We start from the raw sequence: 51,397 nt of genomic DNA, 5'->3' as shown, positions 1-51,397 counted from the left end.
CATTTCTAGACAATTGATATGCCATGTTATATGGCGATCGCTCCACAGACCACGGGCAGGGTGGCCACTCATGACCGCACCCCAGCCGGTGAGGGACGCATCCGTCACTAGTGTCACACAGCGACAAGGAGCTCCCAGCACCGGGCCCTGATTCAAGAACCAAGGTTTCTTCCACATGTCTAAGGCACGGAGGCAGCGCCGCGTGACCTTGATAGTGCGAAGCGGATTGCCCCTCGGGGAAAATCCCTTGGTCTTGAGCCACCACTGTAGGGGTCTCATGTACAGCAGGCCAAGAGGTATCACGTTGGACGCAGCTGCCATCAGACCCAACAATCTCTGAAATTGTTTGACAGTGAGTGACTGGCCTTCTCTGTCTCTCTTGACTGAGATGAGGATCGACTCGATACGAGCAGGGGACAATCGTGCCTGCATCGCGGTCGAATCCCATACTACGCCTAGATAGGTGGTTCTCTGAACCGGAGAAAGTACACTCTTCTTGGCGTTCAGTCTCAAACCCAGCTCCCCCATATGTGCGAGAACGACATCTCGATGACTGAGCTAAAATCAACCAATCGTCGATATAATTGAGAATGCGGATGCCCTGCATGCGCAGGGGAGCCAGAGCCGCATCTACACACTTCGTGAACGTGCGGGGTGAGAGTGCTAGGCCAAAGGGAAGTACTCGATATTGGTAGGCTTCGCCCCCGAAAGCGAACCTCAGAAACTTCCTGTGTTGTGGAAGGATGGAGATGTGAAAATATGCGTCTTTGAGATCTATCGTGACAAACCAGTCCTCGGACCTGATCTGAGCTACAACATGCTTGATTGTGAGAATTCTGAACTTCAGTCTCATAACTGAACGATTTAAAACCCTCAAGTCTATAATCGGACGCAGCCCCCCATCCTTCTTTGGAACTATGATATACCGGCTGTAAAATCCGGACTCCCTGTCCTGAGGAGGGACCACCTCGATGGCCCCCTTCTCTAATAGGGTTTTCACTTCCTGTTCCATAACCAGACCCTGCATGGGGCCCACTATCGTGTGAACGACCTCGTTGAAAATAGGCGCCACGGAGCCGAACTGAATGCGGTAGCCTTATTCTACTATATGCAGGACCCAACGGGATACATTTGGCAGTAGTTTCCACGCTGTTTCTCTCGAGACTGACCTCTGGTGTAAGAGACCCCCGCAGGGGCGGCGAGCGTCCCAGCCCCGCTACGCGCACGGGCGGAGAATACTGAGAACGATGCTCGCCCGGGGCCGCTGCGCCCTGGAGCACTGGCAGGGTTGGCAGAACGACCCCTAGAGGGCACTGAGGTGGGACGGGCAACGTGGACTGCGGTATGTACCGTTCTACCCCAGCGGAGGCTGCCCTCTGAAACCCCGGGCCATTGGCGTCAGGGTTTCTTGGCCGAGGACTTCTTAGCTTTGATAACCGCCCTTAGATCTAATTTTGGCTTAGAAGACCTCGGCCTAGAGCGTCGCTGAGACTCTCGTTCCCGTCGCGGAGAAGCACGAGAGGCGACGCTCTGTTTCTGGGCCTCGCGGTGTGAGGAGCTAGGGTGCGGCTGGGGCATCTCCTTCCCAGATGCCCCGAGAGAGCGACGAGGGAGGAACTTATGGAACGCCGCCGCCTGTTTGCGGGCCTCCTGGAACCTGTCGAGGACAGAATTAACTGCGTCACTGAACAGGCCAGTCGGCTGGATCGGGGCGTCCATGAGGCAGACCCTGTCCCGTTCTTTCATATCGGACAGGGTCAACCATAAGTGCCTCTCCGCGGCCACCATAGCTGCCATGGACCGCCCAATCGCTCGGGCGGTCTCCTTGGTGGCGCGGAGGGAGAGATCAGCGGTCCTTCTTAACTCAGAGATATCATGGGACTTGATCTCCTCTCCCTCGTCTAGCTCCTTAAGCAGGCCGACCTGGTACGCCTGTAACACCGCCATGGTGTGCAGACACGCACCGGCCTGACCTGCAGCCGCATACCCTTTGCCGACCAATGCCAAAGTTGTTCTTAGTGGCTTTGAGGGCAATGTCGGGGCCTTTAGAGACGATGCTGCAAGCTCGCAAGCATCTGTTCCACCCGGGGGATCGCTCTATAACCGTGCTCTCCCATCCCCACTACATTTCCGTAGTAATCAGACGAGGGGATGTAGAGGCGGGCCGAGAATGGACGTTTCCACGACCTGGCGATCTCATCATGCAGGTCGGGAAAGAATAGAAGGCCCCGGCTGGGAGGTGGCTGACTCGCGCGCAGGAAGCGTTCATCCAGCTTGCTTCTCTGCGGTTCAGTAGACTTTTCGGCGGGCCAATCGATACTTAATTTGGCCACCGCGCGAGTAACCACCTCTAAGACTTGCGAACCCCATGAGTGCAGCCGCCGTTCTGCCTCGGCAGAAGCGGGACCAGCACCGCGGGGAACGCTGGCGAAGGCCCCCTCCTCAAAGAGGGCCCTCCGGGAACGAAGCAGCCGCACCGACATTCGCTCACAGTGCGGGCAGTCGGCCCCCTCGAGAGCCGACTCAGCGTGCTTCGAACCCAGGCAAACCATGCACAGGTTGTGTGTATCCCCACCCGTTATGTATCTCGGGCAGGGAGGAACACACAGCCTATAACGCGATTTGGAATCGCCATCTGAGTGCTTAACTTTCGCCTTGCTTTTTGGCATGTCTAGGAGCTCTTTTAACTGGACAGACAACAGTAAATAAGACTCACAAGATGGACAAATGACATTCACACACAGAGCGCTTGCTGAAAGACGCGAAGCTGACGCCAGCTGCGTGGCTAGTGCTTTTATAGCTTCCTGGTTGCTTACGTCACCACGTCGGTGACGTCACGCCCTTCCATTGGACTGATTACGCACGATATTCAGAGTCGCGTACGCTGAACGCGTTCCCCAAAGCGCTTTCGACGCAGCTCGAGTTCCTGAAGAGGAACCACAGAGTTAAAATCAAGTATTTTTAGTATGTAAGTCAACACATCAAAATAAGTGTACTTTAAACATGACAAAGAATCATTAAACATAATACACTTTAAATGTAAAACTTTCAAATTGAAATGCACTTAAAATTTTACTTAGGCCTAAGTGTGTTAAGAAACAGCTACATGAAAGTGTCTCTAAGTAAGCTTTGGTGGTCATTTATTTCATTATTATTATATTATCTGTAAGAAAAAAAATAAAACCAATACAAGTACACATTTAATACAATCATTCACACATCTTTTCATAAGGGTGTGCTGGCTCTGTAACTGAACTCTGATTGTCCGCTATGGGAAAGCTATATTTAAATTAAAATGACAGAACAGCCTGAAGGATTGTGCTGAGTTTGGGGGATAAAGTTTGTTCAGTAACAGTATGCTGGCTTTAATGAGGTGGATTCCTCAAGGAATGTCTTCTGGGAACAACTTCTTATTCACTGATTGCAAGACACATTTTCCAACTTCTCCCACTATCTCTCCCTGTCTCTCTCTCTCTCAACACAAACACACAAAGGTTTTCTCCGAAGTCTTTCCCCTCCCTCCATCTGCCGATCCTCCACCCCTCCTCCAGCTGCTGATGGTCCTGCTGTAGGCAGTCTGTTCGTTCTCCTCAGCACACACTCCTTCACAACCAGCCTCCGTCTCTCACATACACTCCTGTCTATAACTATTCTGACAATATGTTTAAAACTGGATATACCCCAAGCAGCACACCCTTCTGGAGCATTTGAACTATTTGAGCACTCGATTCAGGAGAAGGAAGATCAGTCAGCACTGAGGTATGAGTTGTGCTTGAATAAGCCTTCAAGGAGGGGATTCTTCCACTTTACACTGAAAACTACTGAAGTTTTGGACGTCCACGATGAGTCTTAAGAAGAGGAAACCAAGCATGGTGTTCAGCTGGCACAAGTCTTTCACCATCCTTGCCCCGTGGAGAAAAGGTTAGTGGCGTGATTCATTCTTCTGCTTTGGATACATGGAGTCATATTGCTTCACCCAGTCGCCTCTACACCTGGATGTGCAGCACAGGTAGTAATTTGTCTGGCTGAGGTGTTGGAGGATATTTAGAAACCTGTCATTTGAACTCTGAGGCATCATCTGCTTGGTTAAACATGGTCGGGGATATCTTCAAAAACAGTCGTTTAACTATCATCAGATGAGCTCCACAGGTCCTATAGCTGAGCTGATGTCAGTTCAACAAACTTAACTCACAAAGCTGTGCTCGTACAGAAAACCCACAAACATCAGCCATAATCTTTATTACATATACACAGAATTTTGTTTTTAACTACAGTTGTTATTGTGGCTTTGGTGTTAACTAGAAAAACATGTGGAAGGGGGCAGATTTGTGTTTAATAAGAAAGAAATTCAAATCAAACGTAAGCTCAATGAGAAAATTTTACGAGCCACCCAACAGCCAATATGATAGTAATATGCATGCTAATAAGCAACTAGCCAATAAAAAAATGTACCCTAATATAACGTGTTACTGTGTTTGGTTGTAACAGAAATCGTATAAAGCAGATAGCAATGGACAGGATTTCTCATGTGATGGTTTATCTTTCATACGGACTGAATTAGGTCAATAAGCGGGTGTTATTCATTATAAATGACAGTTTAGATGATTAGTATGTGTGTTAGAGTGACAGAAGACAATGGGAAGAGAATATCGCATAGGTGTTTCAACCTCAAGCAAGAGCGTCGTGAGAAACAGAGGGATCTCAGATCTCAGAATGTTTTAGTGGTGACAGTTTCATGTGCAGGCTCTTCTCATCTACTTGAGTTAGATTATATGACTCATAACTGCAACCTGGCACAGCTGTAGTCAAGTTCTTCATGCGTATAAGACCAGCCAGTGTGTGAAATCACTGACACACATGACTTAGTATACGGATACGGATGTGAAACTGACCTGATTAGTCAAGAAGAGGGATTTCAATTAAGCAGAACTTGTGCCTTTATTGTGGTGTGAAAAACTTGAATCTTACTCCCCAAAAATCAAGACTTTCCTCAGAAATCTACAATTTTATTTTTTCAGTGCAAATGGAGGGAGAAGAGTGGGGTGAGTTTGCCTGAAGGCTTAACTGATGTTAGTGCTCCCGCACATTCTTGCCCTATCCTAATGGTGTTAGATAATGAAAGACTGCCCGTTCAGTTCACATTGATATTGTGCTTTTGGAAAGGCTCCTTAGGGTCAAAACCATTGCCTTGCTGGAGCACAGAAAGAGTGCAGGGAAAATGTTCTGGCATTGTGATGAGAGAGACAGAGAGGTGTGAGGCACTAAAGGTCTGCTGGCTTTAGATTAGGAAGAAGCAAAGAGCAATTCTGGAGAGAAAAAAGAACAAAATTCAAAGGATTTAACTTTCATTTAATTTCTCATTGGGAAATATATAGTTTGAATATGGGTTTGCCCATAAAAAAATTGCCCCCATGATGCTAGGGATTTTTGGGTGGTCACTAGGGTGTTACTATGTGTTATCATAGTTAACTACAAACAAACAAACCAAAAAAACAACAACAAAAAAACTTCATTGCTTGAAATAAAATAAATATTCAATGAAATCTTTCACAACTCTCATTTCTGTTTAGTTTAATTTGAAACTTTAAAACTATTAATAAATAAAAAATACAAAAATGACACAAAACAACACAATTTAATACAAATCAATAACTAAAATGAAAGATAAAACAGAAAAGATTATTAAAAAATTATTAAAATCTAATTTATAATTATTATATCTATATATTCTGTAGACCAGTTATATTAAAGTAACACTGACATATAACACACACACATATATATTTATATATATATATATATATATATATATATATATATATATATATATATATATATATATATATATACAGTACAGACCAAAAGTTTGGACACACCTTCTCATTCAAAGAGTTTTCTTATTTTCATGACTATGAAAATTGTAGAGTCACACTGAAGGCATCAAAACTATGAATTAACACATGTGGAATTATATATGGAATTATATACACAACAAAAAGTGTGCTCATCAGATGCTAAGGGGGAAATCGTTTATTTAATTGCTTTTTAAAAAGTATTAGTAATCTCTCAACATATACAACATTATCAAACAAATTATCCTTAACATAAAATTTCAGGATAATTTGTTAGTGTGCTGTTTTATTTTGAAGTGAATTTTAACTAATATTAATTATCATTGAGGATATCTTGAATGTCATTATATGGGAGCCTTGAAAAAAAATAGTACTAATGCTAGCCAAAAAAAAAAAAATATATATATTTGTTCTAATGTACAGTATTATTCCATTTAATACACATCCACACAGATGCTTGTATTATTCTTGTAAGGCCAGAACTTTAATTCTATGTTAGACCAGTCCATATATAGCATAGCAAAGAGATTATTGGTTCAGATGCTCTCTGGGTCATTCAGTCTGTCCGCCCAAGTGCTAACTGAGTTCAGACATTCTCCTGGCTGTAAAAATAGAAGACCTGCACTGGCCTGCCTCTGACCTCTCCACCCACGAGCACAATGGACGTGTCTGCAGACAAGAGCGTCCCTAAGCACCTATACTGGTCCCACTGCATCCCTTAACTAAATTGCAGCTTAAATTCTTTTGAAAACCTGCTGCTCTTCCTTTCAACAGAAAGCCTAAAGAACTAATTTTTGTTCACTAATGGGCAGTTACCTAATCAGAGCTCACCTACCAAAACCAGAACACAATTCTGAGGGTTTTAGTCCATTAGCTTTGAAGTCATTACAGTAAATGTAACATGTATGACAATAAACACCCATGATTTTTATAGAGTAATAAAAAAGGTGTCTGCGTATAGCTTTGGTTTGAGTTTTAGTTTACACACATAATGTTGGGATGTCAGAATAACGTGATTATGTAAAAAGAACTGATGAGCTTAAAACAAACCATCTATAAAAAACGTTTTTAAAAAAAATTATATCAGCATATTAATGATCCTGATCAAGTACAACTCAAATATTGTGCCAGTGAAGCAAAACTCACAAAAACAGCAGGGTTGATATGTGGTAAACATGAGTGGTTGAGGCAAGATGGAGTAAACATGTTCTTGTCTAAGCTTGTAAATTCTTCACATTTCATCCCTGTGAATGTGATTCTCACATTCCTCATCTCAAATGAATAACAGCAACATTTGATTATTGAAGCAGACTTTCCTTTCCCTTTCAGGACAGAAAATTGACAAAATGTGTTTTTAGTAGTTTAGTCCCAGAAATCTTCAAATTAAATTTTTATTAGTCTTGGCTTGAAAACATCACTGCACTATAATATCCACCTGGGACATGTGTTTTTACCTAACATATCTATGCAGAGCTGTAAAATACACTGGAGCAGATGAAGCCAGGATTCTTGAATGTGACCAGAGTATTTTATCAGCTCAAAAAATGTGAGGTACTTGCCATGTTGTACATAGTGAAAAACATTCTCTGCGGGCCTTGAAGAAAAACACCACTGGAGGTGGGACATGACTAACAGTGCTGCTTTAAAAGAAAGAGAGAAAAAAAACAAGCCAAACCAATTTCCACACACACACACACACACACATATATATATATATATATATATATATATATATATATATATATATATATATATATATATATATATATATATATATAAAGAAATTATGCTTTTAGTCAAAATTATTTTAAAAATGATTACATACTATGTCATTTTAATTTGACATTATAAGATAAAAAGAATATATTTTGGCATTAAAAAGTCAAACCTATGAGATATTAAGCAATAATTATGAGATAAGATAATAAGTCAGCTCAAGTCAAATACGAGATAAAAAGTCAAATATGAAATACTGTCCTAATTATGAGATAAAAAGACAAAATTATAAAATAAAAAGTCAAGATTTTAACACTGTTATTATTATGAGATAAAAAGCTAAATTATGACACACTAAGTCATAATTATAATATAAAACCAGTTACTACATACTGTATTATATGATGAGATAAAAAGGCAAAATTCTGAAATAAAAAGACAAACTTATGACATACTGACACAATTATGAGCTAAAAAGAAAGAATTATGTGATAATACAAAATTATAAAATGAAAAGACAAAATTATGACATACTAATTATGAGTCATTAATTATGATATAGTCGGCATTGGCAAATTGATTAGATAAAACTATTATGACACCTAAAATCGCCTGTTTAATGCTATTATGACTTTTCATCTCATAATTTATTTCATTTTGTCAATCTCGTAATTCATATTCATATAATATCGTTGTGATTTACCAAGGCATGACCCCCCCCCCCCTTTATGAGACAGAAAAAGGCTTCCACAGAAGACTGACAAGATTGAAAGTTGCACACAAAATGACTGTGTTTGCAGATATACATAGTGTAGATATATATATTTTGTAGTATTGTACCTGTCTTTTCCTCCTGAAATAATCCCCAGTAGATATTTGAAGACTCCAGATTGATAAAGACCAGAAATATGTGGGGTTTGATTCCCGCCAACACTGTCATTGACCTGTTTTTATTTTGAACGCATTAAACACTGCAGCATTAAATTCCTTGCTGCCAAGGCCTAGCAAGGGCTTTTTGATCTCCCTTTAAAAGTGGCCACGTCTAAGCGATGTTAATTGAAAACCCAGGGGGATTTTGATGTGGACTACTTGCTCCTACTGAGTGGCATCAAAAATGTCCCACCATCAGCAGTTCTGTAGTCCCAGCTGGAGAGCACTGCTGTATGAAAGGCTGACCCAATGGGTCAGTCTAATTGACCTGTAGAAATAAATTAGCAAAGTTATGATTTGGGGTCTCACATAGAGAACTCCAGTTATTGTATACTTTAATTTCATGTTGAGGCTGCTTCTATGCAGTCATTGGAAAATGTCTAAGATGATGTATTTATATTGTTAAAAGATCTTAATTATCAGTGTTGCGTTGACATTATACATGTAGAGTTGATAAGAAAGTAACATTGAAATACTGATGAACTAGCCAACACAGATGAATATCAGAGAGCACATGTTGTCCATAGTTGTTATTCTCTTATGGTTCAAATTTATATGGCATCATGAGCACTACAGATATGCTAGTATGCAGATATGCAGATATGTTTCTTCAGATATGTTTTTTTGTGGTTTTGCTTGCATCATTGTTCGTGGAAATTTGTTGAATTGCACCTGGTTAGCACAAAATTATTAGATTAACAATAACATTTTACTGCTTGTTGGTACAGGAGGGAAAGAACAATGAAGTCTAGTTGAAATAGTTCTTTAAAAGGATTGTACTGGAGTCCAGGTGTTGTGTACCGTACACACATGGTCTGTGAGAAAGGACTGCAAAAACAAGCACTGTTTAGCATGTGAAAACAAACCTGGAGCAGCAGCAGAGCTCAAATAATTGAAATGCTATCAATGTTTTCCCAGTCACTATCTAATCTGGGGTGGAAAATCTTCACTAACAAAACACATGGGTATGCTTATTATTGATAAAAGTGGCACACACAAAAAAGCAACCTTTCAATCTATGAAAGACCTGGGAATGGCTAAAGTCATTATTATTGTTATCTTTTTAAAGCTTCATGAAATGATATCTTAGCATAATTTCTATTCTCTTATTGTATCATTGTGATAAGTCTGTGAAGAACAAAAGCTATTTAAAAATCTTTCAATTTCCTCACAGAATGAAAATTAGTGAAGCATATCCTATAAATATATTAAGAAAGAATATCCTGTGAATCATCTAATTAACCATTCATTTCCACCCAACAGCAAGCTTGTTGTCACACCTCTTCCTGACAATCATGTTTACCATTGTTTAACTCTGTTAATCATAAGCAAAAAGAGAACTGTGTAAACTATTGTTTTTATTTGACCTGATTGTGTCCAGAAATATTTAACCAATTTATTTTGAATTTGAAAGAACAAGTACCAACTCTTACTATGGAGAAAGTGAGATAAAGATATGACATAAATGACACCTGAAAAGTCTCAGATTTCCAGTACTATAAAGGAGCTGGGCCTCATAATAGCATGAAGATAATGCACAGATCAAAGTTCAGAGCAAGACAGGACTATATAACTCTTTGTGGACCACTGATGCTAAAGAATGCTTTATAGTGAGATAAGTACTCTTCTTTCTACACAGGGAAATATGTCTGCATATAAATGCTTTTAAGTAATTTTAATAATGAGAGCTGAAGTATGCAATGGAAATTCTGCTTTACTTTTTTACTACACAACTGATGATTTTTCTCATACCAGTGCTGCAGTCTGCAGTTTTTGTTGTTGTTGTTGTGATTTTTACATCCCAGTTTAATGTTAAGAAACACATATAAGTCCAGAAGTTGGTTGATTTCCCTGAGAAGTGTAAATATTGATGCTCTTGTGGTGATATAAAAATGTTGCTGTTTGTTTGAGCATCCTGGGAAAATATTATTATTGCAACTCCATCTGGTGGTATAGTTGCACAGAAAAAACTAACGTTATTAAATGATTACATGAATGATTTTAATATTGTTAAAGTATAAAATTATTCAAACACTTTCTTTGTTTGTTTTGCAGGTAAAAGGGATATTGTTTTAGACAACGAGGTTGTACTGACAAAAATGAAGGTCCTCAACAACTTCCCTGAGAAACTTCTCAATGTTGAGGATTCCATTTCAACCATCTCCATTTCAATGTCTGAGCAGGATAACACCGAACATCTCCAGGCTGATGAGGTGATCTCCATCCACAGTGCTGCTCCTGAGACAACTGTCTCTGAATCAAAAAAAGACTATCTATCTTCTATTTTTGCTGATTCTGAGCTTCCAAGATTGTACAAATTTGAATCTAATGACTCTGGGGTAGAGATGACTAGTGGAGCAACTTCTCCATCCACCCCAACTGGTTCACAGCAAAGCTTTGTGGTCCACAGTAGAGAGTCTTCATGTGACTCTGACAGCCTGAACTCTCCTGTACCTGCTGACAATCCTCTTGAAGACAATTCAGTCTTCTTGGAAACTGAACAAACATCTTGTAAGTGTCTTAATCAAGACACACTTACAATCTTGGGAGACAGAACAGAGGATGAGAATGTTGATAATGATTTAATAGACATCACAGCAGATTCAGAGAGGTCCGAGGACAGAAGCCTGAGGAACACCATGAAGAACTGTAAGGATGCCATTGAAATCATGGCAGCACGGGAGGAAATAACAGACACTACAATGTCTGAGGACACAATGTCAAGTAACCAGCGTTCTACAGAAGCTTACGATGGCAAAACAGGACCTGAATTTCAGCAACAGCCTTTGAGGAAAAGTACAACCAGTGACAGTCTGGATGAATACATGGAAGAGTGCTGCAGGCTAAGTGAGGTAATCAACAGTTTACAGTTTTATTGTTATTTACTTCACATCATGGTGTTCTTTCTGCTTTTATATAAACAACAATGGTCAGCCATTTAAATTGTTTTTTATTTCTCACTTCTATGCATTACAAAGCACAGAATATTTAATAGAAAAGTACAGAATATTGTTTTTTAATTTATCCTAATTGCTTTCAGAAGTTCTAAATACATTATTGACATTATGTGATTTTACAACAGTCCTCTTTCAGCAGATTCAAGCTCAGACGGTGAAACTGAGCATTTGATAGATGCCTTAGTGAACAGTGTCAGAGTAATACACTTGTTGTCAACATGGTGAAATGAGTAGATTTTGTTTACAGTTTAGAAGCACACACACATCCTTACTCATTAGCCATAATCATCAACTCGTCATCAACCAACGTCATCAACTCATCACTGAAATATGCATACTATGACTAAAAGGAAAACAGGATGAAACCATTCCTGTTAGTAGTGCTTCCAAATATATTTCTTTTTTTCTAAAGAAACTGCTTCTTTCAGCATTTCTGCAGATTTTTTAAGGGTTCTGTCCCTAAATTAAAATACATAGCTCACAAATATTCATATTTTACAAAAAACAAAAAATAATATTTTTTTACATATCTCCTTTAACCTGTCCAATATTATCATATCCAATGTACCCTTAAACACAAAGCAAGTTTAATATGTGGTGTGAGATATGTAGACATAATTTGTCATATTCCATGGTGTAAAACTAGAGTAAATTTCATAATAGATTATTTATTAATAGTTGAATATACAACTATGTATTTTAAATATAGAACAGCATTCCATTCAACAAAAGGCTTTGGTTGGTCTACACAACCAGTTATCATCTATTTTTTTTTCAGGAACCAGATTTTTCAGTGGACGTCAAGTGGTTACATAAAACAGTGTAAAGGAATAGTTCACCCAAAAATAAAAATTTGCAGGCAATTTACTGACCCTCAAATCATTCAAGATGTAGAAGACGTTGTCTCTTCACCAGAGCATATTTGAAGGAATTTAGCATTACATCACTTGCTCACCAATGGATCCTCTGCAGCTGATTAAAACATTACTGCTACGGTAATCAGGGACAGGAGACTGGAATAACAGGAGAACATGGTTTAGTATGGCACAAGCAGAGGAGCAGGTAGTGCACAGTGAGGTAACGGTGCTGGAGGTAGTGGAGATGAATGGATCCATTGGTGGAGAACACAAGATGCTGGAGGTAGTGGACACACACACGCACACGATGGAGACACTGGAGATTGCTGGCGAGAGATAAGCAGAGCTAGGTTAGTCCTTAGAGTAAGCATGCAGGTTAGACCTTGTTGCAAACGAGACCGGACGGTGACTGTGTGCGTGTGTGTGGTTTTTATGGGGGATGATGATTGCCAGTGGATGAGGAGCAGGTGGAGGTGATTAGTACTCAGGTGAGGGAGTGTGCTGTGATTGGTTGGTGTTGGAGCCTGGCGTGTCTGTTACAGTACACCCCTCCCACGGCCCGCTTCCGACGACGTGGTGGACATCCTCTTCCTCATGGAGCAGGTCTTTCAGGGTGATTGGAGCGGAAGGTGTCTAGTAGGTTCGGATCCAAGATGTCGTTGCGTGGGACCCATGAGTGTTCCCCTGGACCGTTTCCTTCCCAGTCCACTAGATACTCAATTTGTCCACCACGCCGCCGGGAGTCCAGGATGTCATGAACCTTGTAGGCAGCTCCATCGTCAAGGAGGAGAGGTAGGGGGCTTTGGCTATGCCAGGCTCTGTGGAGGGAGAAACAGAAGGATGGTAAAGTTTGAGGAGTGAGACATGGAAAGTGGGGTGGATCCGATACTCAGGTGGCAAGTGGAGTTTGAAGGTGACCAGATTGATCTGCTCGGTGATGGTGAACGGGCCAATGAACCTGGGACTTAACTTGCGGCATGGTAGGCGCAGGCTGATATCACAGGTTGACAGCCAGACCTTCTGTCCAGGTTGGTATGCCGGAGCGTCTGAGCGGCGAAGGTCGGCTGTCATCCTGCGCCTACGTAGGGCCCGTTGCAGTTGGTGGTGGGCCGCGTCTCAGACCCTCTCGCTCTCTCGGAACCAATAGTCGACTCATGGAACGTCCGAGGGTTCTCCTGACCATGGGAAAAGTGGTGGTTGGTAGCCGAGCACGCACTGGAATGGAGTGAGTCTGGTGGAAGGCTGGCGTAGGGAGTTCTGTGCATACTCGGCCCACCCTAGGAACTGGTTCCAAGAGTCCCGGTGGCCATGGCAGAAGGTACGCAGAAAGTGGCCGATCTCCTGTATCTTCTTCTCCGTCTGCCCATTGGATTGGGGAATGGTAACCAGAGGACAGGCTGACGGCCACACCTAGGAGTGAGTGGAAGGCCCTCCAAACCCAGGAGATGAACTGGAGGCCTCTGTCGGAGACGATGTCTTCGGGAATGCCAAAGTATCAGAAGACGTGGTTGAACATCAGTTCGGACGTTTCCATGGCCATGGGCAGACCTTTCAGGGGGAGAAGACGACATGATTAAGAGAACCGGTCAACTATAACGAGGATACATGTATTGTTATCAGAGGGAGGCAGGTCCGTAATGAAGTCCATCCCTAGGTGTGACCACGGGCGGTTCGGAACGGGGAGAGGGAGGAGCTTGCCTGATGGTAGGTGGCGTGGGCTCTTTGAGATGGCGCAGTCTTTACATCCGTGCACGTACCTTTTGATGTCCGATGCCATATTGGGCCACCAGAAGAGTTCCCTCAGCAGCGAGAGGGTTTCATTGACCCCTGGGTGGCAAGTGCCAAGTGAAGTGTGTGCTGAGTGGATGAGTGGAGTGCGCCGTGTCCTGGTGATGTATTGCCTCCACTCCTCCAGCGCCAGTTTAATGGCTAGTAGCTCTCAGTTACCGATGTCGTAGTTGACCTCCGCCGGGTTGAGCATACGAGAAAAGAAGGCGCATGGGTGGAGGCGGCTGGCATTCCCCTGCTGCTGGGAAAGGACCGCTCCTACTCTGGTGGTGGAGGCGTCGACTTCAAAGATGAAGGGTCGATTTGGATCAGGATGTACCAGGAGTGGAGCGGTAGTAAAAGCCTCCTTGAGAGAGTTGAAAGTTTGCTGGGGTGGCTGGGGTCCAGGACAGAGACTTGGGCTTATTACGGAGAAGACTGGTAAGTAGGTTGGTGATGGAGCTGTTGTCTTGGATGAATGGGTGGTAGAAGTTAGCAAAGCCAAGGAATCGCTGGAGTTCTTTGATGGTGGTAGGAGTGGACCAGTTCTTGATAGCATCCACCTTCCCCTCGTCCATCCGGATGCCACTGCTGTCGATGTTATATCCAAGGGACTGCACTGAGGGCTGATGGAAAGAGCATTTCTTGGCTTTGAGGTACAGCTGGAAGGCCTTCAGGTGTTGCAGGACCTCCGCAACGTGGCGACGATGTTCCGCTAAGCTCCGGGAGTAAATGAGGATGTCATCAATGTAGACGAGAACGAACTTGTGGAGGAACTCCTGGAGCACCTCGTGGATGAAATCCTGGAATACGGAGGGGGCGTTGACTAATCCATACGGCATCTCAAGGTATTCATAGTGACCAGTAGGGGTGATAAAAGCGGTTTTCCACTCGTCCCCCTCACGTATCCGGATGAGTTTGTATGCGCTGCAGAGGTCCAACTTGGTGAAGACAGTGGCACCACGGAGATGTTCCAGGGCAGCAGGGACGAGAGGAAGGGGATAATGGAATTATACAGTGATATTGTTCAGAGCATGGTAATCAATGCAGGGCCACAAGCCTCCGTCCTTTTTTTCCACGAAGAAGAAGCTTGAAGCAGCAGGGGAGGTAGATGGACGGATATAACCTTGCGCAGCACCTCCTTGATGTAATCCTCCATGGCCTTCTCTTCCGGGATGGAAAGGGGATAAATACTTCCTTTTGGCACTGGCTCACCCAGAAGCAGATCGATGGTACAATCCCATGGCCGGTGTGGAGGCAGCTTGGAGGCCCGTTTGGGGCAGAACATATCACTGAAGGGGGCGTAACAGGGTGGAATGTTGATGGATTGCCTTTCTACAGGGCTCTTGATGGAGGTTGTGCAGACGGGTAGAGGTTCCCGGGGAGAGTTTGGCTGGAACAGGGAATCCAGCGAGACAGCCCTGGAAACAGGATTCGCCCCACTTCAGGACTTCGCCAGTCTTCCACGAGATCACAGGGTTGTGCTGCTCCAACCATGGGCGCCCTAGGATAACGTCAGCGGTGGATTCCTCCATAACCAGCAAATGGATCTCCTCCTTATGAAGTAGCCCAATTTGTAGGGTGGTGGGACCGACACTGCGATGAATACATGAATACATCTTTAACTCAATGGTTTGCCGGTTACTGTATGGACCTGGTAGGCTAACGGTGTTGCCGTGGTAGTGATGTTAAGCTGGCGGCAGAGGGCACCGAAGATGAAGTTGCCGGCTGACCCAGAATCGAGGAGGGCGGAAACTAGAAGAGAAATGTCAGCGGCAGTAAGTGTCACTATAGTAGTGAGTGGTTTCATTTAATACTTTGAAGGGAGAATGGCACTCACCATGGGACGAGGAGGACAGACAGGGCATACGGAGATGATATGCCCCGGAGAGGTAGAGGCAGAGATTCTGGGCCAGCCTTCTTTGCCTTTCCGCAGCAGTGAGTCGGTATGAGTCGACGAGCATAGGTTCGCTAGCTGGTTCTGGGGAGCTGACGGTCTCTGGACGGCAGAGGGGCGAGTTGGAGTACAACTGGCCCTGGTGCTCTTCGAGGCACGACTGCATACGAGTGATGAAGCGAATGGAGAGTTGATGGGGATGCTGGAAGAATAGTGAGGGTGCAACGCAGGGCGTCAACGAGGTCTTGGAAGGGGTCCGTGAGGCTCATGCTTGTGCCGATCGGTCTTGGTCCGGTCTTCTGTTACGGTAATCAGGGACAGGAGGCTGAAATAACAGGAGAACACGGTTTATTATGGCACAAGCAGAGGAGCAGGTAGTGCACAGTGAGGTAATGCTGCTAGAGGTAGTGGAGATGAATAGATCCATTGGTGGAGAACACAAGATGCTGGAGGTAGTGGACACACACACGATGGAGACACTGGAGATCGCTGGAGAGAGGTAAGCAGAGAGATAGGTTAGTCCTTAGAGTAAGCATGCAGGTTAGACCTTGTTGCAAACGAGACCGGACGGTGACTGGGTGCGTGTGTGTGGTTTTTATGGGGGATGATGATTGCCGGTGGATGAGGAGCAGGTGGAGGTGATTAGTACTCAGGTGAGGGAGTGTGCTGTGATTGGTTGGTGTTGGAGCCTGGCATGTCCCTTTGAATTGAACTAAATATCAATAAGAAATATAAATAAATATTCAGTATTTTAAAATCTACTGGTTTATGTTCAGACCATGCTTTTTAATGACGGGGGCATGACACCAACAAGTAGTTATCATGACATTCGTGCAAATTCATGTCAATAACTGTTTTTTGTCTGTCTATTGCTTTCTGCCACTTAATAATAACCAATCTATAATTTTTGTGTCACAACCCACCAACTGACAGCCACAAAAGCTCAATGAGATGTTGGAGTACAGTACTGAGAGCTGGGTAGATGTAGTGGGGGGGGGGGGTGCTACAGATCTCTCCACTATTAACACGGCCGCCACATCACACAGCACCTGTTCATCTGTGTTGAGAGAGCATGCAGATGGCAGCTGCGATTACAGCTGGAACAGCCAATGCTTCTCATCTGGACTGTGTCCCTCAGTCCGCCATACTCATCCAAGCCTCCCTGGATGCATCAAACAGGTGTCAAATAGCTCAAATTACTCACATATTTACCCAAATAATGCCTCTTTGATAGCTTCTAGGTCTTTTGGTGGCCAGTGACTGGACCTTTTTTTTGACGAATGGTGGACTTTATGGAAGCTGCGATGACAGGTAGCCAGGGCGGTAAACTCGGCCCTCATCATCACCTGTCACCACAGCTAATAAGCTAATTCCCTTGCCTGTTAAATGGACCTCTGTGGCCTGAGGAAGAGGATATTGAAAAGGGACTATGGGCGTTTTTCCCATTCGCTTCAAACATGGCGACTTCAAAGGCCCTTTCTCCCTCTAATTTCTAATCTGGTTTGTTCCCAATTTATGAGGGAGGACACTGAGCTACAGTTAAGGTTTAAATGTACAGCAGGTGTATGTCAGTCACAATAGCCTGACTCATTACTCTTTTTTTCATTGTTTCTGAACTGATTTGTGGAGGAAAATCCACAGAATGGATTCAGACATGGTAGATGTGTTAAATGGAGCTTACTATGCTTTTTAAAGGGATAGTTTGCGCAAAAATCTAAATTCGGTCATCATTTATTCACCTTCACTGCATACTGAATGAAATGTTTTCAGACACTAAATTGCATGTTATTTGAAAGTGCATGAAAATGCATTACAGGTTTAATGCATGTTAAATGCAGTTAATTGAAATTAAGAGTACTTTTTTTAACCCATTTTAGTACATTTTTAAATGTACTTTCATACGGTAATTTACAACTTCGAGTTCAGCGAAATCCTGTGAGCACAGATTATGTGTGGGCCTGAGGAGTTAGGTATGGACAAGAGAATAGACAGACATGTACCCTATGAAGGCTCATTCACAATATTTAAAGATGGATTTTGGAATTATAAAAAACCTAAAGAGTGTTGATCAATTGATTTGGCTGCTTACCAGCTAGCCTGTATATGCAAATCTCTCTGCACTTGGGTCTATGGGACATTAAAAGCATTTTTGAGTTCAAGTTGACAGATGCGTAGCAGAGCAAAATATGGTGTCAGGGAGGAATGAAGCCCTTATTGCCCCCCTCAGCCATCCCCAGGATGGCTACAGCTGAGTTGAATTACTGAGCTGTAACATATAAACAGTCATAAAGCGAACATTTCCACAGTGCGAGTATGAGGCTTTAATCTAGTGATAGATGAGGCACCGGTGACCTGCGCTGTGTATGCCACATCCAGCCTCAAACATTTGGCTGACAACCCGAAATCTGATGTAACAGGTCATGATACTTGAAGGATTTTCAATGGTTTTCAGATACACAGAAAAACACAGAATATCAACACATCTTCTTGCTCTAGCAGGGCGTCTTTGAGAAAATACACAAAGCTTGTTTTGTGAGTCATCATATCAGCCAACAATATTAGTTCTCAGCTTTGTTTTAGGCTTATAACCGCCAGTACAATAAATGTAAATATAGTGCTAACCTCAAGAAGGACACAAGCTCTATGTACCTCTCCCAGCATCACCTGAAGTCACACTGTGGGGTGAGAATAGGCTGTAAACGAACCTTTATGATAACAAATAACAAAAAATAACAAAAACCAACAAAATAAATTAAACTTTAATTGAATTAAAAATAAAATTAAAATGGGAAACACTGATTCACAATATGAATAAATTCTACATAAATATATTAACAATATTAAAATAGCACTGCAATGATGGCACGTAGGGCTAAGTGATATATAGAATATTCATAATATATAATATACAAAATATATATATATACAAAACAAAAAATCTCATTAAGTTTTCAGCTGAATTATAAATACCATTTTAAGCACATAAATGTATACATACATCCATAAATCTACTGAAAATGCATTAAAAATGTATGTTGAACACACCCTTTTTAATATTCTAGTCAGCATTTTTTCCAATATCTTTGAATACACCCCACATATGGTTCCTCAATCCTCTCCACTGGAGTCACGCTTAGTATTGCTTTAACAGACCCAGTGAAATATTTCAAATAATAAAGGATTATTTTCTCAGACACGCCTGAATGGGTTTATAATATCTTCCCTCAAATTTCGTAACAGAGAGTTTATGTGATTAGAAAAATATTATTCTTGCAATCCAACCCAGAGGCATATGCACAGCTGTTTTCCTCAGTTTGTTTTGATCTTCAGCGTGCAGTTAAAAAACCAAATCCTCACAGCAAAGAGAGCTACAATCCACCCACATCATCAATACACCATCAATAGCCACAATGTCACGCTTAAGTGTTAACAGCTTTATAGAAAATTATCTCCATGTTTTTTCCCATATAGGGCAACACTCTCCGCTTTGTTTCTGTGTTTGTCCAGAAGTGTACGTGAAAAACGCAGATTCATTCACACTGAGAACAGAAAGAGGGGGAGGAAGGGAGTGGGGCTTTCTCAAACCTTTGTGTCTTCCCTTCTTCCGGGTCACTGGGGATCTTAGGCTAGGGAAACAGATAAGATCTGTCATGTTTCTGCATTCATAAAGGCCTGGCAAAGATACTTTCCTCTCACCACTCCACATCAAACATCAGTGCTAGTTGTCACTGTATGAGAGAACACCAGGTTTTGTGCCACCTGTCTGGTTTCCAATACTACAAATAAAAGAATGACTGCAGTTCATTCACATGATCTAAACAAGTCTAAGTCTGAATCTCAATTGGGTTTCTTGCCAGACAAGCATCCACAGCATACACAGTAGCTTTTTAACATTTGCATTCACAGGAGTAAAGAAAGTAAACGCCATTTTGGTCTAATCCAGTGCCTTTTCCATTTTTCTACAGATTTTTTCTTTCTTATAATTTACCATAACTTTCCTCAATCAGCATATGTTAGACTCTGTAGTGGCTGAGTTTATATTTAACAAAGCCCTTATATAATTTTTTGTGCAAGTTATGTTGGACATCAGGAAAAAAATCTAATAATAAAGAAACATATTATATGACCCATTTAAAGCAATAATAGATGTTAAATGAAGGTTACTAGAGAAGCATGAGAAAGGTTTATGGCCAAATGAGCAGAATCGGTACCTGCCGAGGATCTCACACCCTGCGAGTGATGTCAGTTCCTAGTATTTCATCTCTCTGTTGTGTCCTCTATTGTTAAGCCCCTGCGTTTCCATTAATGCTGGGCTTTGGGACTAGATTGGACGCAAGTGCCATGGAAAAGCTTTTGGACGGAAAAAGCTTGAGACCTGAAATCACATCCTGCTTTTGTTGGGACACTTTTTGGAATGTTGATGATTGTAAAAACATTCATTCAAAATTTCCTTTGGATTTAAAAAAAATGTGAGCATCTGCAGCTTTACAACCAAAGATGCAAGGATGCTTCAACAAATAAACAATAGCACCTAACACATTTCCCACCGGTTATTCATACCTTCAAACTACTTATCTTCAGATGAAAAAAGTGGGGTCCAAACATACAAGACTAAATCGCAATTTTGGGGTTTAGTTTCATAAAACAATTTTATTACATAATGATGTCAGACTTGGTTAAAATATATATGAAAGATGAAAAGTCAGTCTGGTCTCCTGGAATGTGTCAGATTGTTTAATGAAAGGCAGCAGAGTAGTTGGCAAACTGTATTTAGACATCTAATGTGTTTCCAGAGCTGTAATAAATCCCATTAAGAATTCCACAGTGATACTAAAAATACTTGTAGTGTTAAATAATGGGTGGGGATCATGGTGTTTCTGTCATGAGAACCTCTAGTCCACCTGAACAAATGCAGTCATGCTCCTGGAATGATCTTTATCAGTTAGTGTAGGAACCTTTGCTTTGTGCTTATTAGCCTGTCAAATGAGCCATTGGCTTTCAAACAATAGGATGCAGTCAAACTGTTCTTGTTGGCTTGTTCCACAAAAGTTTCTTAACCCCCTATGGTGTACACAAACATCTGCAGTAATCCCTTTATTTAAAGCCAACCTATTGTTCTGAGGGGGGGGGGGGGTGTTTTCCCTAAGGGCACAGTCCTAGTGTCCAGCGAAAATGTTTACAGCCCGCATTTTTGGTTGTATTATGAAAACTTAAATTATTTTATCTCTGTTTTGTCTTGACCACCAGGTGAACCAAGCCAATCAGTCCAACCCTCTGGGCTCAGGACTGGGCTACCTAGAGCACATCTGCCAACTCATAGAGAAGATTGGCCAGTTGCAGGAACACAACCTTCGACTACAGAAACAGATCTGTGGCCTGCAGAAGGAAGGCCGTTTGATCAAGACTAAAGAGGTATCAATGTCCAATCCTACTCCCGAGGGATACTATCCTGCAGAATATAGCTCCAGTCTTATTCAAACACATTCCTGAACCAGCTAATCAAGGTCTTTGGGAGTACTAGAACATTTTCAGTCAAGTGTGTTTGGGCATGTTGTACCTAAACTCTGCAGAACATTGACCCTCCAGGAGCAGGTATGGACAGCTCTGGCTTACCTGATTCATAAAGTTGGTCCGGGACAAAAATCTATAGATGAGGTTTTGGAAACATATCATAATTCTCAATCTGAGATTGATTAAAGGCACTGCTGTAGGTCAGGGTCTGAAAGATGACATCTTGGAATTATGATTTGTTGTGGGTTAAACTCCATATTGATGCCTAGGGCAAGGGGTTATTGGTTCATACTGTGTAAGTGTAAATCCAGCTGGTTCGAATGGAGTTAAAGGGGTTTTTGGTCAAGATGGATAAAAGCGTATTTAACAAATAGAGCTGCTGGGTCCAGACATTTTCGACCCGTACACAGATCGGGTAATAATTTCAAAGCATGTGAACTCCCCTCACATGGATTTCATTTGTTTTTATGTCCCATGTTTTTTTTGGGTCATCTAGAGAAGCTCACTCAGGAATGAAATAATTTTGTTTAAACTAAAAATTCATTAAAATGGTAAACAGAAAGGATTATGTCATTTAGCAGGTATTTACTGTAAAATGCCAAAATGAGAAGGAATTCTGTTAAATCATAAAGCCATTCAAATTAAACTGAATTAACAATGTGTAACCCATACAAATCTGGACTCAGCACTGCGTGTTTGTTTTCCCATCTCAGTAGAAGATGGTGCATCTGGCTTGATTCTTTTTTTTGGAACCTTTAGTTTTTATGTGATTTTTGGAACCTATATATTTTTTAATGTAGCCTCCCTCTTGCCTACACCAGTTTCCCTACCGCTCTAGTCCTTTACTTACTGACTAAAGGCTGTGACGTTATATTGTGTAGACTAATACTAACATCTTCCTGACCTCTGGACGCTGTGCTTTTGAATTAGAGCAGTTTTGTTCATGGCTTTTTAGAGAGTCATCTCTAAACTGGGTCTGTCAGTTCTGGCCCTGGGGCTGGAAAAGTCTTCCAGGGTCACAGTGAGTGAGCTCAGTGGGGGCCTGCACTTCAAAGTCATCAAAGAAAGCAAAAGAGAAAGAGATGCAAATGAAAGGAGGACATTTTAAAAAGGTTCTTTACTGAACTCAAACATGTTTACAAGTTTGCCTTAGCTCAACTTAGTTGATTCAATTCATTTAAAATACTGGAAGTGAATGATTCTTCCAACATTCAATTCTATAGTACTATGCAATCATGACAGTAAAGACAATAAATGGACAAGACAACTTTATATTGTGTTATTTCCACTGATCACACCCAGCAAATATAGTGTACGGTGATTCACGAATTAATGATGGTTATGAACCAGATTTTTTTAATCTATTAGTCAAAAAGATTAAAAGACACAACAGTGCATAACCATTTTGGTTTGTTGCAGATTCATATGAATTTGTGCGTTTTTCTACCATCTGCTCTCTATCGCTTTGGGAGCTTCATACAAAGATTTCATAGAAATCATATGTTTTTGCACTTTTAAAATAGCTATGTTTTCTCGTGAGTTCGGGTTAATAAAATCTCTTCAGGTTGATAAAGTCTTAAACTGAATTATCTCTTTGAATCAATCAATAGACTTGCTCACTCAGTTCATTAAGGAGACAAAAAAAAATAATAATATAAAAAAAAGATCCGTGAATCCGGAATGTTGAATCCTTTACTCTTCATAATTCCAAAAACAGAAAAATTGTTCCACACGGGAATAATAGGCAGACCACCCTTCTTGAACTCCCTGGGTCTTAGATTGTATGGGCTGTGTTTCTTTGGAGAAAAAGCAACAGGCAGCAACATGCTGTTACACACATCAAAAGGCAGGGGAACTCCTGAAACGTGCCCCAGTCTCCACTATAATGGACCAAGCTGTCACACTAGTCTCCTCCCTGGCTGTTTTACCTACCCATCCACAAAAACCTCACAGCATGCTTTCATCTGTACTCATAAAAAGCATTCAGAACACAGACAATATGCAATTACCTCCATTGTAGTGTCCTCTGTCTCTCTTGTTAGTTCTACACCTGGATCTCCTCAGTTATCAGCCATAACCGATCTGAAGAACTGATATGCTAAATCACAGTACAGCAGGTTGAAGCAGCTGGTGTTTAGGTTTATGGGACATTTAAGGCAAATGCTTTTATCTTCAAACCATGTTCAACAGCTTCTGCCATGGCATCTTACCTCATCAATCACCTCATCAGTCAGACAGCATTTACCATGCAAATACTAATGTGATGGAACTAAGAGGATAATCTTGGATAAACAGAGATTAGGGAAGCATTTTATCACTCTGGCTGACAAGAAACACTGCCATGTTATTTTCAGAGGCTGAGAAATGGATCTTGTGTTTGTTTGTTTGTTTTTTCTTAAAAATCAAAGGCTCTTATACTTTTTTATACACTGTATTAAAAATATAAGTCATATCCACTACACTCTACGTTTGGTCAGGAGGCAAATGTGTAACAACAACAAGAATAATTGGTGGAAATGACACTAGCAGATTTCAGCTGTTCGGGTGGTCCAAGTGATGATGTGTGATACACAAGGAAAATGCTTAAAATAGGGACCCAGATAAATACATTTCCCACTGGAAGAGCAATTCAGGGTCATTTTGATTTTGTCTCATGACTGCTAATGTTCCTCATAGGAATGCATAATCACAAGTGAGATGTCATTTTTTAATTATTGTTTCTCCTAGACAAAGATAGGAATAAATAAAGCGCAAATAAAGACTTGCTTCTCAATAAGAACATCATATTAATTCAAAACCAAATTATCTGAGCTGCTATCTGAATTAATATTTTAGCTCTGTGCGTGGACTTTGTGATAAAGCCATTTCAATCCATTTTGTTTTCTTATTTTAATGTCTAAATAAAGTATGACTGATATGTTTATACAGTTATACTTTATATAACAGCTAGATGAATTATTTCTTGTTAGATAAAGAAAGGATCAGATAACGTGGAATTAGAAATTTACCCTATTTTCAATAAACATTTATGAAGTAGCAAGGCATCCCAATATATATAGTTTGAAATTAATATTATTCAAATAATTTCGACTACAGTCAAATTATTATTAATAATTTCGGCTTTAGTCATTTTTCACTTACATAAATCTGAACCAGTTGTCTATTCTATGGGCCAACTATGTGCGATCATGCATGACCCATGGGTGTGAATATCCACAAATTGAATTTAGATTTCATAAAGTGAACTATTTTAAGTATTCTTCTTTCCCAAATTACCAAACTTTACTTTTTGGAGCATTTCATCTATACAAAACATAAAACTTTACCAATCCATGGGCCTATCTGTGCATGCCTTTATAAAATAGATCACTAATAAATTGAATAAATCAAATTGTCTCAGTTTCATGAGACAAACTCTCAATCCCAGCTCTCTTTTTTAGGATTTTTTTATGCAGCACTGTAACTGTGGAGCAGCCAACCTGGCCTTCCAAGAGCTCAAGAGACACTTTTGCAGTGACCACTACAGCCTGAAGGCATCAAACAGCACACTGTCTGACCTCAGCACAATCCCTGAGGTCACACGCATCCCCCTCAGCGCAGCCATGAGAGGTCAGTGTACAAACACACCTGCAGTCATACACTGAGGGCTAAGATTTATCTGTGTTTACACTGGCTAGACCTACTATTGAAAAAGCCTAATGTTTGTAAGGCATGGAGCAGGCTTATCTGTGCCTATAACTTCTGATAATGAATTATATAAGCACATAATTAAACTAGAAAATGAATTCAAGTTCAAGACAATCTTTGAATGTTGGTTTGAAAAAGCCATGCCTGAAAGTTGTTCAAGTTTGAAAATTGTATAAGACTATACAGACAGGCAGACAGACAGGCAGACAGACAGACAGACAGACAGACAGACAGACAGACAGACCCACAGACAGACAGAGAGACAGACAGACAGACAGACATTCAGACAGACAGACAGAGAGACAGACAGACCCACAGACAGACAGACAGACAGACAGAGAGACAGACAGACAGACCCACAGACAGACAGAGAGACAGACAGACAGACCCACAGACAGACAGACAGACAGACCCACAGACAGACAGAGAGACAGACAGACAGACAGACAGACAGACAGACAGACATTCAGACAGACAGACAGACAGACAGACAGACAGAGAGACAGACAGACCCACAGACAGACAGACAGACAGACAGACAGAGAGACCCACAGACAGACAGAGAGATAGACAGACAGACAGACATTCAGACAGACAGACAGACAGACAGACATTCAGACAGACAGACAGACAGACAGACAGACAGACAGACAGACAGACAGAAAGACAGACAGACAGACAGACAGACAGACCCACAGACAGACAGACAGACAGACAGACAGACAAACCCACAGACAGACAGAGAGACAGACAGACAGACAGATAGACAGACAGACCCACAGACAGACAGACAGAGAGACAGACAGACAGATAGATAGATAGATAGATAGATAGATAGATAGATAGATAGATAGATAGATAGATAGATAGATAGATAGATAGATAGATAGATAGATAGATAGATAGATAGATAGATATGCTGTCTTGGTTGCTTTTCTTCAATCTCATGTTCCATTAGATGGGTGGGCTACCAAACATTAATCTCTGGAAAAATGGAAAATGAATATGTCAGCGATAGGTGGAATTTATGGAATTCCATATAGAGAGAAGAAAGATATTTCAGGGATTTTTTTTTGTGGACTGAAAAAAAAAGAGCCAATGTATGTTTCAGTGTGTACACACACCGTTCAGAGGGTCTAGAGTTTAGTAGTCATAGATCACACATTCATAATAGTTCATAACAGTTATTATAGTAGTTAGTAACTTTGTATCTTGGACAGATGGTGACGTGGGCTGCCAACAGGCTCTTCCTGTTTGGAGGAGGAGGGGTCTTAATCGGAGGAGCTACACAGAGGGAGAGGCAAAGTACCTGAGTGACAGCGCTGAGGTCCTCTCTGCTCCACACAGACGTGTGAGTCAGTCAATTATCAACTCAATTGGACAAACACTCATCCTTCAACAATCAGGGGAAATCAAATTATAGCCAGTGTTTGGTCAAGCCTCTCTGTCTCATGCATCTGTTTACTCATTATATTATTCTAGATTGTGGTAGTTTAGTCAAATGAAAATAAAAATCAAGCTGCCTGGCATGGAAGTAGAGCCTGTTGAAGCTGTAAGTTACATTGTTATTAATAACGATTAAGTTTATTCAGCTGACAAAACATTCCACTGGACAATGAAACTCCACAATAACAAACTTTGTATAAATAATATTAAAAAAGTAATACAAATGCATTGATCTCTGTCCTCCGGTATTATGAATGGCTTTCAGGTGTATCTACCTATCACCTACACATACAATTAATGGTAAAAACAGCAGCTGTGGTTGACAGAACTAAACTGTAGAAATATAAAATAATTACAATTTTACAAATTTGAACTTTAATTTACAGTGCATAAAATATATTTCATTTACTGACATAATGTTAATAGACCAAAGTACAAAGTATGTTAAATGAAAAGGCATCAAATGTAAAGTGTCATACAAGGAACTGTGTGAATGTCAATTTATGGCTTTAAAATACAAGATGACTTGTTATTTTCACTTCCAAACAGTATCTGTATTTTATTATCTAACTGTAACTCACTGTTAAATTACATATAAATATGAGATTCATTACAATTACTTCACTTTAAGGAAACTTACTTTAACATTTATACTTACTCATTTTGCTTTTATGCAAAGCAACATGCGAATGAGGTTAATAAAAATAATTGAAACCAATTAACCAAGTAGTTTAACCAAATATCTTTTATTATTATTGCCTTTTACTAATAAATTTACAGTAGTTTTTACAGTGTAACTTTGTGTTTTGCAGTTGAGTGAGAACTATACATGGGGAAGAGTGAAGGATCTAGTGAAGAAGACCAAACTGAGGAACCAGAGCCATCTGGGACTGTCTTCAGGCTCCCTGAAGAGATCGTGTCCACAGCTTTACCGGTACTCCATCCAGCTTTTCATAATCCTTCAGGAGTTTCAGCTCATTAGCACTTAAAACAATAGTCAGATTTGATTCTCCCCTGAAGGCTCACTGAATGTTATTTTATAAGTGATAAGATGATGAAATGATAAGATGGATTCAATAGCAAGTAAAAGAGAGTTTATTAGTAAATGCAGGAACAGAGATGATGATGATAAACGAAACAATGTCCAGGGAAGCAAACACTTAGTGACACAGGGACGCTGTAGTACAGCCCAGTCCAGACGTGAAGATCCCGTGAAGTGGGTGAAGACGACAAAGATCCGGAAGTTGACAGCAGTAATAATCTGAGAGATACTGAAGACATGAAGGCAGACTTGCAGGACAAACGAACAGGCAATAACAGTAATTGGTCAGGTGGGAACAGACAGGAACAGCCAAACAACGATCTGACAAAAGATAAGAAGAAAACAGAGAGACTAAATAGTCAGCGTTGATCCTCTGCAACTGGCGTGCTGATCAATCATGATTGAGGTGCTGATCAGCGGCTCCACCCACACACATATACACACCAACGGACCATAACCTTCCCAGTCCACCAGGTATTGGAATCCACGTCCCCTCCGTCTCGAGTCAAGAATACAATTAACCGAATACGTAGGTTCCCCGTTTACAAGTCGCGGCGGTGGGGGAACCGGGGCCAGCGGATTAAGGCGAGAACGAAAAACAGGTTTCAATTTGGAGACATGAAAGCTGGGGTGAATTCTCCTGTACGCCGGAGGAAGTTTGAGGCGGACTGTCACCGGGCTAATGATCTTGCTGACAGTAAACGTGCCGATGAATTTAGGAGCTAACCTATTAGACACGTATTTTTGGTAGAAAGCCACACCATTTGACCCATGACATATATGGGAGGCTTTGACCGGTGGCGATCAGCCTTAGCCTTAGTGCGCACCCCCACCTGGAGCAGAGTCTCACGGGCTCTGGTCCATGTGCAGTGACACCTCTGGACGAAGGTGTGAGCGGAGGGGACAGCGACTTCGGAATACAGACTCGGAAAAATTGGTGGCTGGTACCCTAGACTACACTCAAAAGGAGAGAGGCCCGTGGATGACACTGGTAACGAGTTATGTGCGTACTCAACCATAGAAAGTTGTTGGCTCCAGGATGAAGGATTCTCGGACACCAAACATCACAACACTCGCTCCAAATCTTGGTTGGCTCGCTCTGTCTGACAATTGCTCTGGGGATGGTAACCCGAAGACAGACTGACTGTAGCTCCTAATAATTTTCAGAACTCTTTCCAAAATTTGGACACAAATTGGGACCCCCTGTCAGAGACCATGTCCATCGGCAGGCCATGTAAACGAAAGACGTGGTCTACAACAGTCACCGCAGTCTCCTTGGCTGAAGGTAATTTGGGCAAGGGAATAAAATGTGAAACCTTCGAGAACCGGTCCACTACGGTTAAAACAACCGTCATGCCATTAGAGGGCGGGAGGGCGGTGACAAAATCTAGCGCAATGTGGGACCAGGGTCTTGAAGGGAAAGACAGCAGATGAAGTAACCCATCAGGAGGTCGGTTAGATGTCTTACCAATGGGACAAACTGAGCAAGCCAAAACAAAACTGCGTATGTCGCAAGCCATTAATGGCCACCAGAATCGTTGCTTAATTAACCAGCTAGTCTGACTTACTCCTGGATGACAAGCAATTTTGGAGCAATGACCCCATCGAATGACTTCGGACCATAACCAGGTTTGATGTTTTTAGACCTTGGGCGGTACCAGAGAGAAAAGTCAAAACGTCCGAAAAAAAGTGCCCATCAAGCCTGCCTGGAATTGAGTCTTTTAGCAGATCTAATATATTCAAGGTTCTTATGATCGGTCCAAATGATAAAAGGTACCCCCGACCCTTCTAACCAATTACGCCACTCCTCCAACGCTAACTTGATGGCCAACAACTCTCTGTTACCAATGTCATAATTATGGTCGGCAGGTGACATATGGTGGGACAAAAATGCACAAGGGTGCATCTTGTCGTCTGAGGTAGAACGTTGGGATAGACTGCACCTACCCCCACCTCTGATGCGTTGACCTCCACCATGAACTGACATGAGGGATCTGGGGCGACTAAGATGGCAGCCGAAAAAAAAGCAGCTTTTGAGGTTGACGAATACAGCCTCGGCTGTAACGGACCACCTGAACGTCATTCTGGGGGAGGTCAAGACGGTCAGAGGCGTGGCTAGTTGGCTGAAGTTGCGAATGAAATGCCAATAGAAGTTGGCGAACCCCAGAAACCTCTGTAGGGCCTTATGGGAATCTGGACTTGGCCAATCTACCACAGCCTTAACCTTGTCAGGATCCATACGCACTCCCTCAGAGGAGATGATGTAAACTAGGAAAGGAACAGACTGTGCATGAAAAGCGCATTTCTCCGCCTTGACAAAGAGCTCATTCTCTAGCAACCTCTGAAGCACTCGTCTGACGTGTTGAACGTGTTCCTGGACCGACAAAGAAAAAATCAATATGTCATCCAGGTAGACATATGAACTGATCTACCATGTCTCTCAACACGTCATTGACGAGTGCCTGGAAAACCGCTGGGGAGTTGGATAGCCCGAAGGGCATAACCAAGTATTCAAAATGACCCCTGGGGTGTTAAATGTGGTTTTCCACTCATCCCCCTTCCTGATGCAAACCAAATGATAGGCATTACGTAAATCCAATTTTGTGAAGACGGATGCTCCCTGCAATCTCTCGAAAGCTGAAGACATCAACGGCAAAGGATAAGTATTCTTTACCGTGATGTTGTTCAACCTTTGGTAATCAATACAAGGTCACAGAGAACCATCCTTCTTCCCCACAAAAAAGAATTCCGCCCCTGCAGGAGAAGAGGAAGGGCGGATTAATCCGGAGGCTAGAGAATCAGAAATATATTTCTCCATGGCCTCCCTTTCTGGAGCAGAAAGTAAGTAAAGCTTGCCCTTAGGCAGAGACTTACCTGGGAGTAAATCTATAGCACAGTCATAGGGATGATACGGAGGAAGAGAAGCAGCCTGGAGTTACTGAACACTTCCTTCAGGTCGAGGTACTCTGAGGGCATGTTAGATAGACAGCCCAGTGATCACCGGCTCCATCCACACACATACACACACCAACACAAACACAGACAAGAGAGAGATGGTGAACACAAGTACTACTAATGGCTTTGTTCTTTTGATGTTATGACTCACTTTGTGTCCATGTGATGCAAGATAAGACTCTCATCACAACCACATGCTGTATAATGCTAAACTGCTGGGCTTCCAAATCTGGCCTGTACACTGTCTCCTCTTAAATACCTCAGCACTGGGCTCATGTGGTAGTCAGTGACTAGCACCACATTGTATGAATGAGCAGAAAGCAGAACACCGATTATGCATTGGATTATTAAGCCCATATAATTAGGATATTTTATATACTATTAGGAGCATGTATTAATATTTAGAAATATTGTATTATTATTATTATTAAATTTTTTTGTTTATTTAATTTTTAGTAATTTGTTATTAATCCACCCCCCACCCCGTTAATCTCAGCATTTACTAATACATTTTAAAGATCAAATGTTGAAGGTTAACATAATGCACTGTGAACATTAACATGAACATTATTATTAACTAATATTAACTAAAAAGGTTAATAACTGCTGCATAGCTATTGTTTTGCTCAGTGTTAGTTAATGGATTAAGTAATATTATCAAATTGATTAAAATTAAATTAAAATATTGCCGGTTTATTATTATATATTTTTTTCAGACATTTTACTACTATTTACTACTATTACTACTACTATTACATTTCCAATTTGTTTAATTTTTTAACACTTAATTTTAAGTAGCAGAATTTTTTTTTTTTTTTAGGAACAACTCAGATTTTTTCAGTATCATGGGTTTTGTGGACGTAATACATGATGCTAGAACATCTATACTGCACTTTTTCACAATGTTAATAAATCAGTTTATAATATGACACTGTTCAGTTGTTTATTCTGACTGGTTGAAAAAGCTAGAGACTAGTTCCAGGTTTGCTGAGCGTATTGCTGTCACACACCTGGACTCATTTTGTGTGTTTTTGCCCCTGTGACCCAGTTTCTGTCTTCCGTGTGTGGTTTGATTAGTTCCCAGGTGTGTCTAGTCATTTCCGCATGTGTTCCATGTCCCTGTTAATTTAGTCATTCCATCCACCTGTGTTTTCCCTATTATCCCGTGTATAAAAGCCTTGTCCTTTCAGTTCTGTTTTGTCGGGTCTACTCGTCTACTTGTTACTTGTCAACTTGTCTACTTGTCCACTTGTTACCTGTTACTTGCCACTCGCCACTTGCCACCTGTTATTTGCTACTTACCTTGCCTATGTTTGATTTAATAAATCCTTGTTTCGTTTATCCCTCGGCTCCGTGTTCCTTCCAGCAGCGTAAGCCGTGACAGAAGACCCGACCTAAAAAGTTAAAAACTGCGTGTTTTCCCTCCGTTTTGTTTTCCGTTTTTTCACAGTCTTTTTCTTTCCGTAGTGTGTCATGGATCCCCTCTATCGCCCCGAATACCTCCTCCTCCTGCTGGAGCAGGAGGGGCTGTCTCTCAAGGACCATACCAGACGGTTTCTCTTGATAGCTAATGCCACCAGCTACCCGGACCACGTCGCCCGAAGATGGTCCTCGGGAGGATTTCGCCGCATTCATAGAGTGGAATCTGGTGAGAAATGGGTCACCTCTCACGGTCGGCCCAATGGAGGATCTCGCCAGGTCCACTCTGGACCCAGAGCCCAGCCTACAATCTCCCCACGGTACGAGGCATAAGCCCGAGCCCACCGATGACGGAGAGCCAGAGAGCAACCCGTCAGACCAGGTGCGAGAGCCGGCGACACTGCCCACCACGAGGGAGCAAAATGTGGAGCGCCAAATGGGTCAAAATGAGGGGGTTTCCAATTCACCTATGCCAGATCCTCTGTTAAGCCCAGGAAGGGCTCCTGATCCTCCTGTAAGCCCAGGACGGGCTCCTGATCCTCTGTTAAGCCCAGGAAGGGCTCCTGATCTTCCGTTAAGCCCAGGACGGGCTCCTGATCCTCCTGTAAGCCCAGGACGGGCTCCTGATCCTCTGTTAAGCCCAGGAAGGGCTCCTGATTCCCCGTTAAGCCCAGGACGGGCTCCTGTTCCCCCGTTAAGCCCAGGACGGGCTCCTGTTCCCCCGTTAAGCCCAGGACGGGCTCCTGATCCTCTGTTAAGCCCAGGAAGGGCTCCTGATTCCCCGTTAAGCCCAGGACGGGCTCCTGATCCTCTGTTAAGCCCAGGACGGGCTCCTGTTCCCCCGTTAAGCCCAGGACGGGCTCCTGATCCTCTGTTAAGCCCAGGACGGGCTCCTGATCTTCCGTTAAGCCCAGGACGGGCTCCTGATCTTCCGTTAAGCCCAGGACGGGCTCCTGATCCTCCTGTAAGCCCAGGACAGGCTCCTGATCCTCTGTTAAGCCCAGGAAGGGCTCCTGATTCCCCGTTAAGCCCAGGACGGGCTCCTGTTCCCCCGTTAAGCCCAGGACGGGCTCCTGTTCCCCCGTTAAGCCCAGGACGGGCTCCTGATCCTCTGTTAAGCCCAGGACGGGCTCCTGTTCCCCCGTTAAGCCCAGGACGGGCTCCTGATCCTCTGTTAAGCCCAGGACGGGCTCCTGATCCTCCGTTAAGCCCAGGAAGGGCTCCAGCCCCAGAGCTTACTCCAATGCCTGCTCCTCCATGGCTCCTTCCACTGTCGGCCCCACCTTGGGTCGTTATGGCTGTGGCCTGGGTCCTGCTGGGTACCTCCTGCTTCAGATCCTTCCTGTCTCCTCCCTGGCTCCTCCCTCCGTCATCTCCTCCCTGGCTCCTTCCTCTGTAGTCCCTGTCTGCTGGCCCCCTCCTGGGAGGCTGTCCTCCACCGGAACCTCCTCCCAAGTTCCCACCCACGCCTCCCTTTGTTGTTTCTACGGTGCGAGGACGCACCTACCGGGAGGGGGGAGTACTGTCACACACCTGGACTCATTTTGTGTGTTTTTGCCCCTGTGACCCAGTTTCTGTCTTCCGTGTGTGGTTTGATTAGTTCCCAGGTGTGTCTAGTCATTTCCGCATGTGTTCCATGTCCCTGTTAATTTAGTCATTCCATCCACCTGTGTTTTCCCTATTATCCCGTGTATAAAAGCCTTGTCCTTTCAGTTCTGTTTTGTCGGGTCTACTCGTCTACTTGTTACTTGTCAACTTGTCTACTTGTCCGCTTGTTACCTGTTACTTGCCACTCGCCACTTGCCACCTGTTATTTGCTACTTACCTTGCCTATGTTTGATTTAATAAATCCTTGTTTCGTTTATCCCTCGGCTCCGTGTTCCTTCCAGCAGCGTAAGCCGTGACAATTGCAACATCACCTCCACATTCTTTCTGAACTGATAACTGATATTTCATCTGTGACATAGGGAAGAGCATTTTAGGGACAGACCCTTGAAAAATGTCCCCTCTCTCAATAAAAACAACAACTTGAACCTCAGTGTGTTGTACCATTGAGCTGTGATCACACACAGGTTGGCACAGACTCAGATGAATAGTTCAGGGCTGCAGAGTCAGGTCGGAGGTATGCTGGTGGGAGTAAGTGAATTCCCCATGTATTTCACTCATTAGATGAGATATAGGAGCCATGCTGAACATGCTCCCCTCCCGATTCCTACCTTTTCTGAGGAATATATCCATATGGACCAGTGATTCATACAATATGCTGAACTTTAAGAGACAGTATTTGCTCTTAGTCTCTGTTCTCACATACCATTATAATCTACTTGTCATCATAAGTGCAGTGCAATTTGAAAAATCAATTCCATTACATCAGCCAAACTTAATGGGGCATTAACATTCTCATTAGTGCTATCTGGAAAAGGTTATGTAATACATGTTTAAAATGTTTTAAAGTTGTGCCCCAATATTTAGCGTGATATGGAAAGCATGCTTGAAATCCACACCTAAATTACACTATAAATTTGTTCACTGCTACTAAGATTGCTAAAATGGTGTCTGTCTTCCTAACAGCCCAGATGTGATGTCAGCAGAACGTCCCAGGACAAACAGAAGCTCCATGGTCGCTCTGGGCCATCAGAAACTGGACTATCTGTGGCCACAGTAGTATTAATACAAAATACATCTTCTGCCACTTCCTAGTGCAAGAACTATGGAAATGAAGGTCAAAAACTGACACTAAGACACATATGGTTCCCATGGAAATATCTTCCATGGAAGATGAAGAGGCCAGACCCAGAACTAATTTGAAACTGAAAAAACAAAGCATTCAGTGCTTGGTCCAGGGTTTATGTTCCAGGTCATTTGTTATTTTAAGACTGTTTAGGAAAAAATATTGCTCTATCTCTCAACAGTGTTGTTTCAGTACAACTGATATCATGCACACAGTGAAGGAGCAGTATGTTAACTCTCAGCATTTGTTTTCTCATCAGACAATGAGTAGACGGCCTGCGATGGGGCAGCTTATCTGAAAAGCAAAGGATAAAGTGGTGGTTTTTGCAATTTGCAGATGGTTTTTCCAGACTGATGAACAAGATGGGAGAGAAATACACAATGAACGGGATTTGAATAATGACAGAGAAAAAGTTGGTATTGTGTGTATATAATACTAAGAGAGATGTTTATATGTTGATGAAAGTGTTGAGTTGACCTGTTGATGGAGCTTGTGTGGCATGAAATTTATATAAATGTCTTTAAATCAAATAAAGTACTCATTAGATTTATCAGCTAATGAGGTACTGTAAAAGACTACATATACACGGAAAAATGATTTACAGAATGTGATTAGACAAAGGGAATTACAGTAACCCCTGATGTATACACTGATATAAATTTCTGCCAGGACTATTTACCAGACACCGTCCTAATTTTAAAGTACTTGAAATACATCCAAATGATAACAAATGTTGACCATGTTGGCTATAACTTAATATAGATCATTTTGTACAACTATTATAAGAACTGCCATATGTAAGTGTGTATATACAGACAGAACAAATATGCATGTATCTATGAAGCATGGATCATATGTGCAGATGAGAGTCGATAAGAGGTGCTCCCACGTCTGAATTCCTACATCTACAGACGTATATATCGCTGTGATGATGGGGCTTATGATAACATGTAAATGACTTATGGTAGTTCTGTACGCAGCTCGCCTGTCTGATGTTATATATTGTGTGTGACCTTTCACTTTCCTAAAAAATAAACAATGCCCAGAGTCTGAACCTGAATTATCATCCTTAAATATGAATTAAAAAGAGCTTCCTATGTGCTATATAAACACTGTTATTTAAACAGAATGAAATGCAGCATTAAAATGGTCATAACACTTTATTAAACTTTTAAGTGGACCTCAGGGAGAAAGTGCAAATAATAATAAAAATATGTTATGAATTGACCCTTTTGAATTAATAAGGTGTTTCATTCAGGCTTTTACTAATAGATAATACAGTGAAAACAGTCAGATCTCCTGGACAACATTAAGTTAAGCTCAGAAAGTGAGCAACGTGGCATTTGTCAAGTGTTTAACTGCCTTTGTTGACAGCTGAGTGAGTGAGGTACTAAAATAATGATATCTAGATAAAGACTGTTGTGCAGACCACTTAGTGTTAAAGATGGAACATCAGTTTTCTAATTAAATTTCTGTAACACAATATTGTTCTGGCCAGGAAAGTGTATTAAAACACAAGGTGGCTCCCAGCACTGTCTTTTGATATATGCTTGACTTATTATTTCATAGTCACTGTACTGAGTAATAGTGTTAAACCATGTGTAAAAATACATGAGAGCTGAAGTATGGCAGATTTTTTTTTGTCTGTTAGGGACAGAAGACAAGACAAAGATATTCTGTTGTTATCTTGTGCTGTAATGGACCAAATGGACGGAATAATTCAATATGCATATTGCATTGTTATTCAAATGTATTTTTAATAAATAAGATATTTCTAAATAACATTGGATGGTTTAAATGTGTCTTTCATCATGTGCTGATTCATGAACTGTTCTGCCAAGAATCTTGGCAAAAGCCCTCCCACATCATATTATTTTTTCCCCAAAGGTTTTGCTAGTGAATGCAAAGTATATTGGGAGAAGAGAACTCAAAAGCATTAAAATATGATTTTCCCTTAATTTCAGTATTTTTATCACCGTGTTCCCTCGGGGGTTCCATAGGCTTTGAACTAAAAAGGTAATATTTTGTCATATTCATATCAAGATATAATTCACAAAAGATAAAAATATAAATCGACTGTTATACTCAGCATAATATAAAGACACCTTTCAGTGTATGAGAGTTAATATTTAGTCTACAGGATAAGCAGTGACTAAAGGATCAGGTGAGAAAACATGAGTCAAGGTCATGAGGTCAATGGGAGTTGACAGCAAAATATAAGCATTACCTTCAGCATGAAGTATCTCAGGTTTCTCTCACTTAACACAGAGTTCAAGAAGTCGCTGCGCAAGCAGCTTTAAATAAATTGTTTACATGTGATTATAAATGTGAACAATAGATGTACATTTATAGCATGTGTGGAACCTATGGAGTCACAGACTATAAGTGTACTCCAAACTCATAAAATGTATTATAAAATTGAAACACTTGAGAGTCAAGCTGTTTATCAGCATGGCACAGCGGAGCACACTTGATATCAGTAGGCAACGGTAATGCATGAGCTAGACCATATTACTAATTCCACGTTTTCATAACCCTAAGTTTAATTTCTAAACTGGAATAGAACAAATTGCGATACTAGTACATTTAACTCAATTATCAACAGAAGTACAAACGTCTACAGAGCATTGTATGCGAGCTGAGTGGCTTGTTGAACAAATATCAGAAATAAGAACTTGTTTTATACCCCTCAGAGGTTCAGGAGAGCCAGTGTACTGTAGCTACACACATTCCAGCAACTCCAACACAATGGAGTCATAAAATATGTCTTACAGACCCACCCTCTGCATCTACAGATACCACAGGCTAGAAACAAACACTGTGAAATATATACAGTAGTTGGATGTGTGCCAGTGATTGATGATTTACAGGAACACTCCATTGCTCCAGAGGCACCAGCATATCCGTGTGTAATTCACAGAACATTTGTACATTTAAAATACATGAACTTTTTTCTGTTATTGCTTAGTTTTTTTAATAAATTGTGTAAGTAAATTTTAATCATGCCAACTTTATCAAGTGAGTTCTTTAAAATGGACTATAATTGCATGTACAATGAGACGTTTATAGATTTGTTAAGTCGTGTTTTTTATGTATTGCTACAATCTATATTATTAAAATAAAAGCAAACATTTTGGCTGAATAGCAATTTTAAATTAAAAGTTAGTGAAATGAAACTGGGCCATATCTTCGGCCCTAGGGGTACGCCAAGCCTCCGGCAGGCCAGAGTCTGACCAGAACTGGTTAACTTGGGTTTTCAAATGTAAAACCCCAAGAAAACTTAATGATATTCATAATTCAAAAACAGGTTCACAAACCGGCCTAAGTTATTTGTTAACTCATCTGATTCTGAAGACTCGTTGCAGTTGTTAACCACATCAACTCTGGGGACCCACCGGTGGGTCCAATATTGCATATGCCTAATTCTCAAAAAATCAAAATAACAGCTGAAGTGGTTAACAGTCCTCTGGAAGGGGATTTTCGTTCCTTTTCTCACTCAAAAGTGTGCGATTCCAGCAGACTTGGAATAGCGCACAAGTCATCTGAACCATTTTTATTATACTTTTATTACGATTTACGTGTTTTTAAGCCAAAATCTTCAGTCCCATTTGATTTCAATATAACAGAAGAAACAGCACACTTTGCTAATTTTTTTTCTTTTGTGCTCCAGTTTAGAAAGAAAGTCATACAAATATCACATATGAAATCTCTTCAGGAACTATCTTACTCTATGTGAGTCAGCCAGGATACATGGTTTATATCATCTTGTGTCTCCCTCATGTGGTGCTCCTGATAGTTTCCAGTCAGTGCTCTGACTGGAGAGGATATGGATATGGTGCCCATGATGAATACAGCTTAGAAATCATACAGAATCATCCATTTAACAAAATGAACACATAATTTTTTTTATGTTTTCCAGTCATATTTTCTCATTTATATTGTAGAAAAGGATGAGATGAACGCCCCTGAAGCTCATCTTAAAAGCACATGCTACAGAACTACTGAGTACCCCTATATGGAGGAAAGGCATAAAAAGTCATTCATCTGCACAATATTTATTTTCACTCATTATTTTACAAGATACTTAGAAACTGACTGGTGCTTGTGATTGCAGACTTTTTCCAGTAGAGGACCTTGTTGTTTCACTCATTACTGAACCTCAGAAATATCTAGAATCTGTTTAGTTTAATTCATGATCACGTCAAAATCTGGTTTAGTCCATGTCTGTTTAATAGCATATTTTTGTTTACTATGTTTTTGTTTATTAAGCTTCACATGGGTTCACTACTGTCACCATCAGTGGGACTTTGTTACAAAGTCCAGCTTAGTTTATCTAAACAGTTTTTTTTTTCATTTTGTCATTGAGCAGAAACAGAGAAGAAGCAATTGCCTCCATGACTGTGGTAATTTTTCTTTCTTTCTTTCTTGAAACATATTGTTTTAAGCAATATCCAAATCTAAACCAACATACCAAGAAGAAAGGGAATGGGATGGCAACTCAGTCTCATTATATTATGATGGGGATGGAAAGTCAAGTTTTATGGATGAATAGCATAAACAAAAACAGCACTCATGAATACTGAGTGAGTATAAAATCGGCTTCTTAAAAGAAAGTGTGAGCCGGAGTACAAAATGTGTAATATATCCGAACACAATATCTTTCTCACCCATAGACAGATTTAAGGCATCAGTGATTTAATGATCCATTTATAATGAAATAATCAGTGAAATAACCTTTCACTTTGTCTTCTAAAACAATAAAATTTAACTTAAAGGGGACCTATTATGCAAAAAAACCCTATAATGATAAAGATCCAACCACTATTTTTTTTAAACTATCTATTCCAACTATCTTTTTTCAGCATTGCTGCTAATGTGACGTCACCTTAGCCCCAGGCCTCACCCACGAAAGTCGACAGACACTGCTGTTTATACATAGATGCACCCTGAGTGAGTTCACAGCGAGCTGAACACAGTCCCCCATTGCTGCACTGAAGAGAATGTCTCCCAAGCGTTTAAGGTGTACTGTAGCTGCATGCATGAATCCACATAGCTCTCTCCATATTCTCCTGAAATCTGAGCCACTGAAGACGAGGTGGATTTATTTTGTTTTTGAAGAAGGTGCTCCCTCAACTCTACTGAAATTCGGTTATGTCTGCGCAAATCATTTACACCGGACTTGTAAAGTTTTTGTGTCCCCCTGAGCAGCACTCTATTAAAGCAGTGCCACACCACTCGCAGTCTGTTCAATTCCTTGTTAGCCCAAAGCAACACTCACCCAATCTTCAATTAGAATGATTTTACAGACTTTATTAGCTGCACCTAGGTCCACCGCTTGTGCTTTATTGTTGCATGTGGTTGTGCTGGGCAGAGGACTGAGTTTCACTCTTTACATTCTGTTTTTCTTGCGTGTGCGTAATTGACCATGTAAGTGCCTTTGTTTGATTCTAAATAGTACTTTGTATGGTTTAGTTTGGCCTAAATGTGTTTATTTTCATGCTTGCTCTAGTTCCTGTTTAGGCATGTGCTGTAGTTATTTCATGTGCAGTTGATGGAACATTGTTGCTTTGTACCTTATTTAGCACTGTTTATTGGTCAACTAAAACTCTGTATATCTGTTCCCTTTATAGAAACCACACGCACACATGCATATCTACATGCACAAAACCTCCTTGGATGTACAATAAACCTTTTGATGCCTGGTTTTACTAAGACTGGATCTGTTCGTACCGACACCCCCACTGGCTTCAAGCTAGCTACCTAAACATCAGCAGCCTCCTTAAAATGGTTCCTCCTTTTCAGAACTGCATTATGAATGAGGGTCAGTATATAAATCAGTTTTTGCACAAAAGTTTCTTCTGAAGGATGGAGCCGTGCCAACTGTTCGTGATCCAGCTACAGCTCCAGAAGTAGTAAGTATTACATGTTAGTTTTCCAAATTGCCTTTCTGAAAGGCCTTCTTGGCACTCTGTAAGGCTAATGTTGCCTAAGCTTCCATTGTCGGTCTGTTTTTACTGATGCTGCTTTCACGTGCTACCAGAATGATCATGAATAGGAAAGTAGGAGTTAAAATTTCATATAAAAGCAATATGAAGTCGACCGCTGGAATTAGTCGAGCACATAAATCACAAGTGGGGCTTATAAAGTTTGTAGTAGCATGCAATGGTCCCATGAGTTTCTTTTATTTCTTTTTTTATCATACTGTGCTCCTGTCTGTGTAATTCAAAGTGCAATAATTTTTTTTTTTTTTTTTTAATGACCGTGCCAATTGAGTGCATTTTCTGTAAAGATAACAGGCTTGTACTAATAGTGGAGTGTTTATTTGCAAAGGCTAGCACCGGTATTGCCGGAGCTTGAAGTGTTGAAGCTCTTTCCTCTTTCCCAGAGCACCAGCTCATTTACATTTAAAGGGGAAGACACAAAAATGATTCGTTTTGACCATAGACCGTAAAAAAACATGGACGTGGTGTCCGTGACGTCACCCATTGGTTTCTGAAGCCAAAAGTGGGCGGAGGTGGCCATCGCCATCTTGGCAGCGCATCACCGTGTGTCACTTCCGAATAATCTAAAATGGGCAAAAAGGCGGGAGCTGGTTGCTGAAGCCACGCCCATCTAGGTCGACTGCAGTGACTGCAGCGGCAATCCACCGGTCACTCAAGTGGCCACGCCCTTAATTATGCAGAACTTTAAGGCTTACTATAATTTAAGCCTTAAAAAAAATTCACCCCCTCACAGTTGTCATGAAGGGCAAAATTAGCTATAATGAACAAAATATATTTTTGAACCAGGCTGTAAACTTTTTTTTTTTTTTCTGCTGTAAAGTTGGGCATTTTAACAAGCGATTGACTCCCTTTTGCAGCCAGCCTGTAGCAGCCAGTCGATGAATTACAGTTTAAATCACTTGTTGGCTTCACGAGAGAGAGCGGGAGGTTGCAAAAGGGAGTCAATCCCATAAACTCCCCCATGTTAAAATGCTATATAGCTAATTTTGCCCTTCATGATAACTGAGGGGAGCTAATTTTTATTTATTTATTATTTCTCTCTCTCTCTCTCTCGTTTTAATTTATATTAAGCCTTAAACTTCTGCATAATTAAGGGCTCAGCCCAGGGGCGTAGCACCAAATTTTGGGCCCTGGGTACAAACCATCTTGCTGGGCCCCCAATACCATAGTGATACCAATGGGTAAGGTATTGCATTTTTATCATAAAAACACTTAAAATGTATACAAAATAGGCCACACTCTGATTAATATATTTTTGTTTTATTGTCGAAAGTACTACTTACTGAGATGACCAAAGGTCTAGCAGGTCCAAACCTGGACTAAATCAAATATACTGTAAAGCAGTTCTGAAAATGACCATACCAAATAAGAAAAACTTTGGTCTGAAACACAAACTAAATAATGTCAGTTTTTACTAAATGCCCATTGACGGGTCTTTGCATGCGCAAATTTGCTGATCAGGTCTTTAAAGTCCAGTTTTTTGCTAGTATTTGAACAATAGTTTTCCTGTGCTTATCAGTAAGAGTTGTTGGCCATAATCCTGGGTCCTCTGACAATCCCTCTCCAGTATCCCTAAGTCTCTCATTCTCTTCTCTTTCCTCTTCAGCTCTGTCCTCCTGCTCCTGACTACCTTCATCACATTCTTCACTTTCCCTCTGATCACTTATATGAATATCAACCTCATCTTCTATTTCTGCCTCTGCTACAAGAGGAAATAAGCAAAATGGGTACATTGTTATTGTACACATTTAAACTTTAAACTGTAAACTTTAAACTGTAATTAGTAATTACACTTTAAAGTTTAAATGTGTACAATACCAATGTACTAATTTTGCTTATTTCCTCTTAACACTTAATTACTAATTACTAAGTGTTAAAAAGCTCACCTTGTATCACTGTCACACTCACATCCACCTCACTGTCACTGCTTTCACCTAGCCATGATGAGGGGCCTGCTGCTGCAGGGTCTGACTCTGAAACTGAAATATATGGCTTCAAATGGTTGCTAAAATATCATTTATTGTCACAATACCTTTTTTTTAAAAGTGTAGGCTAAGTACAAGATAATTGATGATTATTTGTCTGTTTAAAATAAATGCAGACTAGACTATAGAATCACAGGGTAAACTAACCGCCAAACTAGACATTCAGTCTTTGAATTATGTTTTAAAATAAGTCATTTTTCAATCATTAAGATGTGCATTATTATACTGAGAACAATCCTGTACTTAATGTAAGAGCGTGTGCGAGCTAATTTGCATAACAATGCGGTAAAATAGGCGCTAACGATCTGTGTTTTCGCGGGTGTTAGATTTTGACAATGGAGGGAAATATACAGTGTTTTCATGTAAACTTCTGACTCTGAGAGTGGGGAGAACTGCAGCAGAAGAGGAGACAAGCGTTTAGGCAGCTGCCTGGAGTGGCAGTGTGTTGAGCTCCGTCTGCTTCTCACTCCCTGTTATTTACGTAAGGGATAATGTATAACGTTAGATTACATTATCCTCCGCTTCGTGTCGGGGTCCTGTTCAGCCTGTCGGGGTTGTTATTCGCTATAACGACCGCCTCTCTATACATTATCCCGCTTATTACATACATATTTGTTGCTACCCACAAAATAAATAAATAATTTGCCACGGATTATTGATTTAAAAAGGAGTTTATTGATTTAAAAACGATTGTATTGCTTCCGCCAAAGAAAATAGTCCGTTCCGCGTCCATAGCAACACGCTGTTTTTCATGGCAACGGTCTGTTATACTTCGCAGCGGTCTGTTATCAAGAAATAACAGACCGCATTCTACATTGGAATTCAGCCAAGCCATGTAATAATCAGAAACATTGTTTGCTCGCTATGAAGGGTGTGATACTATAAAGTATTGGTATATTATTCATAAATGCAAACATAAATGTATGCTATTCTACCTGGAGTCGATATTTATGTTAAAACATTGTCAATGCTTGATGATGCATTTGGAGCTCACCTCTCTTTTCAAAAAAATTTGTGAGCAACTGCTTGCCCTCATTTGCCCTTCTCTCTTTATTCTGCTTCTCTTTTCGTTTTTGAGCCCCTGATTTTCCTTTCACGGCTCACTCCAGCTCCTGTCTCATCAACTGATTCAATCACCGCGGGTCCGCAGCAGAAGCACCTGACCTGCGGGTCGTACCATTTGCATTGATTCGAGAGGGGTGTGGGGCCCTGCACAGCATGAAAATGACTTTTTTATACCAAACCAGCGCCTAACTAAAAGTTTAGTTTTGCACAGGAACTTTTTTAGTTGTACATAAATGCTATACAAATGTTAGTGCATGTATATGTATGTATAGAAAACTGACTTCTAAGGGCCCCCCCCCTGCCTCGGGCCCTGGGTACTCGGTACCCTTTACCCCCCCAGTCCGACGCCCCTGGCTCAGCCACTTGAGTGACAGGTGGATTGCCACTGCTGTGGAGCTAGGTGGGTGTGGCTTCAGCAACCAGATCTCACCTTTTTGCCCACAGTGACACGCTGCCAAGATGGCGATGGCCCGCTCTGCACACTTTGAGCTTTAAATATGCTCTTCAGGAGTCTACGGGTGATGTCACAGACACTACTTCCATGTTTTTATACAGTCTATGGTTTTGACTCATACCCTAAAAGTGGAAATTTTAACAAGCTATAAAAAAAATTATCCATAAAGTATTTTGAGTTTTAACTTCACATACACACTTTGGGGACATCATAAACTTATTTGACAACTTGAGAAAAAGGGCATAATAGGTCCCCTTTAAAACCGTGGCTTTTTACTGATTCCTGTCCATCTGAACAAGTCAGTCAGTTGCACGTTTCAAAATGCACACTCCTCCAGTGTCCTCCAGACACTGCCCACATTACATGAGATGATCTTTAAGTCTTTGTTCAATTAAAAAGGCGCACGGATCAGTGAAGAGATCTGAAAATAGTTAATTGAGAGCAAAGTGATGCTCTTCAGAACAGGCTTATAGAAACCTCTCATTTTCAGAAGTCTTTATCCCAGCCAGAGAATTCATCTGGAGGTTCTTCAAGCTCAGGGGGAAACATGTCGAAATGACTGATCCCGAGGCCCTTTGAGCTGCGGAAATGAACAGAAGAGAAAACCACAAGTGTAAGAGAACTGGCTTTAATTTTCTTACTTAATGTTATGTTTGTAAAAACATTGTAAAATCTGTTGAACCTCTCTCCTCCAATGAAACCTCTGCTTCCGTGGTCTCAGTCCTTCCCAGTTAAAGCCTTGAAACCACCTGTGAGGAAACAAAGTAAACCTCCAGAGTACAGTGACCCAGCATCCACTCCAATCTGTAGCCTCACCCGTCACATTTCATACAGTCAGAATATATTTCAAGGGGACAATGTACATGATTTTTCTTTTCCCCCGAGGTTCACTTTTATTTTTATTGTTAGAAAGCGTTTTATTGCACCAAAAATAGCCAGAAATCAAATTGTATGGCTCCCTGACCTTTAGAACTGAACACTAAATCACAAGCTAAAGGGTTGCAGTTTTGCTTCTAGTTTTCATCTAGTCTTTAACTTCAATAACAGTCTCTTTTTTTCAAATGTACAAACTGGACTTTTTAGGGCTGTGGAGGAAGTTTTGAATTCTAAGGTACTTTGTTTTCATGGACCGAATCATTTTATTTAAAAAATAAATAAATAAATAAAAATCAAGTTTCATTGCTCATTATGACCATTAAATTCTGAAGTTACACTATCAGTGAAACATTTGGCATCATTAAGGTTTTTATGTTTTTGAAAGGAGCCTTTTATGCTTACCAATGCTGCACTTGTTCATTCAAGAATACTGTAAAAACTGTAATAATGTGAATTTAATAATTTAAGAGATTTCTATTGTAATATTTTAAAAAGTAATTTTATTTCTGTGATGCAAAGCTGACTTTTCAGCATCGTAATGCCAGTCTTTAGTGTCACATGATCCTTCAGAAATTTTTCATGCTGATTTGCTGCTCAAGAAACATTATTATTATTATTATTATTATCAATACTGAAAACAGTTGTGCTGCTTAATGTTTTTGAGGAAACCATGATGCATTTTTTTTCAGTATTCTTTACATTCTCGTAGTCTATTTTCTAATGTCTACTGTTACTTTTGATTAATTTCATGCATCCTTGATGAATAAAAGTATTACTCTATAACATTTCTGACCCCAAACTTATGGTAGTGTACGTCTCGGATCTCACTCATCTGACGATGCATACCTAAATATGCATATTCATTCCTCTATTAAGAGTATGCGCCTTCATTTGCATAAAGCTCTGAACATACTATAGTAACATAATACAAATGATGTTGAGTTATTGTATGCTTTGTGTGTTCATTAACTGAATCCCTTTCCCTGATAAGAATACTCAAGCATAATGAATATAAAAACAACAGTGTCTCAGTACAAACACACAGAACGCTAATAAAATAAAAGTGTGATAAGTCCCAGTTGATTGTAGTTGGAACAGTGGACATCATCAGTGCACATGCATTTTAGGCTCTATCACTCCCATGACTGTAAAAGGACTGGCCCAGTGCTTCACCTTGCTGTCTGCGGCTTCACTGTACAGTGGAAGATGGCAACTGCTGTGCCTGTCATTTTAGACACTAATTGCTCCCCCTGTGAATGCAGTATGGCTAATTTGGCAGGCTGGCTCAGCTACCCATTGTGCTGGACAGACAGGCCTGCAGCAAAAACTCAACAATACACTACCTGTGATCAGACACATGGATCAGTGCTTCAGTTTGCTCCCAGGTGGGTCTAATGTTCATTAATTCACAGAAATGAAACACATCAGAATATGATATTAGGTCTGCAGTGTACAGTAAGACAAATAAAGAGATTATATTAAGATGTAGGATGTTTTCAGTATTTTTGAAATGTTTAAGGAATAGTTAATGAAAATATTTTAATGTAATTTTTAATAAATCATTATTTACTCATATGTCCCTTGTGCAAAAGCTGAGTGGTATTGAATGTACACTTCTGTAATGTGAAAATCATAAATGTACTTGCAGATAATACAATATTAATGAACTAAAAGGCTACTTAAGAGTACTTAGACAAACACTTTCATAGCTGTTTAACACACTTAAGTACCATTAAAATAGTGTACTTTCTAATAATGTCAAATTAAATGTTTTGCTTTACAATAAATTCTAATACATTTTGCATTCGTTTTAATAATCTTTTGTCATTCTTTATGAAATAAACTTTTTATGTGTTGACTAGCACACTAAAGCACATGTACTTGCTTATAATTTTAACTAGTGTGTCCAGCTGTTGATCCCACTGCAACAGCATTACGTAGTCCCATCCTCAACACTCTGTTGCCATGGTGATGCAGTCTGAGGCTTGAGGCAATGGAGTTTGCTGTGTGAGCCATGACTGCTTATCTCACACCAGAGGACCATTTGCTGTGGTCAAGAGAGCCCTGCTCTTTACCAAATGGATGTTGAACGTGGAGCAGAGCGTTTAAATCTGTACTCATTACAGGTGAAGTGTGTCATTTCTGAACTACTAACGGAATTAAAAAACTTGCTTCCAAACACTTGACATTGCTAGTGCAAATGGTAAGTCTGTCTTGAACTTACAGTATTGGTTGAATAAGAAGTTGCTTTAAAATCAGCACAGGGCCAATGTTTCCATTGTTTGGGAATTTGACCTACAAATGCAGACCTGTGGAAGCATGAAACAGATGCGCTGAAACACAAATACTATTTACCTGCCAATCAGGAGCTCAAAGATCAGGATGCCCAAGGACCAGCAGTCAGCTCCAAGTCATCACCCTTATTCATGATGACCTCTGAAGGCACGTACTCAGGTGTAATTCGTATGCTTTTCCACAACTGAGATAATGTTATTTACCTTGCACTCATCCAGGAACGCATCAACCAGGAATATGGCATCTTCGGGGTCAAGGTGATTCATTTTCAGCTTGGTCAAGTTATTTTTCCACGCTTCCTTTTCCTCCTTGTTTACGATTTCCTGCTTATTTTGCCTCGTTTTCTTCTTCTTCTTCGTGAGGGGCCTTGACGCGTCAACACCCAACACCCATCAATGAGATCGCACCACACATGAAGTTAAATGCACGAAGGGTTCCGGTAGATGTCAAAATTAAAAACAGCGGACTGATCGTAACTCGTCACTTTGTCAACATTAGTTTCTCCCGCTGCCACGGATTAATGTGTTGATCAGCAATTCAACCTCAGACGAAACACATATAGTGGGCAGGGGTTTGATCCGTCAGACGGAGCGAAATCGCAAGGAAGAGTATGTGGAATCTGGGGCCACAGCTATGCTAGGCGATAGCAGCGTCCATAGCAACCAAAACGTTGCAGTTTCACGTTATTCTGGCGAGATCTGAAAAATCTTTGCAACAACGAACAAGTGAGTGATTATGTACATTCACTGAGTGAATATTTTTAAAATAAAATATATATTTCTTGCTAGAAATGTAATCAAAACGTATTTTTATGCAGAAACTAACTCAAAATATTGTTTTTTTTTTCACTAAAATGAGAGAAATGTCCGCCATGTTTTTTGTTCTCACGTTCGGAATCTTGAAAGTCACGTGTCTTGGACGCAAAACAATAGGAAAAGAATAGGCAAAAAAAACGTGACAGTCATACAATTCAAGGGCCATTATTGTAACCCCTCTACGTTTTGCACTTTGGACCAACATAGTCAGGGTACGTTTTTATATGAGACTGGGTTGTCAGAAGACGTGAAATAAAGTGCGCACATCTGTAATAAAATGTTCCTCACACGGCTCTGGGGGGTGAATAAAGACCCCAGTAGTGAATCCATGCGTTTTGGTGAGATAAATATCCAGATTTCCAACCACATGCACATGCCTCTGGGAAATGTAGGAGCAAAGGAAACTTTTGTCTCCTCTTGGCTTATTTCGAAATCCTCCAACGTTTTTCTTTACAAATCCTTGCTTTGTGCTTCTAACGAACTATGACATCCACCTGGATGTCTTCCGGTATAAAGATACAAGACAGAAAAGACATAAAAAGCTATAAAATTATAAGAAATTTGTAATAATGTTGTGCCACTTTGGAGATACATATACATAACAGTAACTGAAAACATCCTCATTTTCTCTTTCCTCACTGACAGCACTTCATCTGAGCTTTAAATGAATCTAAATAAATATTACAAATGACTGAATATGACAAGTGGCTCTCCTGCATCTAAGTGTGTGAGGGTCTCTGTGCTTATTTCAGTACTGAGTGTGATCTTCAACAATGGTATAATGAGAATGAACATCATTTCAGATGACTGAAGTTCCACCTCCCACAGAACATAATGTGTGCACATTGTAGAAATATGCATTTAATCGTTTTCCTGGCCTACAGGAAGTTCACAGTCACAAAGGAGTCATTGTTGGTTGTGTTCACCATTGTTAAAAGCACTTCAAAACTACTCCATCTCCAAACCTCATGAGAGCCTTTTCCCCATAGTAATCACCCACTTCAAGAGTCTTAATCTCCTGTGGTTCGGAAAAGCCTGTAGTCTGAAAAACCACTAGCGAAAGCCAACGTGCAATGGCTGATACTTGACTCAATCGCGGCAAACAAGAAACAATAAAATAGATTTTTATGTTTACAATATATTATGTTAATTATTAGTTCCGCTAAAAAGTTTCAGAAACTTTTATAAAAAAAAAAGAAAATAAAAAATCTGTCTTTTTAAAAATAAATACTTAAATGACAGTATATTGTATGTATTAAAGAAAAATAAAATATTTTATTAAAATAAAAAGAAAATAGTACACAATTTCCTGGAGTGATTGTTTCGAAAAAATATTAACTTGCAAAACATATTACCTTAGTTGAAATATTTGATCCATGTTGGTGAGCCTTATAAAAGTGTATAAATTGTTTCTGTAATCAAAGGCTATGGGAGAAGTGAAAAGTACATTTTCCTTAAGGTGTGCCTTCACTGTCTCCTATACTTACTATACTTAAGGCATACCTCTCCTTTAGCTATGATGAAGAAAGTCTTTCCTTCCTTGCCTTCACGAATAATGTACTCCAATAAAATCAATAAGATCTGGTTATACTTCATTTCAGAAATAAACATGTATTACCAACAAATGACAATGCTGTAGTTACAACAGAATGCCGTAAACTTACAGTTTCAAGACAGTCTATGATTTTAGCAAGTTTCTCCTCTGGCAAATCTTTCTATAATGACACATTAAAGGACAATGTAAAAATGTTTAATTGTTCATCCTGTTTTAAGGAAAACAGGATGAAATCAAATCCATAAAAATAATGTTGAAAGATGTATAAAAATCAACATATTCAACCCTAACATTATTTTAACAGTTACATCACAACATCAATTTATGATGCTCTGATAGACATTAGTGATCTAAAATAAGCATTGTAAAACACGATGCTGAATCCACATCAATCTAACCCAATGCCTTCAAAAGGAATGTGCATTGAAGCAACCAAGAAGTGTGAGTATGAGTTTGTGTATGTTTTTCTATCCCAGTGTAGACTTAAACCTGAAGAGACACTGACTCATGGGGACTTGTGTCATCGTGGGGACCTAAATTGAGGTTCCCATGGGGAAACAAGCTAATAAATCATACAGAATTAGTTTTTTAAGAATGTAATAATGCAGAAGGTTTTCTGTGAGGGTTAGGTTTAGGTGTAAGGGTGGTTTAGGGCGATAGAATGGCATAATCTATCAAATATTAGGCCTATGGGGAGTCCCCAAGGATAGCAAACCAGTCATGTGTGTGTGTGTGTGTGTGTGTGTGTGTGTGTGTGTGTGTGAAGCTGACAATTGTTATACATGCACAGGAAGCTGAAGTACTCCTCATGTCTGGCCTGAATGGATCTCATCATGACAGTCAAGAATGTCTGCCGGTCCAGAGCACAGATTTGGGACTGAATCACAGCTAATGAAATACAGTCACCATCAGTTCCACTTCACAAATCTATGACTATGACACTAATCCAATATCCACAACAAAAATGGGGAAACAGTAGTAGAGAAAAAGGTCACGTTGGATGTAACCCAAGACTGCATCCAAATGTCATGCTCTGGACCTGTCAGTGCTTTTATGGAGTAAAAAAAATGCCATTTTTAAAAAATGCACCCAACAGCTTTGAAGTAACAGCAGCAAAACCAGTTCACTGAAAAGTAATGAATAAAGATTTAATTATGATTCATTCGGGATAATTGGATCATTTGTTTCACTGTCAACTCAGTGGCAAAAAGTGTGCAAATGAACCTGAAGTCACCATATTCCAGGGTCATTGCAGTTTGTATCAGCATCATTACCTACAGCAGCTTGTCATCCATTATCACAGCAACACACTGTGACACAAACAATCTACATGATAAAAAGTATGATCATGTCCATATAATGTTTGATATATTTTAAACTACACTTAAACTTTATTTTTAATCCACGTTTACCAAAAAGATAATTAAAATCACAAAATACGATATTCTGAAGAAATTTAAAATGCCTTCGATTGGCTTTTTAACAAACAAAAAACAGTGAAAGAAAATGGGGTTCTTGACAATACTGGACCCCCTGACTTTCAATGTATGTTAAATTTAAAAAGAATTATATGTGTGTGTGTG

General features: G+C 40.7%; 1 protein-coding gene across 1 annotated transcript; it reads left to right on the top strand.

The window, feature by feature from the left end:
* Positions 1-3,522: 3,522 nt before the first annotated feature.
* Positions 3,523-35,814, top strand: LOC132110919 (uncharacterized). Its single transcript, XM_059518025.1, has 8 exons — positions 3,523-3,921; positions 10,554-11,350; positions 21,224-21,388; positions 24,928-25,096; positions 26,395-26,525; positions 27,433-27,554; positions 34,608-34,708; positions 35,024-35,814. The coding sequence occupies exons 1-7, from the start codon at positions 3,843-3,845 to the stop codon at positions 34,699-34,701; spliced, it is 1,557 nt and encodes a 518-aa protein (XP_059374008.1). The 5' UTR covers positions 3,523-3,842; the 3' UTR covers positions 34,702-34,708; positions 35,024-35,814.
* The last annotated feature ends 15,583 nt before the right edge of the window (positions 35,815-51,397 follow it).

Source organism: Carassius carassius, chromosome 30 (genome assembly GCF_963082965.1).
Source record: "Carassius carassius chromosome 30, fCarCar2.1, whole genome shotgun sequence".
In the NCBI taxonomy this organism is placed as follows: Eukaryota; Metazoa; Chordata; class Actinopteri; order Cypriniformes; family Cyprinidae; genus Carassius; species Carassius carassius.
Note: the sequence above shows the minus strand (reverse complement) of the source record. Positions and strands in the feature narration are given on the sequence as shown.

Excerpts from the sequence above, each read along its gene's own strand:
- LOC132110919 (XM_059518025.1), top strand. The coding sequence starts at position 3,843 with ATGAGTCTTAAGAAGAGGAAACCAAGCATGGTGTTCAGCTGGCACAAG. Across the intron at positions 21,389-24,927 it reads GTTTGATCAAGACTAAAGAG|GATTTTTTTATGCAGCACTG; the intron begins GTATCAATGTCC and ends TCTCTTTTTTAG. Across the intron at positions 27,555-34,607 it reads TCGTGTCCACAGCTTTACCG|CCCAGATGTGATGTCAGCAG; the intron begins GTACTCCATCCA and ends TCTTCCTAACAG.